Raw genomic sequence first — 72,089 nt, forward strand, 5'->3', positions numbered from 1 at the left:
TCTGATTGGATGCTGGACACTGTGAACTTTACCTTGATGTGTGATGGGTATTTTTGTATGTCTATAAATACATATTCTTGAGATTTGTTCTGGGCCATAGTCACGTTTCTTGGAAATAATATGATTCTTTTGGGTCATGCTTCACTTTTGTTATGTGAGATCAGAGCAGTATTTAGTCTATGGTCAGTATTTCTTCATTATTAAGACACAACCATTTTGAGTACTCTAACCAATGCCCTATCAATTGTGAGGTTCTGCACTTTACCTGTTGGGAATGGGAATTATGCCCAGTTTTCTGTGAGCTCAGAAGATCTCCCTGTGTACCCTTCTCTTTTCTAATATTTTTGCACTGCACGTTCTAGCCACTTTGGCCTTTCTGGGCTGCCCACTCCAGATCCTCAGCCCAAGGATACAATCAACCTCCTGCTTTGTGCACTACCACTTACCATCTCTCTTCAGGCAATGAGCTGGGGACAATTGTAGGACTTTCCTTTTCTGTTTTTCATGTATTGAAAATCACTGTCCTTTGTTGCCTATGTTCAATAAATTGAAAAGTGTTGTTTCATATATTTTGTCTGGGTTCTAGCTGTTGTAGGCATATGTATAATTTTGGTCCTTATTGTTTCATCTTGGCCAGAAGCAGAAGCTCTATACTCCAAATTTTAAACCTATCCATGCATGACAGAAATGCCAACATTTCAAACTTACTTAAATTACAAAGCAGGTTTGGAAGACTATGGGACACCCATATGTGTTCTTACAGACTTACATGGAACTGGGAGGATATATAGCAAAATAGCAACAATGTTCTCTTGCTAGGGAAGATGTAATTGATTTATTTATTTTCTTATCTATGCTTTCAATATATTCCAACACATCTGAAACACATGAACTACCTTGATGACTATAAAATATTATAAGTATTTTTAAATGTGATTCAGACTACCAAAAATAAACATATATTCTTTAGTTGCCTTGTGTCCAGTATTTATCAACTTCTTGCTTGATTCTTCTATTCAGCCTCTGATGTGCTTACCATTTTTGTAACCAGAAAGAAACAAATATTTTGAAACACAATTAGTAGGCTATATGTTGTCACCGAGTTTCTTTCACACTTTCAAATACAATGCTACAGAGATAAGAATCTACCTTGTTTTTAAAAGCGTCCCTCTAGAAAAAGTATTAACTTATATTTTTAAAGGAAAATCATATTTATGTTTAAACTATATTCTACATGATATGGTTGAATCAAATATCTATATAAAGGACTGTGTATAGGCAATCTTGGCAGAAGGAATTATTATGGTCATATTCATTACTGTGAATGTTATTTATGTTTCTTCCCTAAGCTCATAATAAACAAATTACGTTTTTTAAAAAGTGCTTCAGGGCCGGGCGCGGTGGCTCACGCCTGTAATCCCAGCACATTGGGAGGCCGAGGCGGGTGGATCACGAGGTCAAGAGATCGAGACCATCCTGGTCAACATGGTGAAACCCCGTCTCTACTAAAAATACAAAAAATTAGCTGGGCATGCTGGCGCGTGCCTATAATCCCAGCTACTCGGGAGGCTGAGGCAGGAGAATTGCCTGAACCCAGGAGGCGGAGGCTGCGGTGAGCCGAGATCGCGCCATTGCACTCCAGCCTGGGTAACAAGAGCGAAACTCCGTCTCAAAAAAAAAAAAAAAAAGAAAGTGCTTCAGTCATTTCTGTCATTAATGCAAAGCAATGTCTGGAAATGCACTTTTCTTTAAACGTTCCTTTATTTTCGTAAGAATGATGCAAGATTTTAATATTAATGATCAACGATTTTCTTCCCAGATGATTATACATCACAGCCTCTTTAGTTAACAGATGATTGTCTTTCACAAAATCAGTACCATGTAAAAAGAAGTGTAATTTATGATTTTATTAATATTTCTTCTGCCATGGAGGTGTTATGTCCTCATCTCACATATTTACTTTCCGTAGTCACAGTTTCTCCATTTTAATGTTTTCATGCCCACACTGTGGTCTCTCACATTGATATGATTCTGTATTGCTTTCGTGCCTCAGAATTTTCTTGCCACCATCTTGTTTGTTCCTTTTTTTCCCTTTTAGAAGAAATACAGGTCCTTTTCCTTCCTGTGAGTACTTGTTTTACTATTTGTTCCATAGCTTTTTTTCTAAAACTCATAAATCTCTGAATTTTAACAAATTATTTTGATCTAAATGTATGTCTATAGATTTTAAGATATAAAATATATATACAGAATTTATTTCTTTGCAATGGGATAATCTCATAGTATTTTTATTTTTTCTTCTTTTAAAATATGGGTTCACATTCTCAAAAAAAATGAAATGAGTAAATACTAGTATCTTTGCCAATACTTTTTCTTGCCAGCATCATTTTATATTCAGCCAGCATCTTTCCCCTTGCAATATAAAAATGGTTTCTTCTTTTTCCATGTTCTCACCTTGTTTACTTTATGTGCTTTTGCTGTATATTTAAATGATTTGTGGGCTACTCCACACCGTTAAATGATTAAACATTACTACTAGGTAATAAGAGACTTATTAATTTTGTGGTTATACTACATGTTCTGTCATTTTTGCCCTTTCTTAAAACTCTTGTATCCCTCACTTTATATGTACAGTTCCCTAGACTTTTAGCTGTGCTCTTTAGCCGTAGCTTGTCAACAATCCTGTTGTAAATATTTATCATTCTGACATTCAGTATTTCAGCTTCTCTGGTCTTTTCAAAGAAACTAGGTTTTGGTTTTATTGATATTAGTCATTGTTTTTCCGATTTTAATTTTATTCGTTTCTACTCCTATCCATATTACCGCCATCTCTCTCGTTGCCGTAGACTTGTTTCACTTTTCTTTTTATGGTTTCTTAAGGGGGAAAGCTTAGATTATTGCTTAGAACCCTGTCTTTCTTTTCAATATGAACATGTGATAATATAAAGTTCCCTTTAAGTATGGCTTTGGCTGAATCTCACAGATTCTTATGTTATAATTTTAATTTAATTTGAAAATATTTTCTAATTTTCCTGAATTGCTTCTTCTGAAACATGGGTTGTAAAAATGTGTTATATAATTAGCAAATATTTGAGGACTTTACAGATCTTTCTTTTGTTATATTATTTAGTTTGATTTCACTATGATTGGAGAACATACTACCCTACCCTGTTTTTGCTGCTATAACAGAGTACCACAGACTGGGTACTTTATAATGAACAGAAATTACTGGATCACAGTTCTGGAGGCTGTAAAGTCCAAGGTTGAGGAGCCCAACATCTGGTAAAGGACTTCTTGTTGTGTCTTCCCATGGCAGAAGGTTGAAAAGAAAAAATGCTCTATGTTCATCGCAGCATTATACTGCGGTAGCCAAGATATGGAAACAACTTAGGTGTCCATCAACAAATGGATAGATAAGGAAAAGGTGATACGCACACATACACATGTGCAATGTAATATTACTCACCTTCATTATTGAAGTATATATTTTTCTGGGTATAGAATTCTAAAGCAGCAGCCGTATGTTTTCTGTTCTTTGAACACATCATACTGTTGTATTGTGCCTTCTCTAGTTTCTGTTGTGAATTCAGCTGTCAATCCGATCACTTTTTTTTTGAAGGACGGTAGGCTGAGCAATAGCCTCCCCAAAAGATACCTACCTCCTAATCCCTCTAACCTGATAATATTACCTTATATGACAATCTGTTATATAGGTCTGTATGAGAGAGTGGCAGAAAGAGACTTGACACAGACAAAAGAGAAAAAAGCAATGTGATCACAGAGGCAAAGACTGGAGTGATAGAATGCGGGTTGCCGGCTGGAAGAGGCAAAGAACAGCTTCTGGAGAGAGCGCGACCCTGCTAGATTTTGGCCCAGTGATACTGATTTCAGACTTCTAACCTCCAGAACTGGGAGAGAATAACTTGCTTTTAAGATACCACGGTGGTGGTAGCTTGTTAAAGAAGCCATAGGAAACTAATACCTGATGATAATCTATGGAATATTTGTAGATTATTTGAATAGGTATTTATTCACTTGCTGCCCATCCTTGTGACCATGTATAGAGGCTTTAAACGGTTGTTTTTAAATAGTTTTTACTAGTTTCACTAGGCAGTGGGTCAACAGAATTCCTCATACTGTCATGCAGGAGGAAGATTTCTCCTCTTCAGTTTTTAATTAGCAAAACTCAACAGAGTCCTACTGCCAAAACCCTTTCCCCAGACTTCCCCAAAACTTGTGTGCCTGAAAGCTCTTCCTTCCATGAACTTTTCTCTTTAACTCTTATTTTAGATTCAGGGATACACATGCAGGTTTGTTATATAGGTAAATTGCATGTCACAGGAATTTAGTGTACATATTATTTTGTCACCCAGAATATAGGTAGTTTTTCCATCCTCACCCTCCTCCCACCCTTCACCCTCAAGTAGGTCCTGGTATCTGTTGTTCTCTTCTTTGTATCCATATATAATCCATGCTTAGTTCCCACTTACAAGTGAGAACCTGCAGTATTTGGTTTTCTGTTCCTGTATTACTTAGGATAATGCCCCTAGCTGCATCCACGTTACTGCAAAGGACATGATCTCCTCTCTTTTTAGAGCTACATAGTATTCCATGGTATATATCTACCACATTTTCTTTATCTAGTGTACTATTGATAGACATTTAGGTTCATTCCATATCTTTCCTGTTGTGAATAGTGCTTCTATGAACATGCATGTACATGTGTCTTTATGACAGAATAATTTCTGCTCCTTTAGGTACATACCCAACAAAGAGATTGCCAGGTGGAATGATAATTCTGCTTCAAGGTATTTCAGAAACTGCCAAACTGCTTTCTACAGTGGCTTGACTCATTTACATTCCCACCGACAGTGTATAAGCGTTCCCTTTCCCCTGAAAGCTTGGCAGCATCTGTTATTTTTTTAGTTTTAATTAACAGCCATTCTGACTGGTGTGAGAAGGTATCTCACTGTGGTTTTGATTTGCATTTCTCTAATGATGTATGATGTCGAACATTTTCTCATATTCTTGTTGGCTGCGTGTATGTCTTCTTTTGAAAACTGTTAATGCCCTTTATTCACTTTTTAATGGGGCTGTTTGACTTTTGCTTATACATTTGTTTAAGTTCCTTATAGATTCTGGATTTTAGACCTTTGTTGGATGCATATTTTACAAATGTTTTCTCCTATTCTGTAGGTTGTCTGTTTACTGTGTTGATAGTTTCATTTGCTGCGTAGAAGCTGCTTAGTTTAGTTAGGCCCAACTTGTTAATTTTTGTTTTGGTTGCAATTGCTTTTGGTGTCTTCGTCATGAAGTCTTTGCCCATTCCTATGCTGATTTTCCAGGTTTTCTTCCAGGGATTTTATAGTTTTAGGTTTTACACTGAAGTCTTTAACCCATCTTGAGTTCATTTTTGTATATGGTGTAATGAAGGGGTCAAGTTTCAATCCTCTGTATGTGGCTATCCGGTTATCTCAGTACCATTTTATTGAATAGGAATTCCTTTCCCAATTGCTTGTTTTTGTCATCTTTGTTAAAGATCAGGTGGTTGTAGGTATGTGGCATTATTTCTGGGTTCTCTCTTCTGTTCCATTGTTTTACGTGTCTGTTTTTGTACCAGTACTATACTATTTTGGTTACTGTAGCCTAGCATATTTTGAAGTCGAGTGATATGATGTGCTCAGCTTTGTTCTTTCTGTGGAGAATTGCCTTGGTTATTTGAGCTCATTTTTGGGTCCCATACGAACTTTAAAAGAATTTTTTTTTCTAATTCTGTGAAGAGTTTGATAGTTTGATAGGAATAACACAGAATCTGTAAATTGCTTTGGGCACTATGACCATTTTAACAATATTGATTCTTTCTAACTGTGAGCATTGAATGTTTTTCCATTTGTTTGTATCATTTTTAATTTCTATTGGCTACTACCTAAAGTATTTGCCTCTTTTCTTACTTTCTCTTGGACTGGGATCCAATCTAAATATAAAAGTAGAACATAATTGCTTTTCTCATGAAGGGCCAATATTTCCTGGCACGGCATTAATACTGCATTGCCCCTAACAGACTGTATTTAAATTTTGACTACCACATGAATGGCTGCTAGTATTTCCCTTTTTGTCAGTCAGACTTGGTGATAAAAATAAGAAACACCAAACTGACCTCCCTATAGGCTGCTATTACTGAGTTATTAAAATATAAAGCAGATTTGAAATGCACACCACACTGGATATCTAATTTTGAGGCAATCATTTTACTGTTAGACAAGCTCATAAAACTTTTAGAAGTCCATCCTTTCGGCTAATGAAGCATCTACTGTGTTATTACCACTGTGCTGGGGTCCTTGCTGGACTGACTCCAACTTCTTTGAACTGCTACATGGGACTATCATGTGCTTCAGACCACACTTTTTGTCCCTTTGATGAATTTTCCCCCCAGTTTCAAATCCTTTACTTGAAACGTGTATATTTGATCTTGGAGAAGTCATAACACTGCATTTTCCCTCATGAGCTTGTATTTACTCTAGTGGGAATTATCTGTCTGAGGATTTTACTTGTCTGACCTTACCAGATCCCTATCAGCTTCACTGGGGCCCAGGCAAAATGCATTTATCAAAGAATTAAACACGCCACATGGTTATTGAGCTCAAACTAAGAGTGTGTAAGTTGTACTAGATTGAATGTGCCCCAAGGGATAAAGCAAACATCAGTTTCAATATCCATAATTAGATCTTATGTTTTCAAATGCATAAATCGAGAGGTACAGGACCCCTTGGATTCTCTTTCTGACTTGGAACTCCAGGTGTGCTCCTTTGTACAAAGGCTGAGAATTTAAATTATTCACTGGAGGGAGAGAAATGTCTCACTTGAAAGAATTTTATCCACTTCATACTGGAATATTAGTCACTAAACCCTTACAATATTCCCATTATTTTTCTATTTAACCCTGGTCTCAACCATCATGAACTCTCACATAGACTCTCGCAGTAGTTTTATAGATAATATCACAGACTAATTTTAATGGTGTAGCTTGAGTGATTCTTTTTAAAACTAAGGCAGATTGGATCATTTCTCGGATCAAGGGCCTTCACACTCAGAGGAATAGTCAATGTACTTACAAATTACCAACAGATTGTGATGGTTAATTGTATGTGTCAACTTGACTGGGCTAAGGGATACCCAGATAGACGGTAAAATGTTATTTCTGGGTGTGTCTGTGAGGGATTTTCCAGAAAAGATTAGCATATGAACAGGTAGACTGAATAAAGATCACCCTCACCAATGACGGCTGGCATTACCCAGTCTGACTGTGACCTCAAATATAACAAAAAAGTAGAGGAAGGGCACATTGTCTGTGCTTGAGCTAAAACATCCATCTTCTGTCCTCAAACATTGGTGCTCCTGGTTTTCAGGCCTTTGGACTTGGACCAGGACTTATACCCACAGCCCATGGTTACTGGGGACTTCAGATTCAAACTGTAACGTACACGATTGGCTCCTCTGGTTTTCAGTCTTTCACCTTGGACTGGAACTGCACCTAATCTTCCTGGGTATCCAGCTTGCAGATGGCATGTTTTGGGACTTCTCAGTCTCCACAATCGCATGAGCAAATCCCTCATAATGAATCTATTTTCATACATCTATATATATATCCTATTAGTTCTGTTTCTTCCGAAAACTCTGACTAATATGAAGACCTTACACGATCTGGCTCCTCTGCCTCCCTCAACCCTCTGATTTTACTTATCCTAGAGTTCAGTCCTGTCCAGCCACCTAGGTATTCATGCTATATTTCTTTCACATCAGGCGTGCTCCTGTCTCAGGGCTTTTGCACTTCCTGTTTCCCAGGCCTGAAATACTTGCTCCCCAAGTAGCCACATAGCACACTTTTTCACATCAGTCAGGCACCTCATCATTGAGTCTTTCTCTGAGGTTTCAGTATAAAGGGGGTTTACTCAGCTCCCAGAAACTCCTTAACTCCTTTACTTTGCTTTATTTTTCTCCATAAAATGTATGCATAGTTTCTGGCACAGAGTAGAAGCTCAAATAAATATCTCTTCAATGACAAAATTAATTATCTTATTTGAAAACAAAGACATTTAAGAAAAGAGGTGAATCTGTGGACAATGATGTTGCAAAGCTAGGTTAGCCTTTGTACGGCTTATACTCAAGGCATGAGACCTAGAGGTGTGGACCATTGGTGTGGCTCTGGCTTTACTCCTACTCTCCAGCGAGCTCCAGGGAAAGCCTGTCCTGAATTCACAAGATGATTTGTCCTCTTTTGAGATGTAGTATTGCTAATTATATATAGATCTAATATTCAAATGAAATCGGAAATAAAGTCAGGCTTGAAACTCCAAATGTGCTACCCTGCCTCCAAACTCTTCAAGACAGGATAGCTGAAGGTGGCCAGTCATCTTCATTCTGGCTTTCCTGAGCCATGCTTCCCAGGTGGCTAAGTCAGGATCCCTCAAGTAACTTAACTTGTCTTCAGATCCTGGGTCCAGTTATTTACCCCATTCTTTGTAAAAAGGCTTATGTGTAGAAAAGAAGATCATATATTCTATTTATTTGATATGAATATTGAAGATTTGGGCAATTTAGCATCAGGCACTCAGGAGTCTGCTCATGGCTCATTCACAGTATCAGAAGAGGTCAAAAGTTGTAGCAGCTACCGGTCCATGTTTCACTCCACATCAATTTATCCCAATGGCCAGCCACCCTTTTCCCATAGCATTTGGTTGTGGGTGAAGATTATGCCGGGAGGATGGAACTATTGAAGGGAAAATGGGAAGTGATTTTTGAATTTTGTAGCTTATAAAATCTGTGGGAAAGCCTCTTTCTCTGAGAGTCAGCCTAGGAAAGGGCTTTTGCTCGGCTTCAATTGTGATAATACCTGTTTTAGCCAATAAAATCACCTATATCTGTCAGTCAAGTGGTCTCAGTTTTCAATTGCATTATTCCTGGAGCCTGGAGTCCTCAACTTGAAGAGCAAGATGGGTCCTGGAAGTCATTACATTCTTCCTTTTGTGAGTGACCCCAACACTTTTTCTGCCCATTCCCGTTTTCTGGGGCTTTTCTGTATCTTAGCAATCTACAAGACAATAAAAACTTGAGGGACACTATAGTGCCATATTTGTCATTGTGTTTCTATGATTGTGCTTAGCACAATCGTAGGCAGTTATTAAATATTTAGAGTTGACTAATTTTGGGGAGTCTGTGTGATAGGCAGGGGGTAGTGCAGATCCTTACCCTGAGAAGGATGAGTGGTATGAATATGAAACAGTTGTTTTTCCTTGTCCCCTAAATGTTTTCCTATGCAGCTGTCTCCTGAGCGAAAGAGTGTCTTATTTGTTTATACAAATAATGGCAGCCTCATAGACGGTGTCATGGGCTGAGTTGTGTCCCTATCTCCCAACTCATACATTGAAGTCCTAACCCCCAGAAGCTCAGAATGTGATTGTATTTGGAGATAGGGCCTTTAAAGATGTGATTAAGTTAAATTATATCATTAGGGTGGACCCAAATCCAGTAGGACTGATGTCCTTATGAAAGCAGATGAGGACGCAGACAGGTAGAGATGGAAGACCATATTAAGACACAGTGAGAGGGTGGTTATCTACAAGCCAGTGAGAGAGGGTCAGGAGGAACCAACCCTGCCCACACCTTGATCTTAGACTTTTGGCCTCTAGAGCCATGAAAAATTTTATTCCTGTTGCTTAAGCCCCCCAGTCTGCAGTACTTTCTTTTGGCAGCCCTTGCAAACTAATAAAGATGGCTTCTGGAGATCATTAATGACTAACTTTTTTTACAAATATAAAAGGCAGATCACATTTGATTTTATGAAATGCAAAAGTCACAATGTCTCACATCCATGATGGTGCTGAGTTCTTCAAGACTTCCCTTTGCACAGTTCTGTGCCAACTCAGATTTTTCAAGTAGGCTCAATTCTCTACACTGTTTGCATCTCTCGTATCTATTGTAGGTTGTGGTGCCAGAATCCATACAAGACTGGCATGAATCCAGAACGGCCTTCTTTGCCACCCACGTGGATGTACTGAAGTAGTCTTTACCTCCTCAGTCTAGGCTTGTGTATCTCCCCTCATTCCCAGCCAACTTTTGGAAGCTTCCAGATTGCTGGGCTTCTGGGGAAAATAGAAGAAATTGAACCTGCACAATCATAAGCAAGAGAGAAGCCCTGGGAGGCACTTAGTGAACCTTAGCCATTCACTAGGGAGGGACAAATATCACCCCTCCAAGGGACTTACTGCTCCAATCTGTATTATGAAGGATGTGATTTCCCCTTTCTCTAGTAGGCTGGCCACTATTTTTTTTTTCTCTTCTCACAATGCCTGTAGTTTGAAGCTATCTTTTGATACATTTCCTTATTTGTTTTATGGTTATGCTAATGATGAGATCAATTTATTTCTGGTTCTAAAGAAAATATGTGCCTATGTAGAAAATAAAAATAATACAGAAAATTACAAATAATAAACTAAAAAGTATATTTATTTATAATTTATTTACAGCAATTGTAAGGCCGGTTGCCTCGCCGGGGGCTCGGACACACCCCCTCCCTCGCGGGGACCTCGGACACACCCCATCCCCTTGCGGGGACCTCGGACACACCCCCCTCCCTCGCGGGGACCTCGGACACGCCTCCTACCCTTGCCGGGAGCTCGGACACGCCCCCTTCCCTCTCCAGGAGCTCGGACACGCCCCTTTCCCTCTCCGGGAGCTCAGACACGCCCCCTTCCCTCTCCGGGAGCTCGGACACGCCCCCTTCCCTCTCCGGGAGCTCGGACACACCCCCTTCCCTCTCCGGGAGCTTGGACACACCCCCCCCCACCACACCCGGGAGCCTGGGAAAAAAAAGCCCCATCAGGACCTACCTGATACCATTTTGTCCCATCTGGGCCCCACTCCCTACCTACTATTTTGTCCTATCCAGGCCCCACTCCATGCCTGCCATTTTGTCTTCTGCAGGCCCCACTCCATGCCTGCCATTTTGTCTTCTGCAGGTCTCACCCCGTGCCTGCCATTTTGTCTTCCTGCCTACTATTTTGTCCTATCTGGGCCCCACTCCCCTCCATTTTGTTCCATCCGGGACCCACTCCCCTCCATTTTGTCCCACTCACCTTGGGCACAGCCAATCAAACGCCTCCACTCCCTATAAAACCCCCTGCCTGAGAGGAGTCCGCGCAACTTCTCCAGGCCCTCCTGTCCAGACAACAGAACCTCACCTGGGAGCCTGAATAAATTCCTTCGCATTGGATTATCTTCGTGCTGGCCTCAGTTTCTTCATTTTAAACCCAGCAAGAACCCCAGAACAAACCTTACAGCAATAACTTGTTTCAGTGAGATAATAATAAATCTGGTACACTGCAATCTGATTTTTTCACTTAGTAATACTAAGTGGATATCTTTCATGTCAATACAGACATATTTTAGACTTTTAATATAACTGCAGATTATTCTTTTGTGTGAATGTACCATAAATGGATTCAAATTACTAACCTCTTCATGGACAAGTAAGTCATTTTTAATAGCTCATTGTTATACACAAGGCTGTGATACATAGTCTCTATATGTATATCTTTGCTCATTTGTCCTATAATCCCTATGAGATAATTTTAGTGTAATAAAGTAGGTAAAACTATGCATATTTTATATATTTATACATATTACTAGATATCCTCCCAGAAATGTTGCCACAATTTACATGACTATATGGAGAATGTCAATTTCTTCACACCTCTCTGTATTAGTTCGTTCTCACATTGCCATAAAGAACTGTCCTAGACTAAGTAATTTATAAAGGAAAGAAATTTAATCGACTCAGAGTTCCACATGGCTGGGGAGGCCTCAGGAAACATGATCATAGTGGAAGGCGAAGGGGAAGCAAGTACCTTATTCATATGGCAGCAGAAGAGAGAATAGTGTGAGCAGCACAGGAAAAACTGCCACTTTGAGAACAGCATGTAGGAAATCCACTCCCATAATCCAATCACTTCCCTTCCTCAACCTGTAGGGATTGCAGGTCCCTCCTTTGATACCTGGGGATTACAATTTAAGATGAGAATGGGGTGGGAACACAGAGCCAAGCCATATTACTCTCTACCATTGTGTACCATGAATCTCTCATCCTTGCTAACTGCACATATGTTTGTGTGTGTGTATCTGTATCTTATATTGCTGGCAAACTTGAATATCTTTTTATATATTTCTTCATATATTTTTGTCATTTATGCTTTGAATTTTCTTTTCATATCCTTTTCTCAGTTTCCTATTGTGGCTTTTGCTTTTTGTTTTGGTTTTAATTTGGTTAAAGCACTGGTAGTTTAAAGTCATTAACCCTTAGTGCAAATAACTTTCACAACTTACTTGTGTCTCCAATGTGTTAACAGAGCATCGAATAGATGCTGTAGCACTGATGTCCACCCTCTTAAGACCAAAGCACTTATTACCCCAGATGCCAAGAGTGTTTGTGGCTGAAGGGTCTTACCTGAGTCTCTCTCCAGAGATTGCACAGTTAGTCACTTAGCTCAAGTCACACTCTTTTTTTGGGGGCAACTTGCATCCAATAAGTGGTTGATGTAGGGATATGAAGGCCTGGCTCCCTTGCCCCAATTTAGGAAACTCTAAAGAGTCCTCTCAGCTTCAATCCTCCCCCATGAAATTGGCTGAGGCCTTTGTAATAAATGCATCATAGTTTAACTTCTCTTCTGTCCAATTCTGCTTCTTTTCCTTCCCCACCCAAATGTTTGATCTGGAGAGTACTCTCCAATGCACTTCTCACATGCAGCTCTTTATCTCAGAGTCTGCTCCCTGGACAATCCAAATAGCAAACGTTGGTGCCTGGAGTGGTTTGAGAAAGCCAACTCTAAAATGGGATTTTGAGTTAGTTGGAGCACCTCACCTTGCCCACATGCAGGCTGGTAATGAGAACCCCATCACTGATGATGAGTAGAGCACTAGATGGCAGTGCAATTGATAACATTTACTCAGTGATTAACTGAGATGGTATATCGGTGGAAGAGAATGCATGGCAGGTGCAAAATGTCAAGTGTTTGAGAATTGCAGAGGAATTAATATAAGAAAAATAGAATGGGTGAATGATGCTGGGAGCAATAAAAATATTGAAGAAAGACAATCAAAGGCAGAGGATTATTAGTCACCTGTTAGAGGCTGGGTGTAAAATAGAAGACCTCCTTGGCAACACATAGAGACTTTTCTTACAGCCAGAAGGTAGGCAGGAAATGCTGACTCTGAGACCCAGGGCGGGTCTCCCTTCTATGAGAAGAGCAGGATAAATTCTAAATTTCTGGAGGTCAACTACATAAAGGTCAGTGCCCTGATTGGTACTGTGAGACAAGAAGGAGGAAATCTGGGACCATTTCTCCCTATTAAACACAGTACTCAATGCTCACTAAAAGGCCATGCGACCTTTACAGACAATATGTATCCCCCCAAGGTCTGCTTCCACTCACCCTCCCATATACCAGAGCAATAACTAGGACTAAGTTACTGTATAACTTGGTCAGGGACGTGTGGAACTTGCTAGAAGATGAGACAAATCGTTTTCTGAAGGAGCTACAAGATCTAGCAAATGTATTCTACCAAGCTGTGACAGTAAGCATGGGACTAGGTTCTGAGAAGTTTGGATCAATAGAGGCGGAGCATAACATTGGATAGGAGAGATATTATAGGTGTAGGAGTACTCTCATGTAACAAAAGATGTAACAGCCTGGACAGGCCCCTGGTAAACAGTGTTAATGCACTGTTTACATGGTTCTTAGAAGCAAGAGGAAAGTGATGGGCTACACTAAGTGAAGGTAAAATGCCAAAACTGTCAAGATCGGCAGTGGAAGAAGGAATCAAAACACTCATAGACATGAATACGGAAGAGTGGATATCCTGCATCAGACCAGAAAACTCACCTGAATGGCCATGGGAGAGCCAGGAGGATGCTCGGTTTACATAGTAGTAAGTAAATAAGTAAGTACCAGTAACATCAAGAAGTTCAATGATGGCTATCTGAAGGTCAAGGTAGCCAGTAAAATATGGTGTTACATAATTGGGTTCCCTATTAATAATAATAGGACGCTTCAATAATGAAGATCAGGTGATGGTGATTAACCATTACAAGGAAGGTGAGCACAACTATCAGAATGAGCAATAAGGCCAAAGTAACAGCCAGAGGTCTGACTTGAAGAGGACCATGGAGATAATTATTAGAAAATAAATTTTCTAGTGGCAGATACCAAGCATGTTGCTCCATCTGTACCACCAAAATAAATCAAATATGGATAACCAGGAGGCAGATGAGGGACACTTCATTAAAAAGTCATCATTCCTTGCCTAGTTTCTGGATGTGAGCCATTCTTCACACTCAGAATCCATTCAATGAATGTGTGTGTGTGTGCGCCTATGCACATAAACACACTATTCATTATGTATAATATGTACACCATTCATTATATAAATACTATGTATATAGTATTGTGTGTGTATATGTGTGTGTGTGTGTGTGTGTGTGTATTTTTTTCCCATCCTGGGCCATGTCTCCTTCCACACAAAGTTAATGACTATGCAACTAAGTGTACTGCTTGCAGCTCCACTCATTGGGGAGATTTTTCCCCTCTACTGACTTTTAACATGAGTAACTTCACATTGTGGGGCAACTGTAACACAGGAATCTGGGGTACTGCTCTGGCACTGACTCTTGCCTTCTGGTGATGCTCAGGCTCAATTTAGGAAGGATTACTACTGGCTATGTCTTTACAAATTATTGGTTCTGATAGCAACTAGCTTGCAGACACACAATCACTTGGTGTACCATGGTCAAGCATCGTCTCTATCAGGGCCCAAAAGCACAACAGAAGCTAATTGTCTTATGTGGATGGCATGGCCCTGCTCCAGAACTGTAGGGGCCTGTGTGGCAATCCTCCCATAGTGACTGGCCTTAAACCCTGCCCTGCCTCCTTTGTCACCACTGACACCTCTGACACTGTGGGGTCTGTCAGATGAGATGGTCCAAGAGTTGCTTGCACTGCAGCCAGGACTTGCTGCAGATCCCTCAGCCTTCTGTGTCACCCAGTATGTGAACTGGAGAAGTTATCCTATGGGTGGAATGTTTTCTCCCCCAAACCCAAAGAAGTCTACCAGGTACACAACTTTTTTCTTTGCAATGGGAGATTCAAGAGGCAGTAATTTGTCTTTTCCTTTGGAGGGGACATCCTGGCATGCCTCTGACCCTCAGTGATGTAGAAGAACACTGAATCCCCATGGCCTTTTTCTCCCAATCCTCTGCTGTGCATGTGTCTTACTAAGGCCTCCAGTGTGCAAGCTGCCTCTTAACCTGTCCTGTCCAATCAGAATAATGGTGTTAGTGTAACTGATCAAAGTAATGTTTTTCATGATACCCTGACAGCCTAGATCTTGTATGACAATATTATGACTGGAGGTGTGAGAATTAACATAGCCTTTGGAAAACTGTAAGTAAATGTTCTTATCTTGCCCACTATTTTTGATCCTCTCTTCTAATTGGAAAGACACACATTTGCCAAATCTATTGTATATCATGTACTTGAGCCTTTATTAACCCACTCTAGTGACAATATTTGCTAGCAACAATCATAGCAGCTGTGATCTAGGCTACTAAGTGAAACCTGGGGCTTCACTAACTCATTATCCAGGATCCATCCAGTTTCTACAGGGGCCAGACTGATGAATTAAATGGAGATACAATAGGAACATCCTTAGGATATTTAATGGTGGCATTAATTTCCTGTATTTGGTTTGCAAAATTGTGTTTGATTTACTATTTGGCAGGGGGAAGGTATTTTAAGAGGTTTCCACTTGGCCTTTCCCACTACACTAGCTCTATAACAGATTAGAAACTCGATGTGGGGGTTACTCCAACTTCCAGGTATAGCAAATTCAATTATGCATTCCAGAACTGGGAAGAGGACTGGATAGGTCTGTGAATCTGATTGTCCTAGTAAGAACTGTACTCTGGCAAGGACTCTATTTATTTATTGGTTTCCATAAGCCTGCAACTCTAACAGAGAAGCTGAATAATTCTTTGGTCTTCTGGTATCAATGTTAATTTAGACCTATATCCAATAGTCCTTGAAATGTCTGAGTGTTCCCTTCTCTCCCAAGTGTACAATCACCTGAGTAAATGACTGGAAAACCCATTGGTTAGGAGTGGGGGATATAATCACAGTATATGCTTGCCATGGTGTTGCAGTGTACTTCCTCCTTCAGACCTAGCCACTTGTTCTGTCAGTAGGTTACAGTTCTGAAAATTGTCTCAGGTGGAAGAACTGAGGAAAGCATCATGCCTTTCTAATCTGAGAAATCAGCCTTAGCTTTCTGTTCCTGCATCCTTGCCTTTTGATTGTAGATTTTAAGCAACACCTTTGTTTACTAGTCATCTATTCTTACCTGCTTTGTTGACCATCTCTACAATTTCCTGTAGGTCAAGTTTCTGTGGATGCCCCTGCAACTTAACTAGTTAACATAATAACAGACCCTGGTTTCTGGTGGTTAAGCACTGCTACTTGGTCTCTATTGCTTCAGGGCACCATCGTCCCCATTATACTGTAGACGGAATGTACACTGAATGTTTATTCCTTATGTTGAAATCATAACCCTTAATGTGATAGTATTTGCAAATGGGGCCATTGGGAAGTGATTAGGTTATGAGGGTGGTGGCTTCACGAATGGAATCAGTATTCTTATAAAACAAACTCCAGAGAGCTCCCTCACCTCTCCACCCTATGTAAGGACACAGTGAGAAGATGACTGTCTATAAACCAGGAAGCAGGCCCTCACCAGACATGGAATCTGCCAGCGCCTTAATTGTGGACATCCCAGCCTTCAGAACTGTGAGAAATATTTTTTTGTTGTTTATATGCAACCCAATCCATGGCATTTTGTTATAGCAGCCCAAACAGACCAAGACACCATCCAAGGTAATATTTTTGCTATGGTCAGTCTCGGCCTGAAGAGAACCACTACTTAATTTCTTAGTGGTGTTGGTGCTTCTCTAATCAACGCATTCCTCATTGTTTTGGGAAATTACATGCCCTCTGGGTCCTCCCATGGAACAATTGTCTTTGGGCCTCACCAAATAGATGATAGTTCTAATAATATATTGTAGCATGCAGATTTTCCTCAGCCTTTGAATCCTTTCTTTACTCTCTGCTGAGGCAATTCAGACATTTCCACCTCACTCAGGTTGATTATCACTTTCTTCAAGCTTCTAGGAGCCACTCTAGCAGAGATTTTTGACCCATACCTTGGGTTTTTTTTGCCAGGTTTTAATATCATATCTTGAAAACCTGTCCCATGTCAATGGATTTCTGTTTATCCATTTTTATGTCTCGGCTATCTTAATAAGGCATTCTGAAACCAAGTCCCTGTGCTACCACCTGACACCTTCTAGACAGTTAATTCTTATAGCTTATCGAGGGTGTAATCTCTTATCTTTTTATTAGACCTCGGACTGTCCTAATGGATTATGCCTGTATTTGATTCTGATTATTGGCTTAACAGCCAGGAAAGGAAGTTGAGCTGCTCTTGAAGCAAACACCTGTTATCTTGATGGAGAATGAACTCCAAAGGGTCTTCCAGTACTGAGAAGTACTAACTCTTATAGGAGGGGTGGACCACCTCTACAGGTTTTGAGGGGTTGGGAAGCCTGCAAAGCCTCAAGCTTGATAGCACAAATCCAGATGATCTCATCCAGTGCTTTGGAGTTCCAAGTTTCCCAAACAGGGCCCTCATTCTAGCCTAATAGATATGGCTTGATTGGACATCTAGTCATATCTGGGGATTTGCAAGTCTAACTCTTAAGTTCTGCATTTGATCCTCATGTATGCCTAGTTTCCCACTGAAGGAAATAAAGTCCCTCTTTGTAAGTTTCCCAAAGGACCCTCTGACACTCTTCCTTAAATTTTAGCTGTTGTTGACTATATCCTCAGTTTCTCCTTATTTCTGTGTAGAGCATCAGTACAATCTAGTAATAACTGGCCAATTCTACCCTTGTTGTATATACAATGTACCCCTCACAGCCTTCAAATACCTGAATCAGCAATGCGGTCTCCCCCCAACTGGGATGTTTTCCCAGGTAACCACCAGTGAAATAATCTTCAGGATTTCACTGTCACAGTGTGCCAGGTTCGAGATATGCCCCATATAGTACTCAAGATGGTGGTGAGTAATCCAGTCTGAGAACCCCCTTTAATTGCATGCTTTCTTGTATTATTGCAACTGGTAGACACGTCCATACTCTAGTACCCCTGCTATATTCAGTCCTGGGCTAGGAGTAGCCCAAGAACAACATTACATCATATGAAGCACATTTAGGCTGAAATTTGTCATTTATCAAAAATTCAAATTTAACTATTTTGGAAATCCTATATTTTATTTGCCAAATCTAGGAACCCTTCCACAGTGGCAGGGTTAGAGGTCATATGTAGGCACAACAGCATGGTTACTTACACACTAAAGCTCATTTAGCTATTGTCCTTGCCTATAAAAGAGGCCAATGGTGAGTCCCCAATGTGTCACTATTCTTGAAGGAAACCAATAAGCAACTTGTGAGTAAATATGGAGTCTCTTCAAAATTCGATGGAGCAGTAATTCAGCTTGACTGCAATTGACACAAATTCTAGATATGATTTTTTTCCTGGAGGTGTTTAGCTAGTTGCCATTCAATAGTGTTTGATCCACAGAGACAAGATTTTATATAACATTGGATTGGCCCCAGAGGTTCCCTTTCCAGAAAAAGGTGTGCAACATTGGGCACATGACCTGGAATTTGATTACATACAATACTACGCAGAAATTGCCATCCAGATTGAGTGATGAAATGGTGTGTTAAAGACAGAGCTGAAGTGTGAGCTTAGGGATGATACTATAAGAGGATGGGAATCCACCCACCAGGAAGCGTTTTACACCCTAAATCATTTTGCACCCTATGCGGTAGAAAGTACAGGTTTGGGAACTGAGGAGCAGAAGTAGAAGTTGTTTTGCTTATCCACTGCTGGTGACCCACTTAAGGGAATCTGTGACTCCAGTTTTCATAATTCTGGGTCCTACAGGTTTAAAGCTCTTGGCTTCCAGATTGTCAATGCCTTGACCAGGGAACACAAGGGTTCCATCAAATTTTATCCATAGCCGCTGCTTGGTCATGTTTGACACCAGCCAAAAGAAAACAAGTCACCATCCTGACAGTGGTAATTGATTCTAATCACCGTAAGGAGATCATGCCACTTCTATACAGTTGGGGCAGGCAAGAATAAGTTTGACATCCAGAGGACCCACTTAGATATCCCTTAGAAATGATAAACAAGTCCACCAACCATGGGCAGAGAAGGACATGGTGTTCAGAGGCTCAGACCCTCCAACGGTGAAGGTTTCGGTCAGTCCACAAGGTAAGTTACCTAGATAGGCAGATACTAGCTAAGGGTGAGAGGAGTTCTGAAATCAGTAGTATGACAGAGATGATGAGCATCAGTTAAGGCCACCAAGACTAGCTCCTGTAACAGATGTGTAATGTGTTTCATTAGTCTTATAAATCCTCCCAAGGAAAAGAAGTTCAACATAACCATGGGAGGATGACTGTGGTGTGTATTTGTATGAGGCAAATGAGCCTCAGCAAAGTAAGGGGCAAATGATCGTGGGTGTTGTAGTGTTCCACCAAGTTCTTCCCCCACCACTGCCCCTTGGGCACAGCTCTTACTTCTCCAGCTGCTGAAACTGTTGGAGGCTGACAGCCTTTAATGGAGGCCCTCTTAGGGATACCCACGTTCATGTTCACATTCAGTGAAGGAGTATAAGGGCCCATCCCCCTTGCCCTGATTTTCGACCACTCAGAATCATCCCAGCTTGAGAACTTCTAATTTGTTAATCTGCGGCTCTTATTTATTTATTTATTTATTATACTTTAACTTCAGAGGTACATGTGCAGATCGTGCAGATTTGTTACATAGGTATACACGTGCTATGGTAGTGGTTTGCTGCATCCATCACCCCGTCAACTACATTAGATATTTCTCCTAATGCTATCCATCCCCAATCCTCCACCCCCTGCTATTTCTCCCCAGCCCCCCACCCCCCAGGCCCCAGTGTGTGATATTCCCCTCCCTGTGTCTGTGTGTTCTCATTGTTCAACATCCACTTATGAGTGAGAACATGTGGTGTTTGGTTTTCTGTTCTTGTGTCAGTTTGGTGAGAATAATGGTTTCCAGTTTCATCCATGTTCCTGCAAAGGACATGAACTCATCTTTTTTTATGGCTGCATAGTATTCCATGGTGTATATGTGCCACATTTTTTTTATCCAGTCTATCATTGGCGGGCATATGGGTTGGTTCCAAGTCTTTGCTATTGTGAACAGTGCCGCAATAAATATATGTGTGCATGCATCTTTATAATAGAATGATTTATAATCCTTTGGGTATATACCCAGTAATGGGATTGCTGGGTCAAATAGAGTGAACCAGCAACCAACAGAATGGGGAAAATTTTTTGCAATCTACCCATCAGATAAAGGGCTAATATCCAGAATCTACGGAGAACTTAAACAAATTTACAAGAAAAAAACAACCCCATCAAAAAGTGGGCAAAGGATATGAATAGACACTTTTCAAAACAAGACATTTATGCAGCCAACAAACATATGGAAAAAAGCTCATCATCACTGGTCATTAGAAAAATGCAAATAAAAACCACATTGAGATATCACCTCATGCCAATTAGAATGACAATCATTAAAAAATCAGGAGACAACAGGTGCTGGAGAGAATGTGGAGAAATAGGAATGCTTTTTACACAGTTAGTGGGAGTGTAAATTAATTCAACATTGTGGAAGACAGTGTGGCAATTGCCCAAGGATATAGGAATAGAAATACCGTTTGACTCAGCAAACTGAGGCTCTTAACAGCCAGTGCATCATAGCTCAATTTCTTCTCCACTGGGTGTTGCTCCCTGCACTCCTCCCAAAGGCAAGGATCCAAAGAGCACTCCCCAATCAACTTCCTGCATTCTAATCTCGGTCTCAAAGACTGCTTCCCAGAAAAATTGAACTTTGAAAGTGTGTTTTGCTCTACGTCTTTTCCTTTTGTTTTAGTTATTATTATTTCTTAGTATGGGCACTGTTTTCAATCTTTTCCTTTCTTGTTTCTGGTATTTTATGTCATGCTTAGAAGGGCCTTTCCCATCCCAGGCATATAAACATATTCATCCATATTGTCTTATAGCACCTTTATGGTTTCCTTTCAAAAAGTTTTTAAATATTTGATTCATCAGTAATTTGGATGAGAAGAGACATAGGAACCTAGCTTTATTTCTTGTTTTTCAAATGCTTAATTGGTTTCCTGTACTGTTTAATTTTAAAATTCCTTCAACCCTCCAAATGTTTCTAAGGTATAATGTGTTTTTATCTTTTTTCCAGTTTCTAGTTATCAATGGCTAACTCATTTTTTTCCATTGTATTTAGTAATTGAAACATTTAAATTATGAGTTTTTCTCTAAGAGCAGTGTTGGCTGCAACTCATTCATTAATTTTATTTTTTAGATATTATGCACTTAATAATGATTTCAATTTCTTTGTTTTAAAATAACTGTTTATGTGAGCATCTAAACATTTATAGATGGTAGAGATTTTATGTGTAGATTTATTACAGTGAGATTAAAAAATCTGGTTTGCACTATTTCTATGTATCAAATCTATTTAAATATGACTGCTTACAAATTCGCACATCTACATTGCCCAAGAACCACACTGCCTTTTTTCCTCCCTATGTCTTTAGTGACAAAATATTTTCCTAGTTCTAAAATTGTTCCTTGTATTTTCTGTGAGTTTCTTGCATGCAAGTTTGAGCATCATTCTAAAGACATTATGGCAAAAATGGCTGTTCAGATATAGCCTTTTTGTCTCCTCTTTGGTTCTCATTATTGTTTCTGAGTTCCTTTAGAGTGGGAAGTGTCACAGGATGCCAGGGCCACACTTCCCAACATACCTTTAGAGGTATAAAATAACATACCTTATTTTGAAAGGTGAATCAACCAAGGTGTCTAGGCATGTTCCAAGCCAAGCCAGGGTATTAGCATTTCTAAGGTCCAGTCTCACTCCACTATTAACTAACTCCTGTGTGACAGGAGACAAATCTCTCATTTTTTTCTCTGCCTCATCTTTACGTGGTAGAGGAGGGGAATGTTTTGAGTCTGGTGGTCCCTAGGAACCGTCTAGTTTTGATTAGGGGAGCTAGAGTGATAGGCAAGGCAAAAGGGACACAGAGCCAGCAGAGGCATGGGAGCAATGAAGGGAATCTGTAAAGGGTGCCACACACGCAGGCACACTCCTCCCTTCATTCCTGTTCCGTACTAATGAGAAAATGGTAAACAGTCCATGCGTGGCAGGTATGGAAATTATGGATGGGAGAGGGGCGCAAAGATTTGGGTCATGGATTTCAGATTTAAAACCTGGACTGAGAACAAACTTGAACTCCACAGAAACCAGCCACACCTTGAATGCTTCATTGATATATTTATTCACATATTTCCCTATTTCAGATGATGGTGACAAAAAGTAGATGGAGACCCCACCCTATCCATCCCCCAATAAATTACAGAATTACAAACACAGATTTACTTAGCATATACAAGCATTGGGACATAACAAAATTCATTCTACTCGGTTACTAGAGCCAGGAGAGATCTGATCTTGGGGGCAGTCTGAGCACCTAAGGCTCAGAAATTGAGCTAAAGAGACGTCGCCATTCTGGGCCCTGCCACTGCAGTACCTGCAGAGGTGACAGAGTAGAATCGTGGTGAACTGAGCTGCCTACCCCTATCATGTGGTCTAGAAGGCTACAGTAGGCTCTTGGGTAGCTTCCAGTGAGATCCACAGTCCCATAGAAATCTGTGCCTCAGGGTTTCCATCTGCACAATGGGGATAATAATACTGTCCTAAAGATGTCACAGGGCTATCATGAAGCTCCAAATAGACACAATTTGTCAAAAATGCTTTGTCAAAGTTCCAGTGCCATACAAATTTAAGGGAATTCAATTGATTGTGATTGTTAGAGTGCCCCAGGTATAACAGTGGACTGGCTCATGGGTCCAGGGGCCAAGCAAGTGATAGAGCTCCTATGGTGTGCCTTAGGTGGGCACCAATCAATGGTGAGTAATGGCTGCTGCAAAGCCAAGTTTCCTTAGTTTCTTGGCCCCAGGAAGTCACCAAGGCCTAGTACCTGGGTCAGGGCTAGGGAAAGTCACTGGGGAAGTTACAGAAAAGTCACAGGGGTCAAAGAGAAGGAAGAAGGTGGCATATAAAGCAGGAAGTAGTTACTATCATCACACACAAATATAGATACCCATTGGATGAAGGGCATTGAATTAGTAGTGCAGATGAAAGATAGAGCCAGCAGAGAGAGGGAGATGTCACAGCAGCAGAGAGAGGAATGCTGTCCCAAATAGGCTCTCTTGCTGCCACCTTCATTCTAAAGGGATAATGCCAGTGTCTATCTATCTGTAGAGAAAGGGGTAGCCGGGAGAGAGAACCAGTAACATAATAATCTGACCAAAGGGTAGGGATCCCTTCCTCCTGCTACACTGCTGCCGAGCATCTTAATGAGGTGTCAGGTATAGAGAAGCAACTAGTTGGTGCACTTTGAGGCTAAGGCCAGAGCTGGGCCCAAAGCACTACAAAGGCAATAGTGGGCTTCTGGAAAAATGCAGTGGTCGTCTGGTTGTCAGCACTTTTGAAAGATAGCTAATCCGCCTGTACATAGGCATGGTTTTAGGGAGCTGATCACTAGGTGCCTATGATTTTTAAGACTGAGCATCACAGATGCTCCTTAAAGAAGAGGAAGTTGGCCCATTTATTAATAATTTGAAATGGGCTACCAAGAAGAGTCAGTGAATGGGCCAGATCGGGGAGAGGCACAGCAAAGACAAACCCTCTACAGGCTTCCGTTTGGGGAATGGGGCAGGAAAATCTCTGGTTGCTCCTGCTGCTGCTGCTTTCGCCCAACTCCCTTGGCAAGGGGCTTGGACCTCTTGGGGAACTGGGGAGGTTGCCTCACAGTGTACCAGCTGGCACCTACAAGTTAAGGCAAACAAGCCAATAGAGCATATTGAAGATGAAGAAGGTCACTGGGAAAACAACTCGCGAGTAGTTATCCAGGCGGTAGACGTGGATGCAGAGGTGGCCCTGCTGCCAGGTACTGCCCTCACAATTAGGGACCATGCAGAAGTACTTCTTAAAACGCTTGCACCACTCACAGCTGGCCAGCTTGGAATAGAGGCTGCGGGGACCCTCAGGGCTACCTGGGCTAGGGGACTGCTGGGCTGAGCAAGACGGGCGGTCCTCTCCATCACTTCCCTCAGTGGTGACAATCTGGCACACAAAAGCTTCCTGATGTTGGCGGGTACAGGCTCGGGCACGTGCACAGACACGGGTATGGGCACGGCTATCGATACAAGGCTAAAATGGACAAGGAAAGAAGTGGGGAAAAGTCAAGGGAAGATAAGCCAAGTCTATGTACTGCCTCCGGATTTTCTGGAAACTGTCTTTGGCACACCATATATTGGCTTGTCACCTCCAACTTCTCACCATTACATCGGGAAGTTGATTCAACTCCCCCCATAACTCTGGGTAATACCCCATCACTCAGCAAGCTGACCACCCATGTGCCATAACCCTAATGCCCTTGCTAGAATGTCTTCACACTCTAAAGCCTTGCCACCACTCCCATACCCAGTTCATACATGGCGGAGTTTTGGAGAAGCATGGGCTTTGGTCTGATTGTAGATCAGGAAGTTGAGCACAGCAAACTCCAACAGTGCACAGAAGCAGAAGACGAAGCAGATGGCGATATAGAAATCCAAGGCTGTGATATAGGAGACACGTGGGAAATTCTTACGAGAAAAGGTGCCCAACGTGGTCATGGTGACAACAGAGGTGACCCCTGCAAGAGCACAGGAGTGGAGGTGGACTTAGCTTCTGACCTATATGCTACGTTGGTTGAAGGACTCCATGACAAGGTAACTCTGCTGTGGTCCAGTCAACTCCTAGCCATGTGCCTATGTGTATGCCTCTTTCCCCTCTTACCTACAGAGGTCCGGGCAGGAGCAGACTCTGTCTTGATCCAAAAGGAAACCCAGGAGAGCATCGTGGTCATGGAAGAAGGGACATAGTTTTGAAAAGCAACATAGCCAAACTGCCTGCTCACATTGAAGAAAATCGTCATGACCATGAAGTCACCTGAAATACAGAAAAAATGCCACTGCATTACATGAGGGTCTCCGTTAAGCAGGAAATGCACAGTAAGGGTTTCACTGTTCAGCTCACAGTATTCCCTAGGATAGAGGCATGATGTTAACAATGCAAAATATACAAATAGGATCAGAAGAAGCCCAGAAAAAAGACTTACTGCAAGACCCATGGCCAGTTAACAGCTAAGTCAAGGCCAGAATCTTAATAGCTTCTTTCTCAGTTCACTCTCCCACATTCAATGTCTGTCTCTGCAGGGTGGCAAGAGAGCCTGGTGAAAGTGAAAAAAACAGCCTTTTAGATATCATGCCCATGCAGCTGATATCCAGATGGCTGACTGAGGGCTTCACACCCAGTGAGCCCACTGAGACATGTCATACCTGGACTGCTGGCCCTCAGAATGTCTACTCTCAGCAAATGAGACCAGGGATGTCTGTGCTGTGGTGGGGAAGCACGTAATGCTTTCGGCCTCCTTTCTACACATTTGTATGATGGCAAAATGCCTTAGTGAGGGAGCACTGCTTCACTGGTGGTCAAAACCGGGACTAGTATGCTCCCCAAACTTTTGGTGGCTCCCCATTCCACATGAGCTATAGACTCAATCTGCACTCTGGACGCTGATGCTAAGGCCCATCGTGACCCATCTCCAACTGACATTTTACACTCACACTCTCACACATCTTACCCAAAGCCAATCCCATCTGCTCACAGATTTCCTGAGATAGCCTGCAAATTGACACCAATAATCTAACCCTGGACTCTCTGGTCTTAGTCTAGGACCTCTAACCCAAATTGAATGTTTCAGGAAAAGAGAAGAATGAGCTTAAAATGAACATTTCAGTCAGCCCTGCAGATATCAGGTCTGTGGAGTACACATCCACAGGGCAGACTGAGGTCCTCGTAGTCACTTGGACGTTGTGTCCCTGGTCATGGCTTTCAGCTAGACAGTCATGGCTCCTTCAGAACCTGATGACAAAGTGTATCTCTAGTTGGCTTCTTTTTTTTATACCATTCATGCTGCTTTATGCTCTGATGAACCTTCTCCATGATAGCAGGAGGCATGTTATCATGACTCCTGGGCTTGTGTGGGCTTTTCTCTGAGCCCAGGACATCATTTTCCACTCTCAGCATCACATTGGAGTTGTGATACTATAGAATTACTAGGCCTATAATTAGGTGGGCTTTTAAGTCCCTTCAAGGCAGGGCTCGGGTGGGCCCTGTGGCTTAGCCCCTGCCCATCCAAGCTCAGAACAGCCTGGAACCCAGCAGACACTCAGCAACTCTTGCTCCTGCCAGGCAACATCTTTGTAAAGCAGACCAGAACACTAATCTGTCCGTGTGTCCTATTTTGGAAAGTAGATCACCTGCCCAGCAGGTCAGAGTGGGCTGGAGCTGAGTGAGAAGAGCTGAATTACTACTCACCTTGCTTGGCAGCACTGAAACTCAAGGAGCAAGGCTTCTCAGATTCTTCTGGAAAAAGGCAAGGGAGTGACCTGTTTTCAGTGGGAAACGTGTGTGTTGAGTATAGCTTTGGGATAGAACTCCTCCAGAGCTGATGCAGACCACCCTCACACTTGCCTACTGGCCAGAATGTATTTATCAAAAGTCCTCTTGCCCTGGGATCTTGACTGCAATTTAAGGCACTTCTAATTGCTGGGTTTATTTAATATATGGCCAAAAAAAGAAGCTTCTCCATTCGTCAAGAGGTGACAATTTGTCTTGAAGGACAAGAGAAAGATGCTAACACACACTTTTTTCTTCCTGAGGAGTTAGAGAAGCACAGGTAAGAAAAACATATGTATCTGGGGCTGAGGAACCAAAGCAAAAAATACATGCTAAAGACAGTTTTATGCTCAAACTCTTATCCCCTTTGACCAGACCATCGTTGGTCACTGCAGTGTCAGAGGGACACAATTAAAAAGATCATGTCCAGAGGACTGGGACTAGAAGGATGAATGGACTCAAAGCTTTGGAGAATGAGGGAAGAAAAATAAACTAGGGCTATGTAGACTACAACAGACTATGATCCATGCCGGGAATGATGATGCTGATCCTTTCATCTCGGCCCTGTGAAATAGTGGCTGGACTAACATAAGCTGGATAGTTCCAAGGAAAAATAACTAGACCCAATGTGTGGAACTTCCAGAGACTCCAATTTCAGATGAACAGGAAGAGTTTTCTGATGAACAGAACTGTCTAGAGAAGAAAGAAACCTACTTGTAAGACAGTGAATTCCTGGCCAGCAATAATACTCCATTGGAGGGTCCATAGTCATCAGTGAAGGACAAGCCACTCCCTGGGGCAGGGCTGGACTCTCTTTGAACCTCCTGAAGCAGAGATTCTCTGGCTCAAAGTCCAAGATGGCCAGAGTAGCAGGCTACCACTGAATTCTGAACCCTTAGGAGATGACCACATAAGTATGCTCCAGATGGAGAGACCTGTCCTAGGGTCCAGCTGGAAGAGTTTGGACTCTGAAGTCCAAAGATAACTCTGACACTGAAGGAACCATGTCTCAAGATCAACTAGTCTCTAGCAGAGGAGAAAGAAGACCTCTTTTCTCCTCAACAATCCTCCTCACTCCCAAGGAGGTCTGCTGCTTACTTACTGTCACTGCTTTGGTGATGATACTGGCTCTGGGGCTTTGTAGTCACTAGGGCACCATTTTGAAACAATGCACAACCATCTACTAAATGGAACCACTAGTGACTTGAAAGCCCCCGGGCCTTATCTCCTCTGTCACTTTTGATGATGGGTCCCCACCTATCTGGGAAAAACTGATGTGTGGAAAGCCAAGAGACAGGCCTATGGTTAGCTGGCAGAAGAGCAAGGCTCCCAAGTCAAACGTAGTAAAACTGCTTCTCCAGAGTTCCCAAGAGAAAAGACAAGTATTTGTAAGATACTCCATCCCTCTTCCCTTTCCTAGTACTGTGCAAGCAAAGCTCTGGCCACATGAGCATGAGCTTTCCCTCACCCAGAGAATGACTCAACAAATGAAACAAAAGCAGATTTTTCTGCCTAGTCAGATGGTAGCAGAACAAGATGCCTCTCACGACAAATGGCTGGTTGGGTGACTGACTCCATCCACACTCTGGAAACAATGAGGGCAGTTCCTTCACTGCCCTGAACTTGGTTAGGATGTGTGAAGAGTGTTTCCAGGGCTGCTCTGGGAGCTACCCTGGGGAGGTCCCTTGGCTCCTCATTCAGATCACCTAGGAACATAAGTGAAGATGCTCACATCTAATTGCAAGCTGAAAGGTAAGACGCCCAGGGACTTTCCTTTTAGTCTTTGTTAGAGAAAAGGTCAGAAAAACAGGGGTCACTATGCTTATGTTGAATCCACCATGAACTCTGACAAGAATTTGTGATTTTTAGACCTGTTCCTTTAAGATAAATGCCAATGCAGCAGCCACTGTACTGCTGTAACTTCCTCCAGAGTATCCCAGCCTTAAACTAGCTTGCATTAGAGCTCTAGCCTCCACCTCCCACTATAATGGACTTTGCTTCTCATTCAACCAGCCTGGATTGGTTCTGGATATGGAGAACTCATATGAGCTCCATTCCCCAAAATCATCCAAGTAGGTCAGTGTTGTAACCTTGAAACTGAAGAGTCCGCATGAAAAAGCCAGTTGCACATTCTGACAGCAACAGAACTTTATCTACTTACCTAATCTCTCAAGGGGCTTGGCAAAGCACTTACTTCTTTGCAGATAAGACTGAGACATAGTTACAAAGTCTCAGTTTCCTCTGCAAACAGTTGCAAGTGCTTAGCAATTATAAGACAGGAGCCATGTCTTACGATATTTCCATGGGATTACTGCAAAGCATTTGTATGGATGGCCATCTCCAATCATCTCTACCACCTTCCTGGACTTCCGCCAAGCCCTGGTTTCCATGGCACACTTACCAGCTGGGGTTGAGATTATTTCAGTTTTGTTGCTCACTCCTGTAAAATCAAACTGGAAGAGCTTCCAGGAGTTCTTCTCATTGATTTCAAGCTTGAAATTTTCCCACTTGTAGGTCATCTCATTCTCAGGATAGGAAACTGGAAACCAATGTGAGAAATAGGGTCATATGAGACTTGGAAGCCCATCTGGGTCTCCAATAGCATGGAGTCAGCCTGCACAATGCCTTGGAGTCCTGCCTGTGGTCTCACCAGCCGTGGGACCTTGCTTCTCTTACCTCATTGTTGAAGTCCATTCAATAAGTGCACTACTGAGCATTCCTCAGTATCAGGCCCTGGGCTGGAAATACACAGATGAGCAAGGCATGAACCTATCCTCAAAAATTTACATTTAATTTTACAAGACAGAGAGTATACTACTGTGATTTTTGGAGGTGCTCTGAGAAACCTATGCCCGTGGAACAGTGGGGAAACAAAGCAGATAAAGATCACTTGCAGACATACTCAGAAAAGACTTCATAAAGCAGGTGATAGCCCCATTCATCTTGAAACTCAAGTAAATATTCTCAATAAGAATGATTGAAGGGATTAAGGGGCAGCATACAAAGGTGAAACACTGGTATATTGTGGAAAAGCCAAAAGTTCAGGACGGCTAGCTCACAGAGGATGAGGAGCACAGGAGTGAGTGGCAGAGTACAGTTCACGAATGGTTTTGAGGAGCATTCTAAGGAATTTCGAATTGATTCATGACACTTAAGGGCAGATTTGAAAGTGAGAAGTGATCTGGTCTAGGTGACCTTTCAGCTAGGTCGCTTTGGTCCTTCCATGAGCATAGCATGTTGGTGAAACAGGCCAGTGTAGTAATCCAGTCACAATTAAATTAATGCAGGTGGAAATCAAAGCTGTGACAGAGTGCAGACAAACAGACAGCATTGCTAGAGACTGGGAGGAAACACCAATAGGATGTGCGGACTGATTAGATACAGGAAGTGAGGGAGCGGGAACACCAAAGTTCTTGATTCGGGCAACTGGGTGGGTGACGGTGCTCTTCAACGAGACAAATCAGAACACAGAAGCAACACTCCTGTTTTGGTGGTAGAGGTTTGGAGGAGACAATGAATTTTGTTTCGGACATGTGCAGTTTCAAAGTGAAGATGTGGCAAAAGTCCAAGTGAAAGATGACAAAGGCCTAAACCAAGGCAGTGCCAGTGGAGATGGAGAGGAGCAGACATACTTGAGGTACATTTCAGAGGCACGTGGACGGATTGAGCAACACAGTATTGTTGGCAGGAAAGGAAATGAGGGTGGAGGATGGAAGCCCTGCACAACCTTGGCACCATTTTAGGAGAAAAGCAGAGGCAGAAAAATGTAAACGGCAAGGATGAGAAAAAGAAGGAGCCCAGCATGCCTCTGGGGCCCCAGAAACCTAAGAAGGTACTCACAGCTAGAGAAAGACAGAGGGCAAGAGTGAGAATCCATTGGAAATCTGAGCATGTGGAGTGAGCATCCAGCATCAATGGTCATCCTGGAAGGGAGAAAGGAGCCTAATTAGGCTGATCCTAAGCACTTTCATATCCACCCAACTTTGGTCTAGGGATCAACACCAATGAATAGCCCGACTCGATTTTGTTTGTTTGTTTGTTTATTTGAGACAGAGTCTCACTCTGTCACCCAGGCTAGAGTTCAGTGGCATGATTTCAGCTCACTGCAGTCTCTTGCCTCCCAGGCTCAAACCGTTCTCGTGCCTCAGCCTCCCAAGTAGCTGGAATTAGCGCCATCACGCCCCACTAATTTTTGCATTTTTAGTAGAGATAGGGTTTTTCCATGATGGCCAGGCTTGTCTAGAACTGCTGACCTCAAGTGATCTGCCCGCCGCAGCCGCCAAAGGGGTTGGGATCACAGGCATGAGCCACCGCACCCAGCCCTCAGTAGAATTTAAGACAAAAAGCTCAAAGGAGAGATAACAAAAGAGAAAAAACAAAACAAAACAAATAGGCAAACAGCTCAGAAGTATCTGGCTACTCTGGGCTCCACCATTAGAGAAACATACGGACCAAATTTGATAGGCTATTTTTTCCCTCACCCAGCCCAGTTTCCAGGACCTGCCAACATCCTCCCACTCTTCCCCACCTTCCTGCCCCCGACACACAATCTTCTCCTGTTGGGAATTCAAGTATCCAACCTGATCTTAGGTACCTTTGCCACTGCTGTGCTGCTGCACCACCTGAACAACTCCACCACTGTGGACGTATCTTTATATCCAGTGCCCACTTGGGATGGAATTGTCTAGGTAATGCAGTCATGCTGACACATCCTAGTTGGGGGAGTTCTGGACTTGGAGCCAAGTAACTGGGTACCAGTTCCGGCTCTGTCACAAACTTGGTGTGTGGCTTGAAGCAGTATCTTCCTATTTTGAGGCCTCTATATCTGTTACATGAGGGAGCTGAGCTTACGGTCCAGGAAAGCTGGACAGGCCCTTAGAGGTGTCATTCAGAATGAGATCTCTGTCCATGGATCTTTAGCTAAAATTATCAGAAGAGGAGAGAGAACCCCAAGAGGTGAGACTCCAGAGGCTTGACATACCTAATTGCATACAACACCTTGCCATCCTTGTAGATGCGGACCATCTGGTTGGGCATGGTGATCTCATGCTCTTGGGTTCTCTTAGAATTTCTAAAAAAGGTGTCTGGGATCCATAGCTGGCTCACCACGTTGCCACTCAGAACAAGAGACTCAAAGGTGTCATTGTAACAGAGGCGTTCGTCATGCCAGGTCTGGGAGAACATGATGTCAATGGTGTATTCCTGGTGGGAAGGACAGAAAAGCAGACACTTGGGGATGAGCAGAAAAAGGACATTGACATGCTAACATATTGTTTGCCACTCCCTTTCAATTTTTATTTGGGGAGCACAAATATTAATTAACCCCAATCCTTCATTCTCCAGAATTAAAATAAAAATAAAGTGCTTTGGATGTCTAGTGCTGTGGCTCATGCCTGTACTCCCAGCAGTTTGGGCGGCCGAGGCAGGAGGATCATGAGGTGAGGAGTTCGAGACCAGCCTTGCCAACATGGTGAAACCCCATCTCTACTAAAAATACAAAAATTAGCCGGGCGTGTTGGCGGATGTCTATAATTCCAGCTATTCAGGAGGCTGAGGCAGCAGTATCCCTTGAACCTGGGAAAAGGGGGTTACAGTGAGCCGAGATTGTGCCACTGTACTACAGGCTGGGCGACAGAGCAAGACTCCACCTCAAAAAAAAAAAAAAAAAAGAAGTGTTTTGAGTCACAAGAAAAATGTCTATTTAGCCTCATGTCTTTTAAGCAAGAACAACCTTTTTTTCCCCTTGTTTTGTTTTTCCTTTCAGATAAGTGCCTGTAACCTCTGAATGTGTGTGTGCATGTGCATAGATATATCCATGATTATTTGGTCTCCAGATATTGTCTGTCCCATAAAATGTCTGTTAAACATAAACAATGATATTTAATAGGAAGAAGCTAGAAACGTGCACCACTGGTGTTGAAGGGAGAAAAAAACCCGACAGCAATAGAACTGCAAGCAGCTCGAGCAGCAAGTACCACAACTAGGCCAAGGTAGAACTCTGACGGCTAGCCCAACATCCTTTGTTTTAGAGATAAGGAAACTGAGGCTCCATGAGAAAGGGGTCAATCCAAAGTCACACAAATAGTCGACGGCAGCCTTGCCCTGGGATGGCTTTCACTTGCACCAACAATCTTTTTAGGTGCCAAGGTCCAGTTTTCTCTGCAGAATCCCTAGGTCTTTCCCCTGAGTTCTGCATCCAACAGTGAATACTCACAACTATGGAGGCAGGTAGGGCCCATAGGGAAGAAATGAAGAAAATCCCTGATTGTCTTTGCTGCCAAGCCACCAAACTGCTGGGAGCCAGCCATGGAAGGGAAGACTGAGAATGTTCCCTGGAGTAGGCCAGAGTAGCACATAGAAAAGAGCTGGCAGAGACTGGATCCCATTTGTATGAGAGTCTCTGACTCCGCCCTGCCCCACCTGCCTCCACAAATAGCCTTCCAAGTATTTCGACTGTCCCAAGTGGCTGGCAGTTCCAACTTGGCTAGCAGAGCCTCCTTCATTTCCAGGCTTCATGAACTGCTTGGTAGCCTGCAGGAAGCCTTTCCGTCTGCACTCACACTGTGCTTATGCTTTATTTTATGAAGTGTTTCAAATGAGCATTTAATTTCTATTTGACAATTTTAAGTTCATTGCATATCAACTGATAACTAACAGTTCAGTTTTTCCCCAGTTTGACAAAGGAGCTTGTGATGTACATCTCTTTTAGCTCAGCCAAAACTCTAGAAATTCAGAGTTTTGGAACTAGAATCAACTGCGATAATTACCACAGCCAAAAAAAAAAAAAAAAAAAAAAAAAGAGTTAGCAACTACTGATGCTACAATGGGCAGTCATTCCCAGATTACTCATTGCCTTTTAATCTCAGACTGGGTGTTCCAAAACCATGCACTCAGGTTTTCCTCCCTGAGGACAAGGCCTGCTCTCTATACAACATTTGGCTGAAAGGTGTTGAAACTCTCCTCAAGCAGCTACACCAAGTATGTATCCAATGCCAGGACTCACATTTCTGAGAAGGCTCAGCTTCCTCAAATGTAAAACAGGGATCCATATCCTAATGGCAGCTTTGGCTTCCATGCAGGCTGTCACGAGGATCCAAGGAGACAGAATGTGCTGGGGACTGGCATATTCTGTGACTGTGTGGCAGAGGCATGCGTCCCCTCCTTACCGAGTACACCACAGAACAGGGACCTCCCACAGCTTTAAAAAACTGTTTGGAACCATGTAGAAGGCAAGACATCTCAGGATAATTTAAAACTACATGTAAGAGTTTGGAATTTACAAAAGACTCTTGGCTCAGGATAAAGCACCACCTTACTGGCCAAAGAAAATAAAGTTTTTGGCTCTTTTGTGAACTGCCCTATGTTCCATGCTAGGTTTGGTGACTGCTGGGTTATTAGACTATATCCTTAGAGCATTGTCAGGTGAGGCCCCTGCTGGCAGGATGAATAGCCATGGAGCAAGGAGAGACAGGGCATTCAGCTACTGTGAGTGGGGCTACTGCTCTGCTACATGGGCTCTTGTAGATAGAAATTGGCTTCCCAAACAGCAAGGAAACTGTAATCACAAATTCTCCACTACTCTTCAATTTCAGAAAGCAAACCGAAGCAACTTAGCGCCCCCTGCTCCGTTTGTCAATATGTGTGTTCTCTTCACTCCACCTAAGGAAGTTTAGCTGCCACTAATTGGGTGGAGAGTGATATGTTAGAAAAGAATGAACAAACCAGCTTGCTGGAAATTGGACTGGTTACTTACAAATCAGGTTGGCAGTGACTTAAAGTCAAGCCAAAGGAGCACAGAAATAGAACAAAGGAACAGAGAAATAGATATGCAAATTTCTAGGAGCCATGAGGTTACTGTGGACTGAGCACTATATTTGGCTTTGGGGATGCTAAAGAGGAGAGGCAGAGACTGGTGCAGGATGCTCTCTGCCCAGCTAGAATACATCTTGAGCCACTTCCCCCACTCCTACACCAATGACTTGAAACTGTCAGCAATGTCCACAGTGGTGGGACCACAAGCCCTCAATCTCTGGTTCTTGCACAGAACTTAGTGTTTCTTAGTTTATAAACAATGCTAGCAAAACTAATTGCTAAATTCATACTTATTTTAAAAAGGTAAATTGCAAGAAAAAAGGAGACTACAATTCTCTTAGTGGTAAACACACTGTTAGCAGTGAAAAAGTAAATCTGACATCAAGGGAAGAGACAAAAAAAAGCGCACCAATTTTAAAGTGTAGACAGAAACTCAAAAGCATCTAACTGCTCTCATGTGTCTGTTCTTTCTTGTTAGTTCTCAGCAACTCCATTCTAGGAGTTTCTCTAACAGAAGAACATAATAATCATGTGTAGCAGGCAGACTCTGAGATGTCCGCCAATTTTCTTCACTTCCTGGTATTTGTGCCCTTCTGTAATCCCCTCCACTTTACTGTGGGATGGACCTTATGATTTGCATCTGATGAGGAGAGTACCACAGAAGCAATGGGATGTCACTCCTAAAATTAGATTATAAAAAGCTTGTGGTTTGCATCTTGAGCACCTTCTCGACAATTCCTCACTCAGAAGGAAGCCAGCTACCATACTGTGAGCTACCCTGTGGACAGGTGCACATGGCAAGGATGGAGGGAGATCTCCAGACCCCAGCCAGAGAGGAAATGAATCCTGCCAGTCCTGTGAGTGGTCTTGGAAATGGATCCTCTCTCAGTTGAGCCTTCAGATGAGACCCCAGCCCCAGCTGACACCTTGATTACAGGTTTGTGAAAGACTCTGAAACAAAGAACCCAGCTAAGCCATGCCTGTATTCCTGACCAACACAAACTGTGAGATAATGATTATTTGTTGCTTTAAGACACTATGTTTTGGGGGTAATTTGTTACATAGTATTGCATAAGTAGTGTGCCTGAAGAATCAGGCAGTCAAAGCCTCATGGTGGCAGTGGTGGGGGACCTTGCTCTTCCACTTAGCCTATGTAAACACCTTGATTTTCCATGAAGGTTAACTTACCTTTGAGGGTCTATTTGCAAGGCCCACCTCAGAGCCAAGGCTCTAAACTCACCCAGTCACATGGCACTTTTTGGGTACCAGTGAATATGCTAAAATTTTGTTTGCCCTGAGCCAAGCCAAGTCTGTGGCTGTGATGGAGTTGCTTATCACAGCCTTCCTCAGTGTCAGGCTCTGAAGATGCAAGTGATTCTTGCAGAACATCTTTCATCACTCATTTGCTTAGCTAACATATACTGAGCACTTGACATCAAGGAGCCCATGGTGGAGACAGCAAGGCAGACATACCACAGAAAATTACAATGAAATGACGTAGGGAATCAGGTAAACAACTGTGATATAAGCTCTAAAGATGTAACTGCCAAGGAGAGAAATGTGGTGTGAAAAAGAAAGAAGCAATTAACAGATGTGGAGGTCTAGGGAGATACCATGAATGAGATGTCGTCTGAGCTAGATACTGAAAAAGAAGGCAGCTGACAAGTAAGAAAGTAGAACAATGGCACACCAAACAGAAAATCACTTGAAGGAAAGCTCAGAGGCACAAGGTGATCTGCAAACACCCAAAGTCCAGGGTGACCAAAGCATGTGGTCTCTAAAGGGGTGAAGAGGAATACAACCATGGAAGGCCTTGAACTTCATGTAGTAAACAGAGCCGGGACTGCAGGAGGCTCATCACTTGGGAGGCCAACTTAGTAGGTAGATTGGAATAGGCGTATTCTAGGTGGGAGATGATGAAAGCTAAATGGGGGCAGTGCTGACACTATGATGATACTAGTGGAAAGGAAAAAAGGAAGTAGAGCAAAAATATAGAAACAGTCTTAGAGCAAGAGCTAGTAACTTTAGACTTATGTCCATACAAATAATTATCAGAATAAAAGAGGCATTCCATTGTGGTGTTTAAAATTGCTTTATTATTTTTACTTTCAATGAAAAAACTGGAAGATACGGTTTTGATTCTGAAGATCCTCTTCAAGTAGCAAGAGACTTACCTTTTCCAGTCTCATTCTCAAGTCAGTGGTTAAAAAACCCCTTCCTCCCTCCAGAAAATAAATTATTGGAGTTGTTACAGACATACAGAGCAGGAAGTAGAAAGTCTGTGGAATGCCCTGTAGGTCAGCCCCTGGGCTAGGAAATACTGTAAGGAAAGCTTAGTACTCACCATGTCCTGGATAGAGAGAGGACCAAGGCTGTTGACAGAGATCTCAACAGTGACCACAGTGGGCTTCTCTGTAAGGGAAGCAGAAGCAGCAAAGGGTAAGTGTTAAACAGGGTCATGGGACAGGGGAGGAAGTGGTCAGAGGGGGTGAAAGGGGAGTCAAGTAAGTGTTGAACCACACAGGTTCAGTGTCCAATCTTATTTCTTTATTTGTTCTTCCATGGCAAAACCCAGCTCATGGACTGTTAAGAATTGAACATACATCTTGAAGATCAACAACCCAGTTTAGTCCTCTCACTTTACGGTTGGAAAAACTGAAGGCGAGAGAAGGGAAAAGTCTTAATCAAGGTCAATGACAGTGCTGAGACTAGAGTTAGTATCTCTTACCCAACAGGTCAACATCGGATGCTCCTGTTCATGTGCATGGCACCCTCTTTTATAGCCCAGGTCCATTCTCCATGCCTATACCCTCAAGCCCTGGACGCTCCAGGAGGGAAAGAACTTTGCTCTGCTACTCACCTCCAATGCCAGGGCGCAGTTTGTGGTCATCATTACTCAGGAGAGTGTTCAGGATGCGAGAGGCTTGTGGAAGTTTGCCAACTCTGCGCCTAGTCTCAGTCTTAGTTGACCGTGTTTTCTCAGAGAGAAGCTTATTTTCCAGAGACTGGGGCAGGGGGCCATAGATGACATCATGGGCAGAGGCTTCATCATTTGATTCAGTCTGAGGTCCCTCGACCCTAGAACATACAAATGAAAAATGAAGCTCTGCCCTGCACTCTGTAGGGGCCCCAGCTGGTGCCTCTTGGGACAGAAGCAAACCAAAATAAGTTTTCAACACAAAGCTTAATTAAATTGTGACTGGTAAAAGCAAATGATAAGAGAGTGACACATAAGGCTTGTGACTTTCTTTTAAATCTTGCTGCTCTTTGGGGACTTTCTATCCTGTCCTTCTTTAATGATAACTCTTTTATTTAAAAAAAAAAGTCAATAAAACTAAGACCTAGATTTTAAAAGAATGTTCCACGTGAAATGAAGACGGCATTTGTGTGTGAGCACTGGCCCACTGGACTAGCCTTGGCCTCTAGTCAGCCTGACCAGCACCACCTGGGAGTGAGGAGCAGGCAGAGGGCCAGGGCTGAGAGGAATGCTTGCGAAAGCCAGAACAGCCTCTCCCAGAAAGGACCAGAAAATTGTGGGAATATTTTGCAGTTTTGTGGTTGCGTAATACTCATTGCACTGGGGGCAGGGGAAGGGAGTGAAGGGAAGGAGGCTAAAGAGCAGCCTTTGTGAGTATGTAAGCAGGAAAGGCAGGACTCCTCCACCCAGAGACAGCCATCCAGGAACTGGCTGCCCAACAGAAGTCCACCCTGAGTTCCACAGCCATGCACCACAGCCAAGAAAAAGAAGAGGATTAGTAAGACTAAGTGAATTAAACAAAAATGTTAAAGCCCATCTGCCAAGGTATGAAACTCACCGATAGTGTTAGAAGTCTGGATAGCGCTGCCTTTGCTGGGAGGCAGTGATAAAGGGGGCTTCTGAGGTCCTGCTCACGTTCAGGTCCTTGATTTGGCTTTCTTTACACCGCTGTGTTCATATTCTGACAACTCATCAGCTGTACACTTATGATTTGAGCCCTTTTCTGTATACACGTTCTAATTCTATAAAAAGTGTTTAAAAAATCAAAATGCCCCACCTGCTAATATCTGGATCTTGTTTTATTTAAAAGAAAACTCTTAAAAAACAAACAGAAATCATTTATGACACAATAGGAGATATTTGAACACTGAGTGGATACTTGAGGCATGAATAAATTATTCTTAAATTTTCTGTATAATTATCGTATTTTCTTATGTTTGTGAAATCATTAATGACTACAAATACATATTAAAACAACATATAAAATGATATGATGTCTGAGATATGCTTCAAGACAATCTAAATCAGAATTGCAGGGTGGGTGGGGTAAAAGAAAATAAGAGTGGCCATGAGTTCACAAACAATGGGGCTGGTGATGGCTACATGGAGATTCCATGTACTGTTCCCTCTACCTTTATATATCTTTGAAAAAATTATAATTAAAAGTCTTTTTAAAAGCCAACATCCCATATTAATCTGATATTGGAAGGCAGGAGAGTGGTTTCCATTGGGGAAGAAAGTGTACAAGGACAGGCATTTTGGAGATGCCTGTGTGTGTGTGTGTGCACGTGCACGCACACACGCATGTGTGCATGTGTGTGATGAGAGGGTTGCAATGCTCTATTTCCTGATCTAGGTGTTGGTTACATGGGCCTGTTTACTTTGTGAAAATCCACTGAGCTGTTCACTCATGATGTCTATGCTTTTATATTGGCATGTCAGAATTCAAAAATGATTTTTTTAAGCCATAAGGCAATTTGCTTCCTAAAATAATGGGTAAACAGGGCAAGAGACATTGGCATGACCCCTGTATTGCAGACCAAGGGACTGCCAACTTGGGCAGCAAAATGCATTTTTCTGCAGTATTTTAAGCTGTTAGAATTGCTTGAGTGGCATGCAGATGTGCCAAATCCACACCATTTCTCATATCCGAAGTGGTTACTTCGCATTGTGCGCTAGGGAAGAACTGAGCTTGAAAAATACAGGTTTTGCTTTCAAATGCCATATCTAGAAGATGTCCTCCTTCCCTGAGGTCAAACTCTTAGCCCTCTCAAAAGATAAGAGCTAGAGACTATGTGAAGAGAGGAGGGAACATGGAGACCCGAGACCCTGCAAAATGAGTGATGTGGCTTGTAACATGGCACAGTCAAAACCAGCAGTCCATGGTAGGCTGAGCACTGCCAGCCGGGACCACCTAAAAGCCTGAAGCGGCCCCTCCCAGATGCCTGAAATCCATGGACAAGATCATCCCTGTGCCCTCCCAGGTTTAAAAGTGCAGAGGCAAACAAATAAACCCGAAAGCACTGGGATCACCAAAGCCCTCCTGCCCCTAGACTAGGTCTGCAATGAAAATGATATCAGAGGGTCATAAGGTGGCTTTCATCTAAAATTACGGCTAGGAAGAATAAAAACTTGAAAAACACTCATACATTGGAATAGTGGGATTTTCCAGGGGAGTTTTCCAGGCATTCACATGTCTCCAGACGTAATGGTCCATCATGAAGTTGAATCTCTACGCTACCCCCTCCCCAACAGTTGACTGGTGGCGGTGGTTGGGGGGACATAAGAAGAGATGTTAGATTTATTTCCGAAATCATATCTCTTTCCCATTCTACAGATGGAGAAAGTGAAGCCCTGATAGAAGAAGGACTGTGCCCAAAGTCACACAACTGATTTGAGGCTGAGCCTGGACCAGAGTGAGATCTCCTGGTTCAGGGTGGCCCAGCACACCCTACTGCCACCTCTTCAGGTCTTTCCTGACACCACAGGTTGCTATGCTTGAAAAGTAGTTTCCACTTCCCCAGCCCCTTTTTCCTGCTGTTTTCCTCTCTGACCACCACCCTCTTCTTATTTCCCTCACCCCAGAGCCAGCTTTTGCCCTAACCAGTCACCGTGTCAGCTTTCTCAACTAGTCCAAATCCCATTTGGAGGGATGTGGATGACTGGAAATTGCTAGCACGCATAAAAAAACATTTACCAAGCCTCTGCAGAGGCGAGCCCCACTCCAGGACACTAGTGAGACAGCAGGGAGCCACACCTCCCCTTCCCCGAGGAGCTAATGCAATCTGGGGTCCGGAGAAAGGCCACTCCCCACTCCCCACAACGGATAAAGAAGACACAAGCTCAGTGCCATGGAAACTTCCGTAAAGCGCCACAGATCAGGAAGCTTGCAAACTTGTGACACTTCACACTCAGAAGGAACCATCTCAAAACAACAACAACAACAAGAAGGAAGCCATCGTCTTCCACCCCCAAAAGCCAGAAATCCAGGAGACAAACTTCCTAGCCAAGTCCCAGGGCCAGGAGAAGGTGTGAGGGAAGCTGGTTGTTTAAGGGAAACCTGAAAATGGAGAAGGGGATTGAAATCTAGGACCCAAACCACAGACTTCAGAGGAGAGTAACATTCCTGGCCTCTGGTTCCAGTCGGGCCAGGGCCCAGCAGGGTATCTAGGAATAAGTTAAGTTAGGGGGAGGCTATCAGCGGTGGGGAGAGGGGTATAGCTGGTGCGGGAACCCTTAAGACTAAACCAAAGCTCTTGCCTGGGACCGGCACCAAGAGGAGCAGCGGTATGGGAAGCAAGTAAAGTCAGAGTTGCCTGGCGCAGTGCCTGGTACTCAGTAGGCACTCTTAAAAAAAATGTGAGCAGCAGAGAACAGACGAGGCAATACTAACTCATTTCTGGCGCAGTTAAGCTCCCTCAGTCGCGCACCCACTTCTCAAAATGCACCCCCGGACCCCAGTAGATGGAGCCTGCCCTGGCCGGTCACACGGGGGCCGCTCCCCTCTTCCTGCGCAAGACTCCGAAAAGGAGTGCTTGTCACCCAGCCACCGCAGTGCTTCTGTGAGCGCGAGTCCGAGAACTGGAGTCCAGTCTTCCTTTTGGGGCTACCCTTCAACGACCCCGGGAGCCCAGCCTAGAGGGAGCGGGGGCGTAGGCTGGTGCGCATCGAGGGGACGCGGGACTTGGCCAGCCCGCGCTCGGGCTGGGGGCCAGGCGGGCGCGGGGCTCGAAGAACGCGGGCGGCGGGGGTCCCGAGAGCCGTCCCTGCTCCCAGGTAGAAGGAGCTGGGCGCGAAAGGCTCCCGAGATCGGGATGGAGACTCACCTCGACTGGAGGATCAATACGATGGCGAGGAGGACTGGAAGAACTTTGGACAACATTTTCGCAGAGACCGGAGCGACCACCTGTACCGGAGGTCGCGGCTCACGGTCTGGCGGCACTGAGCGCGGCGTGGAGGGTTTTGCTGGGCTCCAACTTTCACTCCTCCCACTCGCCGCGCCCCGCCGCGCTCTCCCCGCCCCAGGCCCGCCCCCAGCCCCGATGGAAATCTCCGACGACGTGACGGCTGCAGCGGTTGGGAGCGGCGGATGATCGCGCGGGCGCGGGGAGGAGGCGGGAGCCCTGTCGCCTAGGCCCCCAGTACCCCCGCCGCCACCACTGCGTCGCTATCAGTCAGTCAGGGGCGGGTGAGGAGGAGGGAGGAGGCGGCAAGCCCGCGGCTCACGGCCTGGGCGGAGGAAACTCAAGGCCCCAGTCTGTGGCCCTCAGGGAGCTGCTTCAGACACAAGAGGACTGGGTGGGCTTATACACCAGGGGCTACCCCTTCCTGCCCGCTGGCGCGCCGCGGGGTTAAAGTTTGCTCTCTAGCTGTGGCTTCCTCACCACCACCTGTTGCACCCCATTGCTCCCCCAAGTCTCCTGGCCTCACCTAACTGCCTCCGGTTTTCCCAGCTCTCAGTCCACAACGTCCAGTCCTTCGGAATACAAATCTTGTTACATGAAGGAGGCTCGGTAGCTCAGCACCTTCCTTGGCACAGGGAAGAAGAGACACAGGGGTTTCCCCAACAACCTCCGATCTGAGGTACTCCACAGGCCAAATTCCCAGGTATTTGCGTGCAGGGAGGACCCGCCAACAGAGAACCAGGCAGAGACACTCCCTGTAGAATTTTCTCTGAACCCCAGGGGGGCACTGCCACAATGTGGCTCCAGCTTTGGTCCCAGAAGCTGAGTGTGAGAGGGACCACGTGGAATAGAGGAGGCTTTGGAAACCTCCTGAGACTGGATGGCCAAATCTTTCTGGACACTTGGCACCAGGTGATAGCATAAGAAGACATGAGAAGGCACGAATGGGGAAGGGATACTGCCCCTCTTCAGGCAGGACATGTCAAGAGTTTCACACACACTTGGACTTCATCTTCTTTACCTAGACCCTTCTGATCTGCTTCAGAACGGAAAGTAATGGCAAAAATTTGGGTACCAAGCCTATGCCAGACACTAGCAGCTTCCTCACCTGTTGCTCTAGAAAAAATAAATAAATAAATAAATAACTTCAGGCTTAATAGGCTCAGCATTATATTTTGGTGCTACTTGTAAATGGACAGTTGCAACACAACAAGTCCAGTTGTTATGGCTCTACAGGATAGTGGTGGAGGGGCATGCTCCCACGGGACAGAGCTGTGAGCTTACATTTAGTTTTTCACTCTTAAAAAAAAGGGCTGTGTGCATCCTTGAAGAGGCTTAGCTCTACCACACTCATCTAAAACACCCTCTCTATCCCCGCACCCCCACAAGCACATCACTCTGTTTTGTCCTCTTCACGACACTGCTCACTCGTTGATGATTTTCTTGGTCATTTTTAATGAGCTTATGTATAGCAGGTCTCTCCCACCGAAGTAAGCTCAGTGACAAATACACACACGTATACACATAAAATTTGTCTGTTGGAATCTTCACTGTATCCCTAAGTCTTAGCAGAGCCCTGGGCGCACAGTAGGCACTCACCCAAATGTGTCACTGATTTGCATGAAGCTGTATGTGTCCTACTAGTACTGAGTCAGTCCACTAGGACCTGGGGCTGCCTTCAGACTCTGGTGCAAGAGAGAAGAGACTGAAGGACACATTTAGGCTTGCACAGCCCCCCATTGCCCCCCTTCTCCCCCCCATACTTTCCTTAATGCTTTGCTGCTGAAATGTTTAACAATTTTTGAACAAGTAGCCCTGCATTTTTCTTTTGTCCTGGGCCCTGCAAATTATGTAGCCAGTTTTGCCCCAGGGAGAAATGCTGCAGAGCAGGGAACAGGCAAACACACGGCTTTCCTGAGCCCATAAGGAAGACGACGCTGCCAGTCCATCTGCTTGTTGTCCTGTCCAGCACCAGACTGCTATGGAAAGGGGCATGTCTGCCCTTACTGTAGCCAACCTGGGATTTGAAATGTCCTATATGCATGTATCTTCCTCCACTAACATTGGAACTCCAGGAAATGAAGGTTTGTCCGATTTACCTGTATTCCCCTGGGTTGAGCACAGTACCCAATGACCAGTAAGCATTAAGTACATTTGCTGAATGAGCGACTGAATCCCAGGCAGCTTTTTAAAAGGAAGCAAGTGATTACAGCTCCCTCATCAGAGATTCCCAGGCACTTTGCTCTTACAGGTTGATATTAATCATACTTGCCATCTTCCTTATAAACCTCATCAATGGGATAGCTCATCCACAGGATAGCTGTGAGGACTTGTGAAGGCTACAGAATGTTATTATTGTTTCGTAGTTTTCCAAGTATTTGCCACATGCTTGTCTAGGTCAGGCCATGGACTTTGTGATACAGGAATATACAGCAAGGACTCAGATGATGTCTTGGCCCTTACATATGTTTCTCAAGACAGGAGTGGGAACTTGTAGTAAAATTACTTTAAAAAATACTAATTTTTTGAACATTACTAACACGAGGTACAAAGTCACGAAGTCCCCAGAGTTCCCAAGAAAACACTTACATGGTCCCAAGCCTCTCAAAGCAAGAAGAGGATGTTATAGGCAGCAGAGGTGCAGAGATGGGCATTCCAAGTTGAGAGCCAGCCGGGTGTTTTAACTAGATATGTGTGGTGTTTGACAGAGAACAAGGAGGAGATTGCCTGAGGTGTTTGTGAAGAGCAATTGTTGGAGATAAAGCTGGAGTGGGAAGCTGGACAGGCAATTGCACTTTATCCTGTGGGCAACGGGGGAGTTGCAAACGAGTACCAAAAGGAGCATTTCATGTCCGAATGCTGTTTCAAAAGATCCCTCTGGTGAGGGTAGTAGGCAGGAGAGTTTGCAGGATGGAGAGCTGGAGCCTCTTTTCTTTCAGTGAACAGAAGTAGAGCCACAGGGATGGTCAGAAGACGAGCCACAGGAGGGAGCAACATCTAAAATGTGGAATTGACAGACGGAGTGGGAGTCAGGGAGGAGGCAATGGAGGGAGGGTTGCTAAGGCTCACAGGGTCTTCCCAGGTGATCAGGGTGGCAGAACAGAAATAATGAAGGCAGGAGGAGGAGAAAGAGCTTTTAGTTACAGCCATGATAGCAGCTGCTTCCATGTTGCGTTTCACTTTCTAAAGTTCCATTAGAAATAAACATTCTCATTTAATGTCTAGGTACGTGTATGTGTCTGTGTGCATATGTGTGGCTGCATATCCCTCTCCCTGGCTGTTTGTACTTCAGATTGCATCTCTTAAACTTGATAATCACTGAATATAAACTACCCATTGATCGGAATAGCAGTGAGCAACCCCCTTGTCAGTTGTGAATTATCAAATTAAATAACCAACATCAAACCACCATGTGACCTGCTATATGTGTGGTTTAGGGACAAAATCAGAGCTGCTGGTCATAAAGTCTGTGTGTTCCTGCCCTAGCATGGCCCAAACTATAGCGCATGCACACATGCTTTTCTTATTAGGTCAAGGAAAAACACCAGCCCAGGCAAGTCTTACATAGCTCTTAGCTTGTTAAGTACCTGGGTTTACAGCAAGACTGAGATGCTAGGGACACTGCGGAAGGCAAACTAGAGAAAAAAACTATGTACGGGGCTAAGCCTAGTGCGGAAGTGGATGAAGGGGCAAGCAAGGGACAGCCAGGCTTCAAAGCAGATAGACTAACAGTAGAGGTAGAGGCAGCACAAGGTAGTGACCAGATCTCTGTGCTCCACTGCACACAGGACACAGTTTGAATTTCAGATCATCCCCTAACTACTGGCTAAATGAGTACAAGCGAGTTCCTTACAGCCCCTGAACTTCACATTACTCACTTATAAAATGGAAATTACAATACTTTCCACCTCACATGGCACCTGTGATGATTCAATGGAACAGACCAGATAAATGTGTGTCACATGGTCAGTACTCAAGAAAACTTACCTGCCATTCTCAACATTACTATTAGTAGCTAATAACTGATAAATGACAGTGCAGGCACAGCTTAAGGTCCTGAATAGCACCAGGAAATATCTGGCCAAAGAGCAAGACCTCAGCCCTAGAAATACACTGCAGAGCAAGGGCTCACGTACCGAGGAGGTTGAAATGCTGTGGACAAAACAGGATTCTAGACCTCAGGAAATTGGACCACTGTGAGCACCGCAGGCTGGCAGCAGGCTACAAGGGAGGAGAGAGGCATGACTGGGGGTGGAGATTGAGGGTCATTGGCACACGGGTGACATTCAAAACCATGGCACTGCATGCAGTCACCCAGGAAGAGATAAACAGGCTTAGGCTTGAGTCCTGAGAGGGGTGTCACAGAAGCCAACACAAGAGAGGGCATTTCTTGTAGGCTGGTGGTTTTTGCCATGTGCTAATAAGTCAAGAACTAAATAGTGCCCAGTGGCTGACTCAACAGGGAGGTCATTGTTAAGCTTTGGGCAGGGGCTGATCCTCAACACAGAGTTGAGGGGTGCGTGACATGGGCAAGGAAGAGAAAATAACATATGACTGTAGACAGCTTGCTTGATAAGTGGCTGGAAAGCAGTGAGAACTGTGACTGTCTCCCACACCAAATACAGGGAGAGAGGGACATGTCTGATTCTGAAGGGGCCATGTCTGATTCTGCTCTGAGCCTGAGTGTTTTAGAGAGCGAGGGAAAGAGATTTAAAAAGAATGCCAATAATACTGGCAACTGGTGCTGGTCAGGACTTGAGAATGTTGACATCTGGAAAGTGTCTTCTGTGAGGGATGAATGTGTGAGGAGGATGTGAAGTCAGCAGGTATAGACAACTCCTCAGAAAGCTCAGCATGAAGGAAGACACAGTGCAACAGCTAGAGGGAGGGAAATATTTGAAGCATTTTGATTTTTGTGTTTTACAGATGCATGAGACAGAAACATCTCTATAGGCTGAGAGGAAGAAGTTAACTGAGGGGGAGAGGGTGGAAAGACTTCATGAAGCAGTTGTGCATGGTCAGAGCCCAGTGGGGAGAATTGACCACTAGGGGAGGATGAACGCCTCTTCCTCAGAGGAGGGACGGGTGGAAGGAGAGGACAGAAAACAAAAGGGCTCATTCATTCATTCAACTATTATGTGTTACTATGTGCCAGGTACTGGCCTAGGTACTAAAGATCATAATGACGAGAAAAACAAATTGTAATCCTTGTTCTTGTGAGGTATACATCCCAGACAAAGGAGACAGATCTCAAATAATAAATACAGGTAACAAGCAAGTTACTTATATTTACATAGTACATTAGAAGGTAATAAATGGTTTGGAGAAAAATAAGCAGAATCTGGTAAAGTAGGATTCAGACTGCTATGGGGGGATAATTTTAAATAGGATGCTCAGGCAGAGCATCACAGAGGAGGTGACATCTAGGGAAAGAGTGTTCTAGTAAGAATGAAGAAAAAGTGAAAATTACCTAATGTGTTCCAGGCACAACAGTTAAGTCAGTGTGGCTGGAATAGAGTGAAGAAGGGGGAACAGCAGGAGATGAGGTTAGAGAGAAAACAAGATGGAAGTGGCAGAGTTATGAGAAGAGGCGTGACACAATTTGAATTACTTTTTTAAAGGTCCACTGCCCTTAGAATAAATTGATGATGGTGAAGATAAAAACAGAGGGGCTAACTAAGAGGCAACTGCAGCAACTCCGGCGATTGCAAAAGAGATGATGGTCACACTGGAGATAGTGAGAGGTATTCAGACTCTGGCTGTATTTTCAAAATGGAGTCAATAGGATTTCCTCCCGAATTATATGAAATGTGAAAGAAAGAGAGAAGTCAAGGATGCTCCAGAAGGGTAGAACTGCCAACAGCTGAAATAGAGAAGGCTATGGATAAAACATGGATAGAACAGTTTTTGTTTTGTTTTTTTCTGCTGCTGCTAGTTTTGTTTTGTTGGAGTTTGGTTTTCCTGGAGTTTTGGTTGGTTTTGTTGGTAGATAGGTCAGAAGTTCAGTTTTCCACATGTTGATTTGAGGTGTCTATTAGACTTCCAAATTCAGGTGCAATCCTGAGTCTGAAATTTGGATGGGAGAAAAGTGTAGCCTATATATATACATTTGAGAATCATCAGTATAGAGATGGCACTTAAAGCCTTGAAACTGGATGAGATGAACATGAGAGTGAATGTAGCCGGAGAAGAGAAGTGAGACAAGGACTGAGGCCCGAGATGAAGAGGATGGGAAGAAGAGAAGGAGACAGTGAAAAAGACTGAGAAATGGGACCAGAGAGGTAGGACAACAAGAGTGAGACATCCGGCAAGTCAAGGAGGGAGAGATGAACTGTCAAATGATGCCGGCAGATCCAGAGGAATAAGACTAAGAATTGACCATTGGAGTTAGCAACATATAAGTCATTAGTGTCCTTGAGAAGAAAAATTTCTGGTGTGTGTGTGTGTGTCTGTGTGTGTGTGTGTGTTGGTAAGGGTGGGCAGGAGAGGTAAAAGACTGCTCAAATGGGTTCCCAAAAGACCAGGAATTGGAGATAATGAGCATAGACACCTTCTTGGAGTTTTATTTCAGAAGACGGCAGCAAAATAGGGCAGTTGTTGAAGAAGGGAAGAGACTCACGAAAAGCTTACATGGGGAAAAAAACAGCATATGTGTATGCTGAGGGGAATGCCTGAGTGCAGAGTTAACCCTTTATACTACAGGGGAGGGAAGGGGAGTGCTGCGACGTCACTGAGTCAGCAAGAAGGGATGAGACGTAACCCTTTGGAAGCAGTATTAGAGGAGGTGACTACCCTACCTCCGGACTCTGAGAAACATGGGATGTGGAGAATGAACGTCTTCAGTTGCCCCCAGGAACTGGTACCTAATTACAATGTATTGACTGGGTTAAGGACTGAATGAATAGTTGAAAGATCTGCAGGCGAAGGTACTTTCTCCAGGCAGAGACGAACTGTAATGGGATTTGGACAAAGAGGTACAAATGGTATTTGGAGATGAAGTGGGAGTGGGGGAGGCACTTTCGTCCTAGAGTAAGGTGCTGGTGGCCCAGTAGAAGTTTGTTAAGATGTGGAGGGGGCACAGGAGTGCTCAGAGGTTCAGTGGAAATTGAAGAAATGCGGAGCAGTACCAGAGAGCACAGTGGAGGGCTGAGGAAGGGGATCTGGGTCTTGCTGAGGTTTGAGGGTGATGATTAATTGTGCCCTCTCCACTCCCTTGGAAATTCAGAGTAATTAACACAAAAGGCCTGCGGTCAGAGAGATACAGAAATATGGATACTTCCCCCACATCCCCTACAGTTCTCACTTTCGTAAAGCCCTTCCCCCAATGTACAACCATGCCTCCTTTGTGTATTCTTATTTTTTGTAGGAGGGGTAACACTTCCAGCTCCTCCCTCATCTCTCACAGGTGCTGTTCTGGGTGTTGAGGATGCAGTGACAGGCAGACTAAGCCCTTGCCTTCCTGAAATTTACATTTTTATGCAGGGAAACAGGCAATCAGCAGACAAGGAATAAATTTACTAATTTCTAGTATGAAGTGCTATGAAGAATAACTCCAAGATACTGATGGTGGGGGGACTGTCAATCTGGTCAGGGTGCAGGGGACATCTTGGTCTCCTCTTGCACTCTCTGGGAAGCTTGGAACCACAGGGTAATCCGCTCTGAAGGCCTTTTTGCCGTTTCTAATTCCAATGTAGAATAAAGGGAGCAGGAGGAAGGTAAAATGACAAGCCTCTTAATATACGAAAGGCTGCCAAGCCATTATCGTTTATTTCAAGTGGTGGTAAAAGCAGATGACTCATCCTTCAGAGCTGCAGGACTTTGCACCAAACAGTCTGGATAGTTTACTGGCTTGCCTATTTTTCTGAGCTTAAAATGAGAGGAACAGGGCTTCTGAGCTTGAATAATCCTGAAGAGCCATATTTCCTTACCCCAACCCTAAGAAAGACTTTCCCAAAAGATCTCAAGGGAACAAATAGATGCTTCAGCAATGGTTTGGAGCAGGGAAGCTTCCTGGTGAAGATGGAGCCAAGCAGCTACATAGAAGAGTCTGTGTTTTTCTTGCCCTCCCTCACCAGCCATTCTTGCTTGCCCTGTTATAGGTTAGGGAGGAAAGGAGGTAGGCTCTTTCTGACCTTCCCAGAAGGATCACCTTTTCCCTGGCACCCTAGTGAAACATAGCTTACTAATGAAAGGCATTTCTCCTCCCAAAGGTGTAGAAAACCAATTGTTGAGTTGCTGCAGTTGCCTCTTAGTTAGCCCCTCTGTTTTTATCTTCACCATCATCAATTTATTCTAAGGGCAGTGGACCTTTAAAAAAGTAACAATAACTTGGAACAATTGGGAATGTTGAGATTGGTCAAATGCCCTGAGAGGCTCCTTGGATGATAGAGGTGCCATCAAATCTATGGTGTGTAGCAGCCTGTCCTACAAAAGGGAGTTGTTCCAACAGAGTGGGATGTGAACTCATCAGGGAAGTAAGTGTAAAAAGGTCTTTGTAAAGAGCAGGTGTTCTCTCTTTTCTGATGCATCATCAATAATATCACTGGTTGAGCCTCAGTTCCAGCATTTTTAGTGTTAATGCTCTTGTATGAACTAGAAAGAGCTCAGTGATGAGCTAGATCACTTCAAGACTGCCTGGTTCTATGAGCAACTTTGACAGAAACAACAACAGAGAATATTTGCCTCCCTCTAAGAGGGTTGTAAGAGAAATCAGGATTGGGAAGAGACTATAAAAGACTTGATGAAGTCAGCCTGAACTTTTTTTCCTGCAATAGAAGTCTTCCTCACAAGTAGGGCATTCAAACTCAGTTTGAGCCAGAGGTGAGGAGTTCACCACCTCCACAGGGCAGCCTGTGTCACTTTTTGATAAGCTCTATGGCAAATAAGTCCTTTGACATGGTAAGTGAAGAATTTTCTGAGAGAAGATAGAGGAGTCAATCAGATCATCCCTTACTTATCAAGTCAAAGTTGGCCAGCACAAAAACATTTAAACTTGAAATTATAGAGCCTGTCCCTACTACTTTTGTGCTGTGTGCACTCAAGTGGGCATAGACTGAGCTCCCCCCATACAGGCATCCACTCTGTGGCATTCATTATTCATCTTCACAAGAAGAATAAGTAAATGACATGTTGTCCTAATAGTTTTGATATGATATAGACCAAAGATTAGCCAAGTATATAGAGACATCATATTTATCTCAATGTCCCAAAATCAACACTAACGCTTCTGCCATTTCTTCATAGTCAAGGTTTCAGGACTTCACTCAGAGCCTGTTTACACTTACTTTACAAACAGATCTACGTATCTCGCAGAAACCTGGTTTTCCAGCCCACAGCAGCTTAACAGCAAAATTAGAAGACAACAGGGCTTATTCACCTGATAATCCAGACTAGAAATATTAGTATTGTTATATTTGATGCAATTAGCCATAGAATTTTCAGTATATTCATGGCAAAACGATTTTTTTCTTTTCTGAACCTCAGTTTCTATTTTTGTTTGTTTGGTATGAGAAGCTCCCTTGCATACGTAGGCTGTGTTATTATTCAAGTCACCTATTGCATTGGATCATTTACAGTGCTGTTAGCTGCAAATAATGGAAACTCTTACTCAGACTGACTCAGTCAACAAAAACATTTGTAACAGGAAGTCCAATGGTATGTGGGCTGCTGGGTTGCTTAATTCGGCAGCTCAACATGTCATTGAAGACCACCTCACCTTCAAAGACATTACAATGTAGTTGGCTCTTTTCTTTAGTGGCAGAACTTGAACTAGAACGAGAACTGACCCTAACATCATATGACAGCTAACACGGTTCTGTTAACTGCCTGTGCTCCTTTAAAACTGTGGGTATTCCCAAGTTAGCAATTGCTTTCTGTATAAGGCTGTTTAGAAAAAAAAAATCACTGGAAGTGGAAAAAAGCTATCTCAGGGCACTCTTGATGTCAAATAGGCTGTGATGTCAAATAGGCTGTCAACAGGCTTCCATAACTCTGGGAAGACTCTGATTCCATAGTATGGTTCCTTGTATATCAGAATGGAAAAAAAAGCCAGAGGTTGGCTAGGACTTGGTCTGATCAGGGTGTTTCTCGTCAGGAGGAGTGAGAACAGCGGATACATTTTTTTTTTTTAACCAGCTTTTTGTTTCATTTATCTTTTGTATTTTTTGTTTTGTGTGTGTGTTTTCTTTTTTAAAAAAAATTTATTTATTTTACTTTAGGTGCATACTATATCTGGCATTTCTCCCCATGTTATCCCTCCCCTCCCTCCCCACTCCCCATTGTCTCTCCCCTCCCCGCTCAACTGTCCCCTGTGTGTGATGCTCCTCTCCCTGAGTCCATGTGTTCTCATTGTTCAACACCCATCTATGAGTGAGAACATACGGTGCTTGGCTTCCTGTTCTTGGGTCAGTTTGCTGAGAATGATGGTTTCCAGATTCATCCAAGTCCCTACCAAGGACACGAAATCATCGTTTTTTATGGCTGCATAGTATTCCACAGTGTATATGTACCACATTTTCTTTGTCCAGTCTATCATTGATGGGCATTTGGGTTGGTTCCAGGTCTTTGCTATTGTACACAGGGCTACAATGAACATTCGTGTGCATGTGTCTTTATAGTAGAATGATTTATAATTCTTTGAGTATATACCCAACAGTGGGATTGCTGGTCGAATGGAATTTCTATTTCTAGATCCTTGAGGATTCGCCACACTGTCTTCCACAATGGTTGAACTAATTTACACTCCCACCAACTGTGTAAGAGTGTTCCTATTTCTCCACATCCTCTCCAGCATCTGTTGTCTCTAGATTTTTTAATGATCGCCATTCTAACTGGCATGAGATGATATCTCAGTGGTGGTTTTGATTTGCATTTCTCTAATGACCAGTGATGATGAGCATTTTTTCATATGTTTGTTGGCCTCATATATGTCTTCTTTTGTAAAGTATCTGTTCATATCCTTCACCCACTTTTGAATGGGGTTGTTTTTTTCTTAAAAATCTGTTTTAGTTCTTTGTAGATTCTGGATATTAGCCCTTTGTCAGATGGGTAGATTGCAAAAATTTTTTTCCCATTCTGTTGGTTGCTGATTCACTCTAATGATGGTTTCTTTTGCTGTACAGAAGCTCTGGAGTTCAATTAGATCCCATTTGTCTATCCTGGCTTTTATTGCCATTGCTTTTGGTGTTTTAGTCATGAAGTCCTTGCCTATGCCTATGTCCTGGATGGTTTTGCCTAGGTTTTCTTCTAGTGTTTTTATGGTGTTAGGTTTTATGTTTAAATCTTTGATCCATCTGGAGTTAATTTTAGTGTAAGGTGACAGGTAGGGGGAGAACAGCGGATACTTTAAGGGATAGAGTGAAGGGTTAAACTGGCATACGTTTTCTCCTTTAAGTGTACAAGGGGCCCTTTGAGAATTTAAGGAAAGCAGTTTTTGTAAGGTTAACCTGGCTGTGATGGGAAGTCTGGATTTGAGGAAATGGGTGTGAAACCAGAGGTAGCTAGGTCTCTTAAGACTCTGTTGCAATATTCTGAGACAGAAATATTGAGAATTTGACATAGGTCAGGGCAGAGGGGAAGGAAAAAAGGAGGTGAAAGTCTGTCAGATATTCGTCTCAACCTGATATTGTTGACAGATTATATGTAAGCTGGCAAGGGAAGGTTCCACTGGTGGAGACTGTTGGGTTTCAGGTTCCACACCCTGACACCCCTAGTGTCTCTAGTGCCCTTCACTGAAATGGGCTGCATAGAGAAGACAGGAAGCCATGTGCTGGAAAGTGAGGGTTCTGAAAATTCAAAAATTTAGGATATGTTGACTCTGAGTCCAAGTGGAAGTTTCCAGGAGACAGTTGAATGTATGAAGCTGGAGTGTAGGACAGATATTTAGGTTATAGACTGATTTGTGAATATCAGGAATAGTACTGTACAGAACTATGTGATTTATAAAGCAGCTCCATCTTCATGATTTTATTCAGCTCTTACCCAAATTCTATGGGGTAAACATTATCTTTCCTGCTTCCCAGCTGAAATAACTATGTCTCAGAGAAAGTAGATGACTTCCTTAAGATTACACAATTAGAAAGTAACAGAACTGGAGCTAGAATGCAGGTCCCCCAATGCTGAGTGTCAGACGCTTCCCGCTGTTCTTCAGACAGAAAAGTCAGCTGCAGCAGGAGCATGGTAGAAGCCGTAGCAATTGCTGAAGTCCCTGGGAAAGCTTATGAAGAGCCAGAAGAGAGGTGGGTAGAGGATGGAGCCCTGGAGCTTTTGTGAAAGTAGATGTGAGCTGCCTGCAGTTAGGCCTGCAGAATTCTGATTGATGGGACAAAGTTATTATTCCTCTTGCCTTTGGACCTTGGCTAGTCTCTTGACGCTGGGTATGCTACAACTTTGCCTTTCCCAGCTCTCCTCCCTCCTTTTGTTCTTGCTGGAGTCACTGGGTTCTGGCTTGTAGTTTGGATCATGACTCTGTAAATTATGCCTTGTATTTCTGAACCCTGGCCATGTTCCTAGATTGTTGACTCACCGGATCCATCCTGGGCCTCCCTGGTTGGGTCTTTGACTCTGTCCAGGGCCTAGGCTGTCTGGTGTGTCACAGGGAAGGTATAGATTCAGCCACATTTCTTCATTCCTTCTCAGGCCTGTTTCCTTAATAGTAGGTCACTGAAGAATGGCTGTGATTTGCCTGATTGGCAAACACGACCCAGTGAAAGTTCACAGGGCATGTGCAACAGAAATGAGGGCTTTGCAGACTGGAGAGCAGTTCTCTAGGTAGTCCTTGTGAATAGGCAGTACAAAAAAATCTATAAGGCAAGCATCAGTCAAACTGGGGAGAGTCGGATGAAAGAAGGTACTAAGGAAGACAATGGAAGCTCTGGCTTCTGCCCTCAGGGAAATGAGACACCATTTCTTTGGATCCTCAGCAGGAAGCAGGGAGCAGGAGAACTGCACTGAGGACAACCATACTTCTCTTATCACATTTTCCAGCCTGGGAAATGAGGGATCTATACAAGAATATTGAAAGGAAGTTCACACTTTTAGCATCAAGGCTCTTGAAAAGTGTTATTTAAATGACATTATGAGGGAAGGCACATCTCCCAGATAGGGCTTATTTTTCTCCCCTAGGGAAAGGAAGCACACCAGATATATGTAGCCTCTTCCTAATGACTCCTGGTTCTTACTGTAAACTTCACTTCTTGTCCATGGCCATGATAGTAGTTGTCTCAGTTGCTGCTTAGACAAAGTCACTGTATTCCTATGGAAAATGGCCCCAGATGGATGTGCTTTTCGTCATGTCTCTTTTTACAGGTTTTATCTTCTTTTTTTGCTGTCAATCTGTCAATTGCCACTTCTTATGATCATCAGTGAGCTTGCTGCTTGCTTGAATCCACTTTTTCTCACTACTTCTTATGTACTTTGAGATTGGAATTTAGTTACACAAGTTCCATATAATTTTACGTGAACTAAAGTTTTTGGGCTCTGAGTGAAATCCTGAGGGGGCTCCCTCTGAAGGAAGTGCATGTGATATGGAGCGTGGACTTCGTGGTCATGATTTCAGTTGCTCTGAGCGCTTTCCCTTTTTGTCTCCCTCTCTCTCAATTGTGTTCTCATTAAGAGTGGTTTATTCATGCTTTCAGCAAATATTTTCTGAGCACCTCCAGTATGTCAGCGATTCTTTTGAAGCTTGGGTATACAGAAGTAAGCAAAGCAGGAAGAGTTCTTGACCTCACGAGGCTTTCATTTTGTGGGAGGAGATGCTTTGAAAATAAATCCATGACACTATATATTTAAAGATGGAAAATGCTAGGAAGATAGATGAAGCAAAGGAGGGGGTAACATAGTGCTGAGGGTTCAGGTCATTATTTGTATTAGGATGCCATGATTGATAAGGGAATTGGGTGGAGGGAATGAGCCATGTGGATATCTGAGGACAAAACATTCGAGAGAGAGAGGAGAAAGACAAGGGCCTTGAGGTGGGTGAGTGCATGCCCAGTGTATCAAAGAAATAGCAGTGGAGCAAATGTGACTAAGCAGAGTGGGCAAAGAGGAGAGTGGTAGGAGATAAGCTCAGACAGGTGGCAGGAGCTGGATCCTGAAATGTCTTCAGAGATATTGGAAGGACACTAGTTTTCACTTTGCATGAGATGTGAGGACCATTAAAGAGCTTTGGAGCAGAGGAGTAGATTTGGGGGCTGAACTGTGGACTCTTTACAAATTCTTAAGATGAAGTCCTCACTGCCCCCTACTACCTCCGAGTGTGACTGCTTTTGGAGATAGGGTCCTTAAAGTGGTAATTAAGGTAAAATGAGGTCATTAGAGCATGGTCTTATGAAGAAAAAGTGATTAGAACACAGACACAATTGGAAGGAAGACCATGTGAAGATGCAAGGGGAAGACACCATCTATAAGCCAAGGAGAGAGGCCTCAGAAGTAACTAAACCTACCTACATGTTTGTCTGTTACGTCCAGCCTCTAGAACTGTAAGACAACGCATTTCTTTTGTTTAAGCCACCCAGTCTGAGGTATTTTGTTATGGCAGCTCTAGCAGACTAATACAAGTGGCATGATCAGACTTAACTTTAAAAACAGCATTCTGGCTCCAGTGTAGAGAATGAACTATTGAGACGCAAGGGCAGCCACATAACTGATCTGTGGATATGAATATTGAGGGAGCATAGTGAAAGTTGTTCAAAAGTTGAAGGAGTTGAAGAACATAGGCTGGAAGAGAACTAAAGGGAGGGTATGCCAGGGAGTAAGAGTGTCATGTACAATGGGATTGAGAACCTGCTTAGAGCAATGATACAAAGGACAGAAAACATCTTGGTCTGGCAATACCTAGGAATCATCATTGGGAACACACACCATCAAACTGGCAAGATAAAGAGAGTCTTGTTCATGTGAGGCTGTGTCATGTCCTGGAAGTGTCAGGGCAGTAAGCAGGGCAACAATAGAGGTGAAGTGAGCTAACAACTATACGCAGTTAACTCTTAGAAAGCAGGAAAGATGTAACATAGTATAGTAAAAATTACAGGTGCTTGGAGTTAGGAGCCCCAGGTTTGCCACTTGTGTGGGAGATAATTTGAGCCTTGATATATTTCTTTTTCCATTGGAGCCACAGATTTATACCTTGCCTTCCTCACAGTACTGTTGAGACGGTCAGGCATGATAAAGGCTAAAGAAGTTCTTGCTAAGTTGTACACAGACCTTTAGGTATAAATGCAACTGAAAGGTTAAGCCTAGCTTGTAGGTATGAAGGAAGCAAGAGGAAATTGGTGTGGCCAAAACTGCTAGCTGTGTTCCTGAATCTAGCTTCATTTTCTTCCATAAAATCAAACTGTAGCTGGGCATATGGCCGTTCAACAAGATCACATTTCCAAGAATCTCCTGCAGTTACATACTGTAATATGACTACCTTATCAGCAATGGAATGTAAGCAGAAATAATTATATGTCACTTCCTGGCCTGAATCTTAGGACCACAATGTGTCTCCTCCTTGTACTCTTCTCCATTCCTACCAGCTGGAATCTTTTGATGGTGACAACCCATACTAAACTAAGTAGATGATGCCGATGTCATAATGGATAGCCAAGAAACAACTTGGAAGGAACCTGGATTCCTAAAAGACTTCAGAGGGGTTGAGCCACTTGCCGATCAGATTCCTTCACATCAGAACTCTTAAGTGAGAGATAAATATCTGCTTTGTTATCTCAGTCATCCCTTTGGTGAGTTTCTGTTACAACAGTTTACCTTTACCCTAACTAAAATGGAATTGTATCTTCAAGTAGGGTACTATTGCAACAAAATCTCAGCAGGGAGTTTGCAGGGACAACGATATTAATATTATAGTCTTGAAAGAGTCTTCCCCTGGTAACTCTTTTCATGTCATGACAAAACATGAAAAGCATTATAGCATGGCAAAACTGTCACCTAAAATAACTTTGAATGTAGTCTGATGCCTACTGAGACTATAACTCTAGAGAGAGTGATTGGAGACAGTATCTGTGTTGGCGGTTTCTTGATGCTTTTAGAAGACCATTAAAAAGATGTGATCTCAGACAAGAATTTCCCTGATCTGAAATCTGAGATGGAAAGAAATAGAGGCAGTCAAAAGGTGTGGGATACTTGGGTTTGGGAAAGGCAACTACTTAAGCAGTTCTAAGTGGTTAGAAAGAAGACCAGCATTCTCAAAGTTCCAGTATAATTTTTCACACAATCAAAAAGAAACGAGAGAGAGAGAGAGAGAGAGAGAGAGAGAGAGAGAGAGAGAGAGAAACAGAAAGAGGCTGTTGGAAAAGATTAGACTAAGGGATTGCCTTAATACCTAAACCCATTGTTTTCAGCTTATCTCAGGGAGCCGCCCTTAAAATGGTGCAGAGAATTATGAACCAAACAAAGAAATAAAGAAATAAAGCAAGTTTAAGAGCTGTGTCTACAGACTAAGATATAAACCTGACTGGAAGCAAATATACCAGAAGCCTACACAATTTCGTGATAAATTTGTTACAGAAATTTTCAATTTGGTAAACTGTGGAGAAAATAGCATGATGAACTCCCAAGTACCCGTTTTTTAGCCCAACTTCAACAATCATCGCCTCATGATAAATTTAAATTCATCCGTACCCCCACTTATCCCCTGACCCCTCGCTTCCCTGAGATTACTAACACATGTCATTTTTTTAATTAACTTTTTATTGAAGACACACACACACACACACACACACACACACACAGAGAGAGAGAGAAAGAGAGAGGTACAGCTTGATGAACATATTCTTGCAACCAATACTAATATCAAGAAACTGAATATGATCAGTTCCTCAGAACACCTCTTGGGTTTCCTTCCAGTAATTAGACATCTCAAGCAAATAACCACATTATATTAATCTCTGTCATCATTGAATACTTGTGTTTGTTTTGATTTTTATATAAATGAAATATATATAGTTTGTATTCTTTTTGTATCCAGCTGTTATTGCTAACCAGAATTTCCATTAAGGTTCTCCCATGTTGTTGTGTATATCAGTAGTTATTTCTTTTTGTTGTTATATAATATTCCATCATATACTAAATTTTATTTTATTTTATTTTGCTTTTTCATTATACTTTAAGTTCTGGGGTACATGTGCAGGACTTGCAGGTTTGTTATACAGGTATACATGAGCCATGGTGGTTTGCTGCACCCATCAACCACATTAGGTATTTCTCCTAATGCCATCCTTTCCCCCACCCCCTGCCCCCCACTCTCTGATAGGCCCTGGTGTGTGATGCTCCCCTGTGTCCATGTGTTCTCATTGTTCAACTCTCACTTATGAGTGAGAACATGCAGTGTTTTGTTTTCTGTTCTTGTGGCAGTTTGTTGAGAATGATGGTTTCTAGCTTCATCCAAGTCCCTGCAAAGGACATGAACTCATCCTTTTTTATGGCTGCATAGTATTCCATGGTGTATATATGCCATATTTTCTTTATCCAGTCTGTCATTGATGGGCATTTGGGTTGGTTCCAGGTCTTTGCCATTGTGAACAGTGCTGCAGTGAACATATGTGTGCATGTGTCTTTATAGTATTTATAATCCTTTGGGTATTCTAAAAGATCCATTCTACTTTTATTAGACATTTAGAATGTTTCAAATTTGAGGGGTTATTATGAATAAGCCTGCTCTTAAAATTTTACATATTAGTAAATGAATGTATTTTTTTAGTTATAGTCCAAGAACTAGAATTGCTGGGTTAAAGAACATGCATATTTTCAGCTTTAGTAAATATGGCCAAAGACTTTTCTGAAATGGCTGCACCAATTTACATTCATGCCAGCAGTATATGAGAGTTCCCTTGCTCTCCATTCTCATGAACACATAGTATAGTGAGGCTTTTTCATTTTAGCCACACTATTGGGGGTGCAGCAGTATGTAATTGTGGTTTTGATTTGCATTTTCCTGATGTTGTTCAGCATCTTTTTTTGACCATTGGATATTTGTTTGTTAAGTTCCTTTTGTCCACGTTTCCTCTGGGTTTTCTACATTTTAAATTGATTTTTAAAAGTTCTTTATATATTCTGTATATAAGACTTTGTTGATTATATTTTAAATATCTTCTCCCATTCTATCAGATTTTTATACCCTTTTAAATATTTTTTTTCCTGTCCCCACGCTATGAAGATGAGCTCCTATATTGTTTTCTGGGAACTTTAACATTTTGTCTCTCACACTTAGACATGTAATCCTATGAAATTTATTTATGTCTATAGTATGATAAAGGGGTCAATTCATTTTTTCCCAAATAGATATCGAATTAATCCAGCATTACTGTGGAACTTTTGTTATAAACCAAATGGCAATGTTTGTGTGCATTTCTTCTCGGCTTCTCTATATTATTACATTTGTCTTAATTATTACAGCTTTATAATAGATCTGGGGTCTCATAGTGTTATCCCTCTGACTTTGTTCTTCTTCCAGATTGCCTTGGCTATTCTTAGACCTTTGCATTTTCATATAAACGTTAGAATCATTTTGTTAATTTATATATATACACACGCACACACACAAACACACTCAAGCCTGCTGGAAGTTTGAGATTTTTGTTGAATCTATAAATCAATTTTGGGAGAGTTGACTTCATTAAAATATTGAGTTTTCCAATTCATTAATATCTTTACACAGTTTGAGAGAAACTTATGGCTAAAAAAATCAAAACTACCGAGTTTCCATCAACTGACAAATGCACAAACAAAATGAGACATATCTATACAGTGGAATATTACTCAACCATAAAGAGCATTGAAGTACTGATTCCTGCCACAACATGTATGAACCTTGAAAATAATGTGTTTAGTGAAAGAAGACAGTCACGAAAGATCACATATTATATGATTTCATTTACATGAAATGTCCACAATAGGCCAATTTGTAGAGATGGAAAGCAGGTAATGGTTGCCTAGGACTGAAGGAGATAAAGGGAGTGGTGGTAGGTAATAGCTAAAGGGTATGGAGTATTTTGGGGGTAATAAAACATTATAAAATGGACTCATGCTGATTGCACAACTCCATGAATATACTAAAGAATATTATAAACTTTAAATGGTGAATGTGTGATATATAAATTATATCTCACTAGAACTGTTTTACACACATGCACACACCTGGTCTGTGAAATTTCTTGATTGTTTAAGCCCTAAATCAGCCCCCATAAAAAATATATTATCCAATATTGTGTCACCTGGAGATTTCAGAGAATGGATGCCTGCACTAATTGGATGAGGCTGTGGGTTGTTTCCCTTGTGAAGACTGCTTTTTGTGTGAGCATGCAAAGAACGGTGCACACAAATATTGAGGTGAACAGATAGGTGGATCGTAACGAATATTGTTAATTGCCCACTAAGACACACTTGACATTTATTCCAATATAATATAATTGTAAGATAACACATGGCTGCTAGTTTTCCAACACTCTCTGCAGTTAGGTATGAATGTATGACTAGATTCTTGCTAGCCAATTACAAGTAGAAGTGATGTGGGCTCCTTCTAAGCCAGGGCCCTAAGAGAGTGGATGTTCTCTTCTCCATTCTTGCTGGCTGAAACCCTTTTGTGGTAGCCACTGAGTTTGAATAATGTTGAGGATGACATGTCCTAAGGGATAGAAGGAATGGAAGAGCAATGACTTGGAAGGGAAGAAACTGAGTCCCAGAATCACCTTGTTATGCAGCACTGGATCATTCACGTTGGGAGTGTTACATAAAAGAGAAATACAAATATATATTCTTCATGTGTAAACATATATATATTCACACCTTAATCTGCTCTATTATTAATTATCTTTTTAGTAGCTTAGGTTTACCGTAGCTAATACAAGGAATAGGACTTCATTTTTTTGCTTCCTTTTCAACTGAAAATCTGGAATTTGGAAGCTCACAGTTAACCAAGTCCAAGGAAGAAACCACCAATCATATCAGGATTTATAATCATCACCTTGTTACCTGGCCTCACTCAGAAGAAAGCGCCTACATGTGGCACTTCCTGTAATGCCAATAATTGGCTGTTGGCTTTCAGGAGAAGTCGTTCATATAGGAGGGCCCCAGGGATGGAGAATAATACCAGGCTGAAAGGACTGAGGTCTGGCTCTGAGATTATGGCACTCGCTGAAAGAGTGTTTTTTTTAGGTTTCTGGCTCTCTAGAGTCCCACTAGGTTCCTAAAGACTTTGTATCCTCTACAGCAGGGGTGTCCAATCTTTTGGCATCTCTGGATCACATTGGAAGAATTGTCTTGGGCCACGCATAAAATACACTAACACTAATAATCAATGATGGGCTAAAAAAAACTCAAAAAAATCTCATAATGTTTTAAGAAAGTTTACAGATTTGTGTTGGGCCACATTCAGAGCCATCCTGGGCCACATGCAGCCTGTGGGCCATGGGTTGGACAGGCTTGCTCTACATTCTATTTCCAGGTTGGCTCAGACTTTGAAGTACGAAAAACATACTCACTCACTCATATGGAAATAACTTTGTTAGCAGGAAGGCCCAGGGGTAAAGGCTATCTCCAAATTTTTCAGGCTGCTTTATATTTTCAAATAAAATCATGCCTTATTTCAAGACCTTTTAGGGAGTCAGAAAAGAAACCAATATCCAGTGAGCTTTTTTTTTTTTTTTTTTTGAGACAGAGTCTCACTCTGTCACCAGGCGCCAGGCTAGAGTGCAGTGGCGCTATCTCGGCCCCCACTGATCTTTCTTAGGGAATAGTGAGGTCTAGTTATAAGGATTATTTGATATTTTTAGAAAGTGGACTCTGTAGGTTGGACCAGACTTGCTCCTGAGTCAGTAGCTCACTGAGGAAATTACAGATTTCCATTGCTGACAGAAAGGCTCAAAATCCAGAACTGTTGATGTTACAACACAGAGAGTAATTCTCAGAGAGGGCAAGGAACTTGCCTAGGATAACCCAGCATGTCAGTGGTAGAGTTGGGATAAGAATTAATGTTGACTACAGTCTTGTCTAATTATTGCCCTGACCCATACAAAACAGAAAATTTAACTTCCTGGAAATTACTAATCATGTCTACGTATTTTGCACACAATTTTTTTTTCTACCTAATTATTGCTGCCTGGGAAGCATAGAAGAGTTGCTAAGCAAAGACCGTGGAACTACCAGTAGGGTCTGTGCTAAGGAAGTGCACATGAGAATGATTTGATTCCATTCCACTAACCTTTTGAGTCGAAATTGCTGGTCATCCTCCTTCTACAAAAGCACCAGAAGCACTGTGCCTCATGCCTCTCACCATCCCTGTCCCCTCCTGCTCCCCCAACCTCATTGGCATTGAATCTGTATATGTGGGAGGTGTGAGTTGGTATTGTATTTAAAGGACAGAGAACATTTCTTTGTCTGTCTCTGACCCCACTCCCACCCCAGCAGGAACTTAGCAAAGTTCAAAGGCTTGAATCTCTCAACAACCGTGACATTCTAATGGGATACATGACAAAGATCATGCAGGTGACTCAGCAATGTCTGGTGAGCTGTTCCAAATAGTTTTAATTAATGCTGTGACCTGGTAAACAGATAGGATAGCAATCCATTGCACTATTTCTTTATGATTAATAATGCAGCTTGCATATCCTCAGCTATAGGCAAGATGATGTGACAGTTCAACATGGCTTTGTGGTGGTGGAGCCCACTCTACTCCTCCAGAAATAAGTGTTCTTTTTAGTGAGTAAGACCATTGCAGAGCTAAGACATATGAAGCGGTGCTTCAACTTCCATGGTCATCAGATCCACTTGGGGAACTTGTTATAATGCAGATTCCTGGGCCCTGCCCTAGATGTTTGGATACAATAGGCTTTGGCAAGGAGATTTTGTTGCTGATAGCTCAAGAAGACTGCATATTGATAATCTGTCTCAATTACACCAGAGACTCACCTGAGCCAGAGTCCGGTGAGCTGGAAGTTTCTTCTTTCCATCTTTAAATGTACCCAGTGACTCCAGTTGGCCAGCTAGTCCCAGTCAGTGTGCTGCCTGAAATAACCTGACAACAATAGCCTCTGATACGTGTACAAACCTTTGAAGTTTCTGAAATGCCTCCCCGGCACACATTCATTTAATTTTCATGTTACCCATGGGGTAGGGCTGGCATGCTGGTTTGATCATCCCATTTTACAGATGAGGGACTTGGTGAAGGAAAGTGTCTTGTCCAAGGCTTCAAGTCAGAGTTGCCAAGCTGTGAGTCAAAGCCTTGTCTTCAGATTCTAACTTACAGAATGTCCTGCTCCCCCAGCCTCTGACCTGTTCAGTCAAGAGGCATCAAGCTTCTGATTTTACCCAACTGCAAAAGGTCATTGGAGAGTTTGCCATTTATTCCAATCCATCAAGTATGTGAAATAGGACTTTGAAAAGTTAGACTCAGAGATATGTATCCTTGGCAAGTAAGAACTGTGAAGCAAAGGCTAACTCAGAAGAGACTGCTAGTCTCCCTCCCATTAACCAAAGCCCAATCCAGAGCTCTGCTATCCTCCTCCATCAGCCAGGCTGTCCTCCCTCAACAGGGTGCCATCTCCCACACCTCTCCTTTCTTCTCTCCATCAGAACACACTGCCCTGGACAGGACTCCTGTTCTCAGAATCACCAGGTCTAGTGGTGCACACTAATTCACTGAGGTCAGGAAAACCTGGGAGGCTTTGCTTAAACCCAGACTATTTCTTGAGCAGGATCTCTTTCTATCTTCAGGCCTACGGATACTGCAGAAAGATGATTAGCAGAATCGTCTTTCTCAAACTTGCCATCTGACTCTATATGTTAAGAGATTGGCCTCAAAGACGGGCTTCAGAGTAGGATCCAGCCCCTCAAGCCCAATATAACAGCTCTGGGGGATTAGAGGCTCTTTTATACATCCCCATGAATAATACACAATTTGCTTATGGAAAAAGCCATTGGTGCTTATTTGAAGCTACAAGTTAGTCATACAGAAGCCCAACTAGTGTCATACATAACACATCTGAGGGGTCGGCTTGCTAATTGTCCCCTGTCACATTTCCCCCTCCAAGAAGGTCCTCATCTCAGCCTGAGGATTGTTTCTTTATTCAACACATTTTTATTTTATTGAGAACCTGCTATGTTCCAAGCACAGTAACAGGCTCTGGCAATACAGCAGTAAACAAAACATACAACACGCTATTTTGAACCTTACATTCTTGCAAAGGGATACTGACAATGAGTGACATACCTGATATGTACTGTATGTACTTATGTACTACATTTGAAGGTGAGATTGCTAAGCTAAACAGACAGAAGAGTAAGGGGTGTGTGTGTGTGTGTGTGTGTGTGTGTGCAAATGCTCTTTTAAATAGACAGTCCCTCATTTAGAAGATAATATTTTAACATTTGACAAAGACCCAAAAGAGGTGGACGGTGAGCTATGTTATGGATGTCTGGAAAAACAGCATTCCAGACAGAGAAAAGAGTCAGTTCAAAGTCCCCAAAGTGATTGCATGCTTGGCATGTTCCAGGAAAAGCAAGAAGGCCAAGTGTGGCAAAAACGGAGTAAGCAAGCAAAGAGTGTTAAGAGTTGAGGTCAGAGAAGGGAGAACAGATCATTAGGGACTGTAAATCTGTTGGAGGGATTTTAGCTTTTACTATGAATGGCAATGGGGGAAGCATCGTATAACAGGGAAGTGTCATGATCTGGATTAGGTATTTTAAAAATCTACCTCACTGAAGCATTTTTTTAAAATATACAAGAAATACACCAAGTTTAATTGTTCTACAGTTACATGACAGTTTTGGAATATGCACAATTTGTCGTCACCACCACAATCAGGATACTGAATGCTTGCATCACCCTAAGAAGGTTCTTTTTAAAATTATTATACTTTAAGTTCTGGGGTACATGTGCAGAGCATGCAGGTTTGTTGCGTAGGTATACACGTGTCATAGTGGTTTGCTGCATCCATCCCCCCATCATCTACATTAGGTATTTCTCTTAGTGCTATCCGTCCCTAATCCCCCCACCCCCTGCTATCCCTCCCCTAGTACCCCACCCCACAACAGGCCCTGGTGTGTGATGTTCCCCTCCTTGTGTCCATGTGTTCTCATTGTTCAACACCCACTTATGAGTGAGAACATGCGGTGTTTGGTTTTCTGTCCTTGTGTCAGTTTGCTGAGAATGATGGTTTCCAGCTTCATCCATGTCCCTGCAAAGGACATGAACTCATCCTCTTTTTATGGCTGCATAGTATTCCATGGTGCATATGTGCCACATTTTCCTTATCCAGTCTATCATTAATGGGCAGAGGTTCCCCAACCTTTTTGGCACCTCGGACCAGTTTCGTGGAAGACTATTTTTCCACAGACAGTGGGGAATGGTTTTGGGATGAAACTGGTCCACCTCAGATCATCAGGCATTATATTCTCATAAGGGGTGTGCAGCCTAGATTCCTTGCATGTGGAGTTCACAATAGGGTTCACACTCCTCTAAGAAGCTAATGCTGACTGGGCGCAGTGGCTCATGCTTATAATCCCAGCACTTTGGGAGGCCGAGGTGGGCAGATCACTTGAGGTCAGGAGTCTAGACCATCCTGACCAACATGTTGAAACCCTGTCTCTACTAAAAATATAAAAATCGGCTGGGCCTGGTGGCACACACCTGTAATCCCAGTTATGAGGGAGGCTGAGGCAGGAGAATCACTTGAACCTGGGAGGCGGAGTTTGCAGTGAGCTGAGATCACACCACTGCACTCAAGCCAGGGCAACAGAGCACCACACACACACACACACACACACACAAAACAACAGAAAAAGAAGCTAATGCCACCACTGATCTGACATCTGACAGGAGAGGTGGAGCTCAGGCAGTAATGAGAATGATGAGGGAGCAGCTGTAAGTACAGATGAAGCTAGCTGGCCTACCACTCATCTGCTGTGTGGTGGGCTTCCTAAATGGCCACAGACCGGTGCCCTGTATTGAAGGACTTTGGTCTTGGTTGGTTGGTTGTTTTTCTAGTGTTTGGCTTTTATGAATAAAGCTGGCATGAATATTCTTCTACAAGTCTTTTTGTGAACACTTCTTTTTTTCATTTCTCTTGGATAAATACTTAGAAGTAGAATGTCTGGGTCATATGGTAGGAAAATGTTTAGTTATAAGAAGCTTCTAGATCTGTCCCAAAGTGGTTGTAGCATTTTACCTTTTAACCAACAACGTGTAATAGCACCAATTTTTCCTTAGTCTTTTAAAACTTTAACCATTCTGATGTGTGTGGAATGGTATTTCCTTTTGGTTTAATTTTGCATTTTCTTGATAGCTACTGATGTTGAATACTTTTTCATGTGTTTTTAGTCATTTATATATTTCTCTTGTGAATTTTTTTTTAAGACAGGGTCTTGCTCTGTCACCTAGGCTAGAGTACAGTGGCATGAATGGGGTTGACTGCAGCTTTGACATCTTAGGCTCAAGCAGTCCTCCCACCTCAGTCCCCCAAGTAGCTGGGACTATAGGAACATGCCACAATGACTGGCTATTTTTTTTTTTTTTTTTGAATTTTGGTAGTCTTATTATGTTGCCGAGGCTGGTCTCGAACTCTTGAGTTCAAGCTATCCTCATGTCAGCCTTCCAAAGTGCTGGGATTACAGGCATGAGCCATCATGCCTGGTCTCTTGTAAATGTTTTGTACATATATTTTGCCAACTTTTAATGTGTTTTTATTGTGTCTTTTTCTTACTGAGCTGCAGGAGAGTACATATATATATTCTGAAAAACAGTATTTTCTAAGGTATGTTTTGGGAATACCTTCTTCCAATCTATGATTTGCCATTCATTAATTATGAGCAGAAATAAGTGTCTTATTAAACAGAAATTTTGATTTTAAGTTCACTTTATTTTTTATTTATGATTAGTGCTTTCTGTGGCTTAAGAAACCTTTGCTTACCTCCAGTTCTTAAAGACATTCTTCATTTCTCTTTAAAAGCTTTAGGATTGTAAGCTTTTATATTTAGGTATGTAATTTATCTTGAGTTAATTTTTCTTTATTATGTATGGTAGAGTGGAGGTGTATGTTTTTCAATAGAGCTATCTAGTTGTTCCAGCACCATATGTTCAAGTTTTTTTTTTTTGTTTTTTTGCCCCCTTGTATTGCCTGGAAACCTTTGCGAAAATCAAATGACTGTGAATGGGTCTATTTCTGGCTTCTCAATTCTGTTCCATTGATCTATGTGTCTATCTTTATGGCATTTCTACACTGTCTTGATTTGAAAGTAGATCTTGAAATCTAGTAGTTTAAGACCTCCAACTTTATTCTTCTTTGTGGGGGCTTTTAAGAAAGCACAATTTATCATTTTTCTCCTTTTATGGTTAGTGATTTTTATGCCATGGTGAAGAAATATTTGTCTATCCCAAGATTATGGGAATTTTCTCTGTTTCTATCTAGAAGTTATATAGTTTTAGCTTCTACATTTAGGTTTATGCTCAATTTTAAATTAAAATGTTGTTTATGGTATGAGATAGGGATTAGGATTCATTTTTCTAGTACCATTTATTAAAAAGACTTTCTTTCATCATTGAATCAACTTAACTTGTTCATAATGGTCTGAATGTTTGCATCCTCCCCAAAATTAATGTGTTAATGCCTAGCCTTCAAGGAGGTATTAGGAGGTGGGACACTTTGGAGGTAATTAGATCTTGAGACTGGAGCCCTCATGAATGGGATTAGTGTCCTTATAAAAGAGGGTCCAGAGAACTGTCTTGCCCCTTCTACCATGTAATGATGCATCCAGAAGGTGGCATCTATGAGAAAGAGGCCGTCACCAGACACTGAACCTACCTGGTCCATGATCTTGGACTTCTCAGCCTTATAAACTTCTGTTCTTTAGAAGCTACTTGTTTATGGCATTTTGTTGTAGCAGCCCATATGGACTAAGACATTGACCTAACGTCAATTAAATTTATATGCACAGGTTTCTTTCTGAACTCTCTTTTCTGTTCCAATGATTTTTATGTCTAAGTATTACACCAATACCACACTGCTGCTTTGCTGCAACTTTATTTTAAATCTCAAAATCAGGTAGTGGAAGTCCTTTACTCTGTTCCATTTTTACAAAATGGTTTTACCTTTTCTAGTACCTTTGCATTTCCATGAAGATTTAGGAATGGATTTCTATAATTTTAATTACCTACTATAATTTTGATTAGAATAGCATTAAATGTAGAGTTAAATTTGGGGGAATGGACAGCTTAACAATATTGTATTTCCTTTTCAGGAGTATACTATTTCCCTTTATTTAATCTTCTTAAATTTCTTTTAGAAGTGCTTTAAGTGTGGGAGTTTATCATAACTTTTATTATATTTACTTCTATGGGGTTTATATTGTGATGCTATTGTTAAACATATTTGTTATTTATTTCCAATTGTTTAATGCTAGAATTTAGAAACGTAATTGCTATTTGCATATTGACCTTGTATCATGGCATTTTGTTAAATTTATTTATCTTTTTACAAATTCTATTAGGACGTGTGTGTGTGTGTGTGTGTGTGTGTGTGTGTGATTGGTGAGAGAGAGAAAATTTTCTTTGAATTTTTCTTAGAATTTTCTTTGTGGAGTTATATTCTCTGCGAATAAAGATATTTTTCCATTTCCCTTTCTAACCTGTTTGCTTTTAATTTCTTCTTGTTTTATTCCTCTGGCTATGACCTCCAGTACAATATTGAGTGGAAATGGTATGAGTGAATATCCTAGCCTTGTTCCTGATCCTAGGGGAGAACATTCATATGTTTTATCAGATTGAGAATGTTTCTGTCTATTCTTTATTTCCTGGAAGCTTTTATAAGGAATGAATGCTGATTTTTGTCAAATGCTTTTTAAAATTCTATTGAGATAATCATATGATTTTTCTTCTTTATTCTTTTAACTTGTTAAAATATAATGATTGCTTTTTGAATGTTAAATCAGCCTTGCATTCATATAAACTTTACCTGGGCATGGTGTGTTAACATTTAAAATATTGTTGGATTCAATTTGCTAGCATTTTATTGTGAATTTTTTGCATTCATAATCATGAACAATGGTCTATAATTTCTTATTTCTTAAAAAATTTTGCTGGCCTTATGAAATGACTTAGGAAGTGTTCCACCTCCTGTTTTCTGAAAAGACTTGTTTATGATTCATTTTATTTGTTATCCAAAGTTTGAGAGAATACACCATCAAAATTATTTAAGCCTGTATTTTAATTTGTGGGCAGTTTTAAAAAGTATATAAATTAAAATTGTCTAAGAGATTTGTGTTGTTAAGCTTGTATATACCTTTTTGCATCAGTTTTGGTAAATTTTATTTTCCAGAAATGTGTCCATTTGACCTATGTTATAAAGTTAATTGGCATAAAATTTTTAATAATATTTGCTTATTATCATTTTAAAGTATGTAGAAATTTTAGTGATAACCTCTTTTTCATTATTATTAAAATTTTATATTTTCTCTTTTTTCTTGATTAGTCTTACTCTGAATTTTTCAATTGTGTTAACCTCAAACCACTAACATTCCCTATTATCTACCTGAAGGGCTGAAGTGGCACAGTGCTAGCTGGACCCAAAAGTTCTGTGAGTCCCCAGTATGCTAGCACACAAGGTGTACTACTCCCCAGGGAAAGGTCAGTGCAGTGCAACAAAAAGGGTGCCCCTGGGACAAAAGAAACCAAAGCATTAACTTTTCACACCTTGAGATCTCCTTGTTGAGTACTGTGGGAAGTGACTCTGCCCCAGCAGTGGAACAAACTGTACTCAGCTCTGCAAGCATAGCAAAATCCTCTTCCTCTAGTAGAACAGCCTCTGTGCTTGGGCTCATGTGTAGAGAATGGTGTCCTTCCTCTCCATCTGCAACATTAGACATATCATCTACACAGAAAATACATTTCTAAAATAAGTTTTATGGTGGACTTTAGACCAAATGGACCTAACAGATATTTACAGAATATTTTATTCAACAACTACAGAATATATATTCTTTGCATCAGCACGTGGAACATTCTTCAGGATAGACCATATGTTAAACTACCAAACATTTCTCAACGGATTTTTAAAAATCAAAATTATATCAAGTACCTTTTCAGACCACAATGGAATAAAACTAGAAATCAATACCAAGAAGAACTACACAAATACATGGAAATTAAACAAATGCTCCTGAATGACCACTGGATCAATGAAGATACTAAGATGAAAATCGAGCATTTCTTGAAATAAACAAAAATGGAAATATAAAAATATCAAAACAAATGAAAATGGAAATACAATATAACAAAACCTATAGGAAACAGCAAAAGCTGTGCTAAGAAGGACATTTATAACAATAAATGCCTGTATCAAAAAGGTAGAAGGATTACAAATCAACAATCTAACAATGCACCTTAAGGAAGTAGCAAAGAAAGAACAAACCATACTATAAATCAGCAGAAGAAAAGAAATAACAAAAGTCAGAGCAAAACCAAATGAAATAGAGACTAAAAAGCAATACTAATGATACGACATAAAAAGTTGTTTCTTCAAAAAAGATAAACAAAATTGATAAACCACGAGCTAGACCAGCCACAAAGGTAGAAGACCAAAATAAGAAAAATCATAAATAAAAAGGAGATAACTATAACTGATACTTCAGAAACACAAAAGTATCTTCAGAGACTGTTACGCATGATGATATACAAACAAACTAGACAACCTAGAGGAAATGGATAAATTCCTGAAAACATAAAACTTACCAAGACTGAATCAGGAAGAAACAGAAAACCTGAATACAACAGTAACAAGTAGCAAGATTGAATCAGTAATAAAAAGTCTTCCGAGAAAGAAAATCCCAGGAGCAGATGGATTTACAGCCAAATTTTACTAAACATATGAAGAAGAACTACACCAATCTTCGTGAAACTATTTCAAAAAATCAAACAGGAGGGAATTATTTCTAACTTATTCTTGAAGAAAGGCCATCAAAGACACAATAGAAAAAGAAAACTATAGGCTAAGTTCCCTAATTAACCAAGATGCAAAAATCCTCAACACAATATTAACAAACTGAATCCAACAATATGTCAAAAATGTAATAAATCACAGTCAAGTGAGATTAATATCAAGGATGCAAGGATGGTCCAAAGTATGCAAATCAATAAATGTACTACATTGCATCAACCAAATGAGGGACAAAAACTATATGATCATCTCAACAGATAAAGGAAAAGCTCCTGATAAAATTCATCGTCACTTTATCATAAAAACTCTCAACAAGATAGGCATAGAAGAAACATACCTCAACAGGACCAAGGCCACATATGACAAAGCCACAGTTAACATTATACTGAATGGGGAAAAGTTGAAAGTC

The 72,089-nt window shown here is 42.2% G+C and overlaps 1 protein-coding gene across 2 annotated transcripts; it reads right to left on the bottom strand.

The window, feature by feature from the left end:
• Positions 1-22,536: 22,536 nt before the first annotated feature.
• On the bottom strand, positions 22,537-41,795 carry GABRE (gamma-aminobutyric acid type A receptor subunit epsilon). 2 transcript variants are annotated; one of them, XM_012439276.3, is made up of 9 exons: positions 41,685-41,794; positions 37,462-37,679; positions 36,946-37,013; positions 31,771-31,991; positions 30,630-30,712; positions 29,191-29,328; positions 25,125-25,277; positions 24,782-24,981; positions 22,537-24,497 (listed from the first exon to the last, which is right to left on the bottom strand). In XM_012439276.3, the coding sequence occupies exons 1-9, from the start codon at positions 41,738-41,740 to the stop codon at positions 24,114-24,116; spliced, it is 1,521 nt and encodes a 506-aa protein (XP_012294699.2). In that variant the 5' UTR covers positions 41,741-41,794; the 3' UTR covers positions 22,537-24,113. The 2 variants fall into 2 exon arrangements, with proteins under 2 accessions (XP_012294699.2, XP_012294701.2); XM_012439278.3 differs by having other exon boundaries at positions 24,426-24,497; positions 24,771-24,981; positions 41,685-41,795.
• Positions 41,796-72,089: the final 30,294 nt, after the last annotated feature.

Source organism: Aotus nancymaae, unplaced genomic scaffold, assembly GCF_030222135.1.
Source record: "Aotus nancymaae isolate 86718 unplaced genomic scaffold, 86718_ANA_hifiasm-v0.15.2.pri h1tg000138l, whole genome shotgun sequence".
In the NCBI taxonomy this organism is placed as follows: domain Eukaryota; kingdom Metazoa; phylum Chordata; class Mammalia; order Primates; family Aotidae; genus Aotus; species Aotus nancymaae.

Bases quoted from the DNA above. Each gene is read 5' to 3' on its own strand.
- GABRE (XM_012439276.3), bottom strand. From the start codon at position 41,740: ATGTTGTCCAAAGTTCTTCCAGTCCTCCTCGCCATCGTATTGATCCTC. The intron at 37,680-41,684 runs GTGAGTCTCCAT...TGTATGTTCTAG, and splicing joins GTATTGATCCTCCAGTCGAG to GGTCGAGGGACCTCAGACTG. The intron at 25,278-29,190 runs GTAAGTGTGCCA...TCTGTATTTCAG, and splicing joins AATAATCTCAACCCCAGCTG to GTGACTTCATGGTCATGACG.